The following is a 71,607-nucleotide window of genomic DNA, read 5'->3' as shown; positions in this document are numbered from 1 at the left end:
GATGCTGGAAACTTGAAATTCCCTCGGGATCAATAAAGTTAGTATCTATCTAGTCCAGAAAATGGATTATAAAAAGTGCGTCTTCGCCCCATGCGTTCTTGCTGTGTTAAATTTATATAAACAGCTCCTTCAGTGACAGGCTGCTGTGTGACGGAGAGGTTCTGCTGCTGTCACACTTTACAATCAACGCTGCTCTAGTAGATCGCACATACCAAAACTGACAATTCACTCATGTGCAATATCTATTAAACTGATAATATCAATAACAAACACGGGACTTTACCCAGGAGGCCTGTGTCAAACCGGCTGCGTAACTGAAGTTATGTAACAAACCACAATCTTTTACTAAATCTAACAGAGTAGTTTTGTTGCCTATAAACTTACGTGACACCAAGAGGTCCTGACAAAGCGTCCTTATGTAACAAGTTGGGAATGAGAACTGGTTATCCTACAGTAGCACATGAATACAAACTTGTTTTTTCCATGCCATCTTCACACCACATGAGACTATTGAAATCCTGTTTGGAGCCTTTTGATGGGTTTAGTTGACATTAAAGTGTAATGGCATCAAAATCGCAATAAGAAGAAGCCTTTCATGAACACATGCAGCCCATAGTACTGTCCTTAGGCTGCGATCACACCAAGAGCCCATTGATGGTACGCTGGCAATACAAATGTTTCTTGCGTCATTGGATGGCATGCTGATTCTATTCATCTACACATGGACACACCAAAGATAATTTGGTCGTCTTAGAACTTCAAACCTTTCACAGTGTGTTTTCAGTTCATGAAAGTTAATTATAACCTTTTTGATCGCCTGAAAATGTCTTATTCAGCATTTGGTTGTAGCTCCACCCTCTCGTGTCACTTCTGGTTGCAATAAACCAAGATAGCGACAGACAAAACACCGAACTCGAAGCTTCAAAACGGCAATCCACAAATCAATGAGTGACGTCACGGTGACTACGTCCACTTATACATTCTACAACAGTTATTCAATTGATTTTCCAGAAAATGTACCGTACCACTAATACTGTAATGTACAATTACATACAACATAAAGGAGGATTTAAATCCATATCTCCCACAAGTTCAAAGTTAAATCTGTAATGTCTTAACAGATGTTTGACCTCTTTCCTTAGATGTATGATATCAGTTAACTCTCTGTGGATTTCTATTGGATGCAACGTCGTTCCTCTCACATGAATAGCAGCAAAGCAGCAAACAGATGTATTTTCCTCAAATATCAGACTGTTTCTAATAACTTTAATATCTTCGGTGTGTCTCCAGCCTGAACAAACTCCACTCTTCATCCATCACGGACGTAGACGCAGTGTTGGATGAAGATAAACAGGCCGAACCCCTTCCACCCTACAGCCCCAGGTTCAGGTTTTTTTTTCATCTGAGGTCATCAGCTGGAAAATGCTTGTGTAAGCCACAGAGCCAAGGAACAAATGAACAGAGTGACCAGTGATAAGAGGAGACTCTCTTTTATCACCTGTCAGATCTCATGTTTTACCCACAAGGCTTACAGTGTTGTATCTCTGCTCGAATCTTACAGCCGTGAAAAGATCATTTCACGCAGACAGTCAGAGGTCTTTTATAATTCTGCCTCGCTGATGAAATACTGACCGTGCTTTACCAACGTTAACAGACAAATGTAAAAATGCAATCTTTGCTAAAGTAATAATAATATTTCATGTATTTGAAAAGGCCAGAACCTTTTATTATTGAATGAAATGCTGAAACAGAGTCAGAGGACGAGGGGTGGGACACTGTCCCCATGACGGGTCACGTCCTCCTGCCGTTGTCGTGATAATACACCCGATGCTCGAAGACTAATCCCGCAGGAAGTAGAGATGAGCGTTAATCACTGCTCGTCTGACGGCACGCACAGATTACACACAGTCAATACTCAAATACACGTCATATGCATACATTCTGCTTTATCATACCAATACTAATGTGTATATTTTAACCCGTTAACTATAAATTGGGGAAACCTTTCCGAACCATTTTCCGAAGTCAAATCGGTTTTCAAGTCAAAACACAGTTTAGCAGCTGACTCCTGAACGTCAGACTTCCCATCATGCAACATAAAACTAAAAAAATAGTCTCTTTTAATGTCGTAGATTTGATTTCCCCACAGATGTCAGATCAGCAAAAAATTTTAATAAGTCACAGCTGTGCCATAAGGGGTTAAAAGTTGTTGTTTTTTTTTCCTCTGAGTAAATGCAGACTTAATCCGAAGGTCATAATCTAGCTGAGAGGTGGCAGAGCGGGCCCGCTAATCCTCCTACGACATCATCAGGGAAGCCCCCACCATCACGGCTCCCCCGCCGGATTGAACACATCCGTTTGGGATTTACGCCGACTCTCACTATACTCTGATGAAATGGGATTAACCGGGCAGTGAAGGGGGGAACACGGTGTAAAGAGGAACAGAGTGTGAAGAGGATGGAGGAAGAGGGGGGGAGAGATCAAGTGGATGTGGGCACTGAACAACGGGCGTCCATTCATAAAGTGGTTCTGCACGTCACAGCGATATCTTCTCGCAAGCGGAGGCTTCGATAACGTGACGTCAAAGCATCTGGATCGTACCATACGGACGGTTGTTCCCGATGGTAGAGGCAGTGATACGGGAGGGTTTATGAGCAGGAGCAAACAAGACATGGCCTGTTCATTCATTCATTCTTTTAACATATTAATCTGACTAGCCTGCTTAAACTACTGCAATAACTTACTGGGACATAGAGCTTGCATTTGCCAACAACAAGGCTAACCTGACTAACCTGGTAAAGCAAACGCAACACCTGACCCACCACTGCCGAAGCTTTGCAAATGGATTTCGCACATTAGAATGTATTCATCGCACGCTTGGATACAGGAGCGCCGCCAGAGATGAGAAGAGTATATCAGGCCCCCAAAGATCACCCATGTAGGCTACATCGCTGTAACAAACCACACCAGTTAAACCCGTTTGATGACCCCAAATGTGAATAATAAATGTATCTTTACAGAGACACGTAGGGGGAACGGGCTTTAGGAGGCTAACATGAGCAGAGAAAACAAGGACGCCTGTCACCGAAGAGCAGAGTGGAGGTAGTTGAACGTGCAACCTGCCCATCAGGATCTAATCTAAATACTCATTCAAACACCGACGGCACAGCTTTCGGAAGCATTTTAGGATTAAGTGTCTTGCCCAAGGACAATTCGACATGTGGGCTGGAGGAGTCTGGGATCGAACCGCCGGCCTTATGATTGGTGCCCACCAATCCGCTCCAGCCACAGCCGTCGCCAGAGGAGACAAGGGGTCAAGGCATCGTTCGATCCTTGTGATCAGTTATGCACAAACCCTCTGAGGGATTTTTACGAGAGGCTTACTGCTAGCACTATCTGCATGTGAGCTGTCATCTTGTGCGAGAGATGGAGTTGCGTGCACTCCGCTCTCCTCTCCGACCTCGCAGGCAAATTGCAGAAGTAGCCGGGAAGCTGTGGTGGCAGCTAACGGTGAGAACGGAGCACGACGGCGCCTCGTTCCGAAGCTGTTGGCGACCTGAATCGGATGTCGGTGGTTAAACGCTCATGGTTTGCAGAGGCTGGAGGATGTTCAGAGGATAGCGACACAGCCCAAAGTTACATCACAAAGGTTACACTTAGTAACGAACAGTGTTTTATTTGTAATACATTAGTGGTTATATGCCATTTTATTCATGGCGGGACTCCAAACTGTTTTTAGGTGCCGTAAATATTACATTGGTCCCCTTCGGTAGACAGCCTTGGTCTAGGGGAAAAGATGAAGAAGACAGAAAGACTGCCTTTGTGGAGCGGGGATTTCCGAATGTTAGTCCATTTATTAATAAATCCAGACTCTGGGTTCAATCACTACCAAGTTAAAACACCCATTGAACTGTTATTTAAACAGTTACTTAAAAATAGGGGAAGCAAAGACATAACAGCCGCTGCCACCATTTTGGACCGAAGACGCTGATTTTATTTAAAATATTTTATTGTTCAACACAGGCCGTTTCGGTACAATATGACAACAGAAGAGAAATAATTTTGTTTTACTTTTATACAGCAGATGTTTTTCTGGCGTCCGGTAGTCGCTTTCAGTCCAAAATGGCGGAAGCGTAGCTTTGCTGCTGGGCGCTGATGTTGCAATGGAACGAACAATTGACTTTCACTTCTTCTTAGCAATATACGTTCTTTGGTTATATGTAACTTAGACATCTTGACGTACAAATCTATTTTTTATTTTTGCAGATTTTTTCTTTTCACGTAAATTTATGATTTTATAATCTCACAAATTAGTGAGGTTTTTTTGTAAATTTGTCACTTATCTCAGAGAATATCTGACTTTTTTTCTGTATATTTACTCTCCTATAGGTTTTTTTTTTATTCGGATTATTACATTGGACTTTAATTTAAACAGCCTCTATCAATGACGTTTTCCAGCTATAGTGTTGAAAACAAAATGTGTCCTCGTTTGTTGCCGTGATTATTGGTTTGCTAATTATCTCCATTTTGCGTTAACAAAGAGAACATCACTGGCCTAGATAATTGATAGGGAACATACAAGGGGCCCAGGTAGATGGAACTATTCTTTCCCACGTTCTAAAGGTAGTTCAAATGTTGAATTAAAAGTGACCCGAGGTATTTAATCACCTAGTTTAGTGTTACATCAACATACAGTATTTCCTGGTTTAGTTTGTGCTATAACATTGTGTTCAATTGATAATGATTTCACGATGGATATGAGCGGCTATTGACACATGAAGAGAACGCATTCATGCAATTCTACCTACTAACGATGTAGGATATATTTATGGTCTCTGAAATCTCCCACGACAATTTTCATTAATACAGCAAAGAGAGAAATGTTGGATTCGTTTTAAGGTTTCTATTAAAGTTGTCAACAATCCGATGTCTTTCCAATTGAGCTGATAATCTTAGATGAACGCGGCTAGTGTTATCGCTATGTTTTTGGTGGTTTCCAAACTTGTCTTTTTAAAGCTATAAATCTTTATAACGACCTAACAATGTGGGATTGGCGAAGAAGTAAATCCATTTTCAGAGCTCACAGTGTACGTCTGCAGCACTTCTTTCAACTTCACTATCTGGATTGGCAACAGTTGACTTTACATTCTGCTTTAGTAGAAACATAAGGAGATAAATGATCCAGTCTTGCATTCATTTCCAATCAGATTCACAGTACATACAAATTATTGTCATATTGTACTGTGAAATTGGACATTTATAGCTGACTCATTACGGTTGTTTATCAGTTGGAAATCTACAAAAGGACTTATTCACTTTTCATACCGAAGAGCACAAAGCCGGAGATTGTAGATGCCGATTACATAGACGTGTTCTTTCAAGTCCAGACTGTCGGTGGTTGAACGCTCATGGTTTGCAGAAGCTGGAGGATGTGCAGAGGATGGCGCCCGGCCCAGAGTTACATAACGAAGGTTACACTTGATGATAAAGAGGGCTTCTTTGGGAACGCTGCATTGAGGGGTTGGTGGTTATACCGGCTGATAAACAAGACACATCTATTCATGGCGGGATCCACCAAACTGCTTTTATGTGTAGTATAAATATTACAGTGGTGTCTTTGGAGACAGCCCTGATCCATGGGAAAAGTTGAAGAGGACAGAAAGACTGCCTTTGTTAAGCGGGGATTTCCAATCCATTTATTAATAAATACAGAGTTCTATTGCTACTGTTATTTAAACAGTTATATATGACTTACGTGTGAAAGAAACTTTCATCTTTCAACCAAATATTGCCCACTTTTAACTTAGACGTCTTGCAAATCTATTTTTTTTTCTCCACCCTCTTCGACTGTTACCAGGTCATTAAATGTGCATTATCAGTGACTCACAATTGTGAAATCTGGTGAAAGAACGCAAAGTTCTGGTCACATGACCGGAGCACACCCAATAGGATTGGTCAACGTCTTCCGTCACTGGCTCGGTTTTTTAAAGTCTGAAAACAGAGCCATGAGGAGGAGCAGAAGTCTAGTTTTCTCTCAGAACACTTGAATTACAATATGCTGAAATGTTATTATGGAATTTTTGCCCAATGATGACAAATATACTGCCCTACTGCCACTTTAACCAAGTTACTACAAATAAATTAGCGATCCAATACAAACAGAGAGTATTTCATATAGAGCAGGGCATCCCTACTGAGATACTGAAATATGACACGCAGAACTGATCACACTGTTTGGCTATATAATGTTGATGTCGTGGGTACAACATGCAGCCTGTTGATACATCAGCTTTCTGTGCCAGCGGTCTTTTTTTCCCAAGAAACCAGCCCGAAGCTGACGCATCGTGTTCTCAACAGCCATTTGTTTTCATACCATTCAGTTAGCTTCTGACACGACTCATCCTCATGTGAACGCCACAGCCTTTGACCTCTCCAATGAAACCAAACATAAACTAATCAAAAAGGTGATGAGTTTCTACGACCTTTCTTCCAGTTATAGCACGCCATCTCTTTATTTAACTCTGCTATGTTCACATTTTGTTGCTATTCCCGATGTTCTGTATTCGCTGCTGTACTTTATATAAACTCCTATAGAGGCCCAGTTATGGGAAGTATCTACTTTTAGTCCTGGAGAAAAAAATAATGGAAATAACAGATACGGCTTTATTTGTCACTGTCCTTGGAGCTGATGTGAAGAGAAGAGGAAGAGAGATAGTCCTTCAACTATTCCTGCTGGAAGTCATTCAACTATTTGTGAGCGATTACTATCCAACGGGAACATATACAGTAGTAGGAAGCTGTGGGCTCAGAGCCAAAGGCAATACATCTGTCAGCAGCGTCAGCTCCTTCTGCCACTTGTTCCTCATGTGCAGCAGAAACATGAGGAAAATACTCCTCTGGGTTATGCTGCATGATTATGATTATGTTATTGATAGGGCTGTCAATTGATTAAAATATTTAATTGCGAATAATCACGAGTTAATCGCAATTAACTGCGATTTTTATCTCCTCAAAATGTGCCTTAAAAGGAATATTTATCAAGTATTTAATACTGTTATCAACATGGGAGTGGGCAAATACGCTGCTTTATGCACATGTATTTATATATGTATTATTGTAAATCAATTAACAACATAAATCAATGATAAATAATGCCCAGAAACCCTCACAGGTACTGCATTTAGCAGAAAATAATATGCTCAAATCATAACATGGCAAACTGCAGCCCAACAGACAACAACAGCTGTCAGTCTCTGGCTCTACAGGCCAGCTTCCAAACACTTGATTATTTTACACAACACTGACCTGACCTGACCTACAGACAGAAATAGAACATATCAAAAGATAAGTATCACTTAAAGTCTCTTTCAACATTGTTCTCACAACCTAGAACTCCTGTGCTCTCATCAGAGCAAAAAATAGAAAGCCCATTAATCATCCTGACAGGCAGAACAATGTTTTTGACCCTCTCACTTATACAGCCTGTAATGTTCCCTGTGATTGTCCTTCTGGAAATGAACCTCTTGATCACGCCACATTGATTTAAAGTTTGCTTAAGTGCCTCTCAGTCTATGTTTTTTTGGCATCAGAGTTTTCTTGTTATCATCATAGAGTTGACAGTGACATTTCTCGTGTTCAGTTAGCGCTTCAGCCATGAACGGGCCTAACAGGCACAGGAACAGTGTCAGGGATCCCCCTGGCCTGGAATCACTCAAAGAGACTCCTATACCAACCAAGAAGACTCAAAACAACCACAAAGAGAAACAAAATGACCACAAAAAAACACAAAGCAACTACGAAGACACGAAAAATGACCTCAGAGAGACACTAAACAACTACAAAGAGACTCAAAATGACCACAAAAAGACACTAAAGAACTACAAAGAGATGCCAAATGGCAAAAAAAAAGACAAAACAACTACAGACACAAAATTACCACAAAAACACACGAAACAACCACAAAGATACGAAGAATTACCAAAAATAGACACCAAAACAACTACAAAGACACTAAATGACCACAAAAAAAACAGAAAGCAACCACAAGGAGACTCAAAATGACCACAAAACAACTACAGAGACTAAATATGACCACAAAAAGACACAAAACTACTACAAAGAGACTCAAAATGACCACAAAAAGACACAAAACGAATAGAAAAGGGATGCAAAATGACCACAAAAAGATACAAAACAACTACAAAGAGACTCAAAAGTACCACAAAAAGACACAAAACAACTACAAAGAGACATCCATAAGTAACAATGACAGAATGTGTGACTGTTCGGGTCATGGGTTTCGTACACTTTCTGTAATAAAACATCTAAAAGCTAAAATCCGATCAGACGGGGAACCCTGGGACAAAATCTTATCAAATAGGGGACTAATGTTTTGTCAGTTTAGGGTCCTTGAAAATGTGAACCACTGATCTTTTATAATCTATATAATATTCAATAGAAGCCTGGTTCTTGCTCAAATCTTAAACCCTACAGCACCATCTAATGTACGCTGGTAGTAACGACTACTTTTTTTTGTAGACTTTCTATACTGTCAGTATCTCAGATGATGCTATTAACTGTCTAAAAGCAATTACAGTGACACAGATTATGATGATAAAGGCTTAACTTTAAATGTGAAGAAACATTTTCTGAACAATGGAGAATCCACAAGTCCCCAGAATCATCTGCAATATGTAAAATATTCTTTTATTAGTCAAAAGCTGAAGTCAACAGACGACATTCAGTAATATGCTAGCAGCAGCTGTGGAGTTTCTAATTCCCATACAGTAAGCTGCATGAATTATTATACTAACAATATTTAATGAACATTTAAAAAAAATATATATTTAGAGAATATAATATACATGTGAAGTTCATATGAATATACTTTGCATCATACATACAGTATTGACAACACAATACATTAAATTCAATGCTGATACTCTGCACCTGTTGCCAGTCAGCCAACCACCAAAGCCTTATGTTTGGTTTCCTTTTGTCACACAAAATAACATGTTTCAGTTGTTTTTTTACAATTTTATTTAAATTTTCCAATTATATATCAATCACATTATATACACTTCACTTAAAGGACCAATATGTAAAATATTTACTGTAATAAAATCATAAAATGACCATGATATGTCAGTAGAGATTAAGGAAACATGCTAAACTGACATACTGGCTTCTCTGACAACAGAGTTACAGCCAGTATGTTCTCCTTTGAAACTTCCATTCCAGGTCTGAAACATCTGTTTTTGTTTTGTGATCCCATCCACTGCCCATTTCAACACCTCGTTGCCACATATAAAACAAATTGTGCGTACAAACACATCCTTCTGCAGTCATGGAAGCATGCAAACACACTAGAGACAATGTTAGATTCTACTAACTGACCTGACATCTCTCTGTTGTCCTGTGTGAAGCTGCTGAAGTGATCCTCCAATTCTTCCATTTACTGTCTTCAATCACTACTTTAATTTATGTGATCTATACATTATATTTGTGGTGTATTAAGCCAAACATTTAAGCTGTACAGTGATAAACTATTACAGCAGCAGAGACACAGATGTGACTGATAACCCTGGCATGGCAGTCATCGTTAATGATAATCCTTCACACCTGCAGCTTCTCCTACTGTGACATGTCTAGATGTTACTCTCTATGTCCAGCAGATGGAGTGATAGCTGCAAGGTTGGACAAACTGACACAACAGGGAAGGTTAACTGAGTTCATATACAGTATCTTTTAGAACAACATTAACCCTCCGAGACCCACAATAGATCCGTTTTTGTCTTTTTTTTTAGGGTGGTACAGGGGGTGTTTAGGCGGAGATAGCAGGTCAACAGTAGATGTCATATAGAAGTGGTGTGCATCATCTGAAAGCTGGGAACCTGGAGATTCATTTGAGATGCAGCTCCTCAGAATTATGTGTCAAGTTGTTCTAGTCATAAAACAGAAATAAACAAACAAAAAAATTGTAAAAGTGCAGTACATCTCCCCAAGTCAGTCAGTCAGTCAGTCAATTACAGGGAAACGTTGAGAAATTTACAGAAATAAAATAATTTAAGTTAAAACTAAATCAAGTTACAAGTGATTAAAATGTATGCAAGTTGTTTTTCATTTTGCTGGGGGAAAAAAATTAAATGAAACCTCAATTCCAAATTCACCACACCGTCATACTTAAAGTTAAAAAAAAAAACGTCATTCTGATAAAGATAAATTAACATTGCACTGCTCACTGCACTCCTCCATGCAGCTGACCCATAATCCTGTCAGTCAGCACATTTCCTGTTTGTTCCTGTCAGAGGTTTGAAGCATTTGCCAAGACGTTGCCTCATTTCCAGATGAGACTGTGTTTACTTGTCAGTATAAGCCAAGTATACTGACGTATACTTTTTTTAACGGTCCCATAATGTAAAAAGTGAGATTTTCATGTCAGATTTAAGTGCTATATAAATACTGTTAAACTATCAAAATGCTCAATATACAGAGAAATACACAGCCCATATTCAGAAATTGTGCGTTTGAAACAAGCCGTCAGGATTTCTGTCCATTTGTGATGTCACAAATATACAATATTTAGACCCTTCTACGGTTTTAAATGTAAACATACTAAATGTGTCCCACTTTATTTCCGGTTGCAGCGTATGCGAATGACATCAGCTGTCAGGAAGTAAACATGGACCCAAACTGTTGCCTAGCAACGCAATTCCGTTGAAATGAGCTAAAACGGAGCGTTTCAGACGGAGGATAAATACAGGCATATTCAGGCAGACAGTACGAGGAAAATAAAATTGTTTTTTTGAACATTACAGCATGTAAACATGTTCCAGGTCTCTAATTTGTGGCTGCAAAGTGTCAGGAGGCTGTGATCATCCTAGAGGTCACCACAGGTCATTTTATATTGATGTCAAATTAAAAAATAAATGGTATCACTACAATGAAATGGCTCCTATGGGGACTAACATCATCACACATGAATACAGTTGGGCTCATTGGATCCACAAGAGTCACAGCTTTACAGTGATACCCAATTTATGTAATTCAAGACAGTTTAGGGACCCAAGTATGCAAAAATATTCAAACACACCATTTTAAAATAGGCGTAAATAACACATTTATACTGCATTCAAAAAACTGCATGTGATAATCATAAAGTGGGCATGTCTCGTTATCAGCACATTTCCTGTTTGTTCCTGTTCGAGGTTTCGCCTCTGTGCCGGATGTCACATGTTTCCACGGCGACTGCAGCGTTGCCAAGACGTTGCCTCATTTCCAGATGAGACTGTGTTTACTTGTCAGTATATAAGCCAAGTATACTGATGTATACTTTTTGTTAAGTATATCTCTGATAAGTACAAACTGAAAGTATACTCTCTTATTTTAAGTTTAAAAGAAGTATACCAACTTGAATAAACTTCTTTTTGGTACCTTCATTTGGTTTTATATGTTTTGACACTCTCCTTCCTGAAGAGGGCGCACACTCACTTCGTATCAGTTCATACAAAAATTCAAGGGAAGTGAAAGGGAAGGATTTTCCTTCCTGTCACATGATTGTCTGAGTCACTCATCTGTGTGGTCAGTGAAAGTGAGTCATGTGAGTCTATTGATGGGAATCATTCCTCAACAATAGTTTATGTATGTGTGTGTGTAGTGTTTTTTTTTGTGTTATTTGTTTTTAATCTTCCGCCTGAATGAGCGAATGTGACGAACGGCTCTCAGTTCAGATTAGATGGCATTATGACAGACGGTCAGACAGACAGATTAACCCCCCCACTCCAGACACACACATAGCCGAGACACAAACGAGTGGGGGGTCACAGATAACATGTGTACCTACAGTGTAGTTTAATCTGCTGGTACAGTAGACGGTGTTGTTGTCTGATACAGCAGGTTGGATGTGCTTCTGTCTTTCCAGATGTTGTGTCATAGAACATCCAGCTGTGAAGTCGCTGTACTAAAACACAAACAATAGAATTATGTAAACTAACTAACTTATGTAACTATGTAAGTGGGTACTCCCGAGGAATTTCCATAACCCTCTGAGACCTACGATAGACCTGTTTTTGTCTTTTTTAGGGGAGTCCAGGGGGTCTTCAGGGGGAGATAGCAGGTCAATAGGTCACATAGAAGTGGTGAACATCATCTGAAAGCTGGGAGCATGAAGATTGTCTAGTCATAAAAAGAAATAAACTAATTATTAATTAATTAAAATAAATTGTGAACCGGTATAAGGGTTTAGAAGATGATGATAGGAGAATATGATGTCCATTCCCTTGCTCACTTATGTCTCATCAGTTGCAGCACTTTTTGGGTTGATACCATGTGTTACAGATTTGGTGCTAAATTTAACAATTTTTTACCACTTGAGAATTGATAAAAAATTATCAATAATCCCTCCAAAATACCACATTAAGACACCAAGACCTTGAGGAACACCATAGAAAAAGCCACGCTGTGATTTGGTATCAAAAACTTTTTACATTTTTGAGATTTCTGCAAGAATTGCATTTTTCAGCGATTAGATGGTGAGCCCTTATGTTGTGTAAACTGCTCAGAAACCCCCTTATTGTCAATCTACCTGGGAAAGCCATCCATCTTCTGAATGCTCTAGGTCTCTAGTTTGATCCATCCATCCTCTGAATGCTCTAGGTCTCTAGTTTGATCCATCCATCCTCTGAATGCTCTAGATCTCTAGTTTGATCCATCCATCCTCTGAATGCTCTAGGTCTCTAGTTTGTGGCTGTAAAGTTTCATGAGGCTGTGATTATCCTAGAGGTCACCACAGGTCATTTTATAGTGATGTCAAATTAAAAAATAAAATGTCTCACTACAATGAAATGTCTCCTATGGGGACTAACATCATTACACATGAATACAGTTGGGCTCATTGGATCCAAAATAGTCTCAGCTTTACAGTGATACCCAATTTATGTAATTCCAAGACTGTTTAGGGACCCCAGTATGCAGAAATATTCAAAAACACCATTTTTAGAATAGGCGAAAATAACACATTTATACTGCATTCAAAAAACTGCATTTTTTTTTACCCCAAAACTGCATGTGATTATCATAAAGTGGACATGTCTGCAAAGGTCCACACTTTATTCATTTTGCATGTTCAGCATACTTGACACTAACAATTAATCTGTACCAACGCTGCCTCAGTTTTCCCTATAATTAGTACTAAATTACATACTTCTTTCCAAAAACCTTCCTATGAATGTACAGTTAAATGTCAGTTCCTTTTAGCAGGTGGAAACTAATTATAGTAAACTATGGGAACGGTGGCCTGAATTGGACTCGTAAACTTTAGCAGGGTTTATTTTTAACACTTTTATTGTACACTGTGTCATGAAGGGATTAGTTTTTCACCTTCTCGCTAAGAATAAGATGAGACGATTAATACCACTTTGCAACATGAGAGGTATCAATCTTATTATCTAAGTCTTGGCAAGAAAACAAATAAGCACATTTTCCAAAACTATTTCTTCAAGAGAGTCAAAGGTAAAATGTTGGCTTGCAAAAAAGCCCTGCATGGCGCTATCAGGGATGTGCATTGTCTTACTTTAGGGGAGAACGGGGTCGGTCGTCACACTTTTTACTTTAATTTGAAAATCCCTCAAAAACTGTGTCCTTAATAGAATCCCTTTTCGATGCATAATGGAGGTGTCGGGTAAGAATGGAGTGACCTTACTCTCCTTAACTTATTCTGTTCAAAAGACAAGGAGTCAAATACGTCTTGTGCACAACAATCCATCGTGGGGTTGGTTGTCCCTATGTTAATTTAATGGGGAAAATAAAAAAAATGGTGACAACCCAACACATCTCCTGCATCAAGAGAACCTAAAACAGGAAAAAATCATTCCTAGAAGTGCATTTTTTTATCTTTATATAATGATACTCAACTCATCCTTGTGTAAGTTACTCACTGCCAGTTACATGTGGCAACCAACCCTATGAGACATCCAATCCTGTTCTCCTTTCCGTGACGTGTAAGAAATAACAAGTGTAAACTGGAATAGAGATTTCTTGGAATGCAGAAGGGAAGATGATCGACTTTCGGTTTTCATATTAAACATATATCACCAAACATCCAGATTTATGACTCATGAATCACTTCAGTCATCCAAACTCTCATGTGTTTATCACACACGCCAACCTGCAATCATCTCACGCAGCATCCTGACTACCACCGTACCACATAATAAAGAGGACTATCACAGGGTTAAAGTAAATGATAGCTTACAAGAGCTGGTTAGTCTTCATCACTACCACCCACAGACAAATAGTTATATAACGTTTAAAGAACACTGAACAAAAGACAGAAGCCATATTGATCATTATAAAGGACGATTTTGTTTCAGCCGTGTGCGTTTAACTGAAGGTGATGATCACTAACGTTAACACACTCACAATTTCACTGGTTAGTAGTCTGAAAGGTTAAAGTATAATATTTTTACTTTCATGGTTTGATATAAGCCTGCTTGCCTATTTATTATTATTAGTCATTAATTACAGATATTGATAATGGCAGCATATATACATACTGTAGGCCCTCTAATGTGATTGCAGCTGAGGGGGGCGAGTTTGGTTTATCCTCCCTGCCTCAGTCTGGGTTTTTGAAAGTGAAACTGTGCTGGGCTGAGCTGCTACGATACTAACAGTGTGACAGTTTCTTACTTTGAAGAAGTGACTGCAGCATAAAACATTAAAGCTCAATGTCATATTCTTACGACGATGACCCGCACGGTATGTTGCACTTGTAGACATACACTTAATGCATTGCATAGAGATCAGGGTTATATTAGCGGGCCGTGCATCCTGAGAGTTAAGAGGATGTAGAGCAGCTAAGAGCAGATACCGTCATGATATGTTGAGCATTAGAACAGCATGCTCTCAGACGCTGCTCTGATGGATTAAGCAGCTGTGAACTGCAGAGTCAAAGACGAACCCGATGCGACCTTGCAGGGGGAGCGCTCTGGTTGAAGTTTGGTGTTTTTTTGGTGTGAAAAACTGCTCATTGGCTCAAACTACTAGTGCGTTATTAATACGGACATGTTTAAATCACCAAAATCAACTGGAAAAGGATAAATCACTGTTGTCTTAGGATAGAATTGGAAAAAAATGCTTTAATTTTTATGTTAAAAGTAATTTAAAGGTCTTATTGGTAACATTTTTATATTATATTTAAAAAAAATAATACATCTACAAAGCCATAAAAGAGTGTTTTTTCCTGAAAAAAATTATTATGATTGCGAATTAATAATTAAAAATGTATTATTATTTATTATTTTATTTTATTTATTTTATTTATTTTATTTGTTTTATTTATTTTATTTATTTTATTTATTTTATTTATTTATTTTATTTTATTTATTTTATTTATTTTATTTATTTTATTTATTTTATTTATTTTATTTTTTTATCTGTGGCAGATATCTGACGTTTGGTACCCACATCTAACAAGGCTTGTGAGCCAATAGTAATACAATGTCAGTTAGTGTGGGAAAAAAATGGATAAATGGATGAGATTGACGGTAAGTGCCTGGCAAAGACTTGTTGTGAAGTGAATGCAATGGAACGGGGAGAGGGAGAATGCAACATCAAGTGGCTGCCTATTAACAATGTTATCAATAGCACCTTTAAACTGTCAATGTCAAGGACAGCTGACAGCTCCATGGTTGAGATGTTGAAGCAGAGGAATGCAGACGGAGAGCAGGTTTGTAAAGGATCCTGGGTAAGACCATTAGAGCTGCCCTACTGCTGAGAGGACAGAGGATCAGAGAGGTCAAAAGTTTCCCGGAAAAGATTCACCTGCTGGAACACTGAAGGAGTCTGTCATCAATGAAACGGCTTAGCAAAGTTGCACACAGCACTGGCAGCGGCTACAGTTAGCTTTAGCTTTGGTTTTATTTGTACATATAGGGGAGACCGGGGGCAATTGTAACATCTACAACAAACGAAACAGAACCATGAAACTCATTATGCGCATTGGTATGTGATGATGTGATGATAAAAGTGAAAGTGAAACTTAGAGTAACACGTTCTAACATGTAAAACTGAATAAAACGTCACGTTTGAAAAGGCTTCTTTAAGTTTAGGCAACAAAACTACAACTTCTTTAGGTTTAGGCAATAAAACTACAACTTCTTTAGGTTTAGGCAAAAAAAGGGAAAAACAACGTATTTTGGGTTGAAATAACTACGAACACAAATTCAACTACACATTGTTGGTTTCACAGGGGATGCAAACTGGTCTCCTGAGGTCGCTGTCATGTTCATTTATACCTCCTTTGGGTGATCTACCATGTGAATAGATGATCAAAACCTACTAATGGGTGTAGTAGGCCCCTATTGACCCACATCTATGGGGCTTATAGCGACTGATAACGCCTATTACATAGCCTGACAACAGTCTAATCGTCAAAGTTTTTCTGCCAAGAATTTTTTTGAGGTATGAAAGTAATTAATTGTTCAATATATATTAAATTGTCTTAACTATATCTATATTCTTGGCAGTTTATTGTGGTCCTTGGTATTTATATGAAGGTATTATGTGTGTTGTTACAATCTGATAAAACTCCTCTCAAACCACAGATAACTGCATAACTCTTCAACTGAAATAAACATGAAAGCCACAAACGTTGGACTCGTGATATTTTCTCAGGGGAACAGGGGTGATAAGTGGCCGTTAGCTAAGCAAGGTCACGCTGAATGAAAGCTGTGAGTTTACATTTGCAGAAGTGACTTGTTGCAACACTGGGAACTTGGCCACGCAACCAGAGACATTCAATTCTGTCAGTCTGTTGCAAAAGAAACTGTAAAGTCATAGTCATCACTTACTTCAGCATCAAAAGTAATCAGATTTTCGTGGAAAGCATGACTTTCGTGTTTCACACAGTTTCAGATGAAGTACTGCTTCCTCAAAAGTGACGATACATTGTAGTTCAGAACAATGCGGTTCTTTTGTAATGAATCCAATTTATTTTGTAGCTCTGACGCAGACAGGAACTACACGCTGGAGGTCAAGGTGGGTACCAGGTATTGTGGCGTCGGACTTGAGTGTTATCAATAGCACCGTTAAGCCCCCCGTATATTCTAATGAACCTCCATGTGACATAGGAAGGGGAGCCAAATCTGAATGGCTTGTTAAATCACATGTTTTCTGATCCAAGCAGCCCATAACGGTTGTCTTATTTCACAGTTAGTGGGCTGGTAGGCACTCCAGATACCCAAATGTACGTACACAAGCACTGAAAAAGTGAATTTTTCATGATATGTCCCCTTTAAAATGAACACATCTGGAACATAATGGGTTGTATCGATGAAGGGGTTCTTGAGTTCATCTGATAAGGCTGTGGGAGCATGTATGTCAGACAAAAAAAAAAAATTTCTGATTTCTTGTATACATTGCAGATGTTTCCTCTTCACATGATGTGGACGAGGGGTGAATACTTCAACAACACAGTCTCGCGGCAGTTTGTGAAATAGTCACAAAATTGTAATCTATTTGATTCGTGTGCATGGACACGAGACGCTCAGCACGCATTTTTCGTGCTTGCACAATTAAGTGGATTACATACAATAGATTTCGTGCTGAGCATCACGAAAAACATGTGAATTTTGTGTCTATGTTCACGAATCAATACATTCAATTTCGTGACTATTTTACGAACTGCTGTGCGACTGGGCTGTGGGATCCCTGTGAACTATAGTTGGAACACACGGTCAATGCTCTAAAGTCATATTATTGAAATGTTTATGTAATGAAATGTATTTAATACTCACCAGCTTTGTTAACAAATGGTGTAAACTTAAGACCAGGAGAATACTTGATTTGCCTGTCCACTATACTGTAATCTATAATGTGCATGACCTACCAATAATGTCTGAGTGGAGTGACCCCTTGAACGTCCTGTCGCTCTACAGTTGCATAAGATCATTAGCTAAAATCCTGAAGTGTAAACAGCGAGCCGTTGTTGGTATACAGAACAACCCGGTGGCACGATTGGCTCCGAGGGTGCTTTGGATCTGTGACATAAGGCAGCTCACCGCCAATCTGTCTCACCCCAGGGGGGCTCCCAAACACCCTCTTCTCTATTTATAGGGAATGGTTTAACAGCTCCGGTGACACGAAATGTTAATAAATGAATTAAACTTGCACGAAACTTGGAGGAAAAAGTGATGGAGAACTTTTTAATTGCAAACATCATCAAACATTGTGGTTGTGGTTGAGAAAATGTTATTGTGTTGAGCCTGCATGACTTGTAATCTATGGACTTGGCCTCCTCATGCACTTTGCTACTAGAAGAACACACACACAGACAAATAGCTGGAGGCCATTAAGAATCAGTGAACTCTTGGTGCACTGAGGAAACGTCACCTCGTCCGTCTGGGTCACCAACGGAGACAAATCCAGTTCATTCCCGTTGTTTTTCCTCTCTCTCAGCAGCACACAGTTAGTCCTGTCCACAGTCTAGATGATCCTATGACCATTTTTGAGTGGGAGGTGGTACTTTTCCAGCATCTCACTTAATGTGATTTTGTGAAAAGTACAAATGACACATGCAGACTGAAATATCCTTGATTTGCCCTGGAGATGGCATCACTACATGCACATGCATACTTTTAGTAGTAATGGGGATCAAGTGAAAACCCACGGAAGAGGTTAAGGCTGGGCCACAAGGTCAAAAGTCATCAACATTTTTTATATAAAAACCACAGTCAAATATTCAGTGGCAGTGGAATGTTTGCCATTTGACCACCAATTGTACTTTTAATCTATGCAAACATTCCCAAAGGCAGAAATAATCTCATTGCTTGAGTTACACCTCAGAACCATGTTGTTGCACAGAACCATCTGAGAAGCCGTCATTGGAGAATGTTTGGAAAAAGGGCAGGCACTTGCGAGAATCTAGCTGCCTCTCTGCAAGTTTGGATTAAAATATGCATGAGCAGCTGATTTCTTACTCTGGGGAAGTAACTCTGGATTTGTCTATTAGCGAATTTTACAACTTGTAGGACCTAATGATTAATGAATAAGGGCTGTTCAAATGTTTGTTCTGGGAGGCTGATTTACCTCATTGGGAGCTCATTGTTTTGGTCTAATCAACTCCTTTTCAAGCCACAGCAGGCAGCTGTTTTCCACAAAAAAAGCTCGGATAAACCCACGGTATGCTTCTTTACGGACACAAAACAACACACAAACAAACTTAGCAACTAACTGTTGAACATAGCGGAGCATTTAGCAGCGAAAGAGTCAGATATTTCCCTCAGCAGTTGGTGGAGACCAAAAACGGAGCTAAAAGGAGAGTGGCTATTAAGACATTAGTCAGGTGGAAATACGACTGCAAATGAATGCTAATGTTTCTCCATGTCTGCAGGACGTGTGCATAGTTCACCATGACTATAACTATAATTTAGCTTATTCCGCTGACCCCAAGTGGACAAAAATCTACTTGTGCCGCTTCAAGGTATGCTGCAATCAGGAAATGAACACGTCAAGATGGTGCAAAAGTCTAGATTAACCAATTAGATTATTTCTGCCTCTGAGAAATGTGTGTGTTCACATTATTACCATGTATGTTGAAACCCTGCATGTTTTCATCATCTTTTTCTCACGGTTCTGACATCAGATTGGAGGAAATAGATGTATCAACATGTAGGTGTCCCTTTCATCACCACTGGTATTACTACGCCTTGGGTTTTTCCTCTCTCTGTGGTGGTGGGACTACGTGAGCCTCCACACATCAGCATCTGGATTATTCATGCAGAGGGGAAAGAAACAGGGGAGGGGAAGGAGGAGAAAGATGAAGAGAGGGGTAGAGGGAGAAGGTGGACGTGACTTTGCTCACACATCAAACTTGCCATCTAACGTCACCCATCTTCTTCTCATTACTTTTTCTCTATCCTTATGTTTTCCTTTCCTGTCTTCACCCCTGTCTCAACTCCTCCTCTCCTCTGCCCTAATGTTGGCGTGTCTGCAGCCTGGCACTATCCTATTAGTCATTCATCTCCAACCCATTAACTTGACGAGGAATTAGGAAGAGTCAGGACAACGATATAACAGGACGTAAGCCGCTGTTGTCCAACAACATCAACATCCACCTTGCCAACTTCTTCTCTTCTTTGGAGATTCATCTCTTTTTCAATCCAGCATTTAATCTAATGTCTCTTTGAGCCCAAAGGGAATAATGTTACAGTAAGTTAACTAATGCCTGTTGAGAGAATGTTCACATCCCATTGCACCCAGTCCTCTATTCTTAAATTAGCTATTTTTAAGTGGAAAATTCTTTGTGGCGGATACGTCCAGGGCTCCCCGCAGTGTAAAGCACATTCCATGTAACCGCAACATGCTGGTTTCCAATCCAGCCAAGGGACCTTTGTCACCCGCTCATCCCGCTCTCGCTCGATAAACTTCCTGTTGTTGATCTCCGCTGTACACTAGCCAATAAAGGCAGTAATGCCAACAACAAATACAGTTCTCCTACAGAGCTACAACCTTCAAATGTGTATCCCTGTACAGAAAATGGCATCCCAGTGCTCCTCCTAAACTTCCTTTTACATGACCCTAGGTTTATTATCAATATGTTTATTTGAGCGGTCTGCATCTGAAGTCATGCTCAGATTTTAACAGTATATTGAAGGCAACGAAAGTGTCGGAGTATCAACAATTGTTTACAAGTGCCTAAGGTTTAACCACAAACTTCACTTGTTTCTGTTATTTATCTCCACTCTCTCTCCCCTTTACTCTCATCTGTGTGTCTGAACTCTGGCTTACCTGCAACATAGAGATGCGTATCATCGACATATGGGTGGAGATTGCGTCACGGTTTGGAAAGCAGAAGAGGCAGGGACGCAGGCAGTAAAATGATTTAATAAACAAAAGTCCACGATGCAGGCAGGTAACAGCACACAGGTAACTGGCAAACAAAACTCTGTGCATGACAAAAGACAAATCGACAAAGGAACTGGGTTAGAAATAGTGAGACTAATGGGGAAGTGGGAACAGGTGAGCAGGAGGTCTGGTGACTACAGGGCTGACGAGGTAGGCAAGTGAAACTAATCAGGGCTGGTCGGACAAATCAAAACTGGAAAACACAAGAAAGAAGAAATGGACTTGGTGTGCAAAGGCCTTAAGGGACACAAAAGATCAAGGCACTAAGTTTCATTCTGACAGAAAATAAAACTAAAAACTATTCACACAATCCACTCAAAATAAAAGCCTTTCACTGTTCTCTCTAATGTCACTTGAAACTGAAAGCCAGCAAAAGTTTATTCACGTAGTGATAAATTGCATGTATTTATCATTTTCATACATTTTCCGATTGTAATTCTGCTGTCATTTAGCACACTTAAATTTAATAGTTAAAGTTAATTCAAACATTATTAAAGCATTGAAGAAAAGCGATACTGTCTGTGAAATCCACAATCTACCAATGCGATGTGACACAAAACAAAACATTAGGATGAGTCACTACAGTAAGACAAATGTTTTTGTGACAATGATGGAACTATGCAGAGGATCCCGTTAAAAGGGCTTTTATTTCAGTGCCAGAGTAATCAGGGATAACACACGGTCTATTTAATCTGCTCCATTCAAGGCCAACTGAGTGACTTATCCTCTCCATTCAGTGTAAAATTTCCCCATCAATGGCCTCTGCACAAAGAGAGAGGGATGAGTTTACACTCACACCACATGAATAATGGAGGTAATGCATTCTTGCAAACAAAGACACAAGGTCAAGTTGAGCATGGATATCTATATATATACTATATACTGTATATAGACTTTCACAGCTCAGGGACTGTAGACCAGGGCAGAGGGGTGGAGGTTTTGGGATTTTCCCCAGTAGTATTTCTTTTGTTTAATTGTGTTATTTGACAATCAGACAGAGGCGAGCAAAAACATATATATAAATGCACTTATATATGGTTCATTCTCATTGGTAGCGTTATTCTACTGGTTCAAACTGGTTTGGCCCATTTGAAAACAAAGACCAGCAGGGTCTCTGGAGCAGGTCAGGTGCGACGAACAGGTCGTTTAGATAGTTCTGTAAATGTTTCCAGGTGGTTTGACCTGGTAAACTTCCACTCACAAGCCTGACAGGAATGTGTGACGTGGCCGTGTCACTAAAGGGAAATGGGCATGTTTGATAAAGACTTTGCAAACATGTTATCTCTGATGTTTAACAGTCATAAAGGCATACATATGTATTTACTGCCAGTGATGCGATGGAGGTACAAAGGTAGCCTGTGTGAGTCAGTGGTTCCCAACATTTTTTTGTCAGACGTACTCCCACAACCCTTTCAGATAACTCAAGTACCCCTTCATCAACACTGGGCAATCCTTCATGATCAAAACATAAACTGGATATTAATTATATAAAAGTGGATATTGTTACAATACTTTTTCATATAATTGAACTACTGTCAATGTTAATGACGGTTTGGTGATGTTCTCAATCATATAACAACCACTCAGATTGGCAGATTAAATTGGAGGTTTCAACCATTTATCCCGGCTTCTTTTAGCGATTGTTCAGACATTTATCCACTACTTTTAGCTAATTATTTCAGACATTTATCCACTACTTTCAGCTAACTATTTCAGACATTTATCCACTACTTTTAGTTAACTATTTCAACACTTGTCCATTACTTTTAGCTAACAATTTCAGACATTTATATGTTACTTTTAGCGAACTATATCAGACATTTATCCATTATTTTTTAGCTATTTAAACAATTTATCCATTACTTTTAGCTATCTCAACCATCTAGCCGTTAATTTTAGGTACATGTTTCAATTTCTCTAATCGCTTTCTAGAAGTTTTCACGCACTCTTACACACGGTATTCAGGTGTTATAGCTGACTCTGTCTGTGGATTTTTTTTTTGTATTTATTTATTTATTTATTTATTTATTTATTTATTTAGTTATTTAGTTATTTATTTAGTTATTTATTTAGTATTTATTTATTTAGTATTTTTTATTTTATTTATTTATTTATTTATTTATTTATTTATTTATTTATTTATTTATTTATTTATTTATTTTTTATTTTTTATTTTTTCAAATTAGTTGAGTAACTCCCAAATTTTCCAACTGTAGAAATATCCCCTGGGGGTTGTGAATCACTTCTGTGAATGTGAGTATATTTATGTCTGTATGGGTCAAAATGTTTGAGTGCATGTGTGTGTCTGTATGTGGCTGTACATGCATGTGTGTGTGTATGTGAAGGGTACAAGTAGATTACTTTGAGCTCAAATCGCCGGCTAATAAGGAAGAGCTAAGCAGGTATAGAGGAGGACGAGCCGATGAGTCATGATAAGGAGCGACAAAGATAGAGTGTGAGATATGACGCTCGGTCACCTGCTGACTGTGAATCACTCCGTGAAACAGTGTGTCTGTGCAGATGTTTACAGGTGCATGTTGAAGAAAGGTAGTTTTTGGTAGAATCGACTCCGTTGACCTCTTTTGTATATGTTTGACCTTAGTGATTGGGAACGTATACATACCTACACAGTCCTTCGTCAGCGCAGAATTAGGCAGCTATTTGTGGAGCTGCTGGCTTAGTGCTGCCTGTTAACGCCAAGCCCACATACTATTCATATGCCTGACACAGCAACTCCTCTCTGCCACAGAAACTACACACATACCAGCATAACCACCAGTACCAACACCAGACCACATCATGCAAGTCTACTTTAGGCTGCTGAGCCACCAGCAATGAAACAGGCCTAAATATCATGCTTTTTACTAAGTTCATAGAGGTTGATAAGAGCATGTAAAATATTAAAAAAGGTCTAATAAAACACTGCAATGACAGACACTTACATAGGTAAAGTGCTCCAATATGAAAGACAACAATATGCAAAGTTATAATGCAAAATAGGTTTTAGCGAGAGAGTTTCAGTGACGTTGTGAGTGCTGAGGACATGGTGTACCTGACAGCAGTCACATAGCCAACCTGGCCACAGGATGACCAGTCTGAGCCAAGACACTCAGTATACCCATGAGGAAATACCACATTCAGCTGGCAGATGCAGAGTCTGTGTGTGTGTGTGTTTGAATGAGTCAGTGGGAAACAGGCAGACAGAGAGGAAATTACATGTTGCTGTGGACAGCATCTAGAATGGCAAATGTTCAACCATTTGCCATTCTAGATGCTGTCCACAGTGACATGTCATTTCAGTGGAAATTTATGTCAATGATCAGCTAAGATTAATTCAATTCCGTATTTATATCCGTATATGTATTTGATTTGTATCTTTCATTTTATTTTTTTATTTTTTTTTGTATTTATTTAGGATTTTGTAGATATTATTTTTTTAAATGTATTTATTTATGTCTTTTATTTATTTATTTTTTATTATTTTTTAATTAATATTATTTTGCATATGGGAGTTTGATTTGTGGCAGAAAATGTGACAATGTTCATGTAAAAAAATCAATAAAATACTAATTACAAAAAAGATTAGCTCAATTCCATATTTATATCCGTATATGTATTTGATTTGTGTCTTTCATTTTATTTATTTTTTTGTATTTATTTAGGATTTTGTAGATTTTTTTTTTTTATGTTTTTTTATTTATTTTTTATTATTTTTAATATTAATATAATTTTGCATATAGGAGTTTGATTTGTGACAATGTTCATGTAAAAAATCTATAAAATACTAATTACAAAAAAAGGATTAGCTCAATTCAATTCTGTATACTCGTACATTGACAAATTGTTTAGTACATAATATATACTATATATATAGTATAAATACCATATTTATGTGGGGAGAAAAATCAATGTACAATATTAGCTGCCAAATAGGTGCTCTAAGCTCTGAACATGTTTCTGATTCACTACATCTGTAAAATAATGAATATTTAAAATGTATTTGGTATATTGTGATTATTTTGTGATAAGTTCTTGTGAAATGTAATTATTCATTAATATGTAATTTAACTTTGGCAATAATGTAACCTGAACATTCATGCCAATAAAGCTTATTTGAATTTGAATCAGTATACCCTTTTAAAATGTTGATAGTGCACTATTTTGGTAGATATAGTGTACAACAAATCAAACTCATTGCGTTAGTCTTCTCTGCAGCAATAGCAGCAACATGTTCACTTCTTTGGAAAAAGCATTTGCAAAGCGGGAAGCTGCAAAAGTACCAGATCATTACGTCAAACATCACATGCTTCTGAGCACACACGCTAAAAAAAAGATGGCAGAAATGAATAGAGACTTTGGCAACTGACACAGACTGACATTGTCTGCACAGCTTAATCGTTCTCAATCTTTTTGACCTTTGACCCTGAAAACTGAATAAGTGATTCATGAATTATCCTCTCCACTGAGCGCGCACACACACACCGCACACTATTAGGACACTAAACCAGAACATCCCCATGGAGTTTGTTTGATTGTGTGGTGCAGGCGCCAAGCCACACTTGCAGCTGGTAGATACTGTATCATGGTGTTTTACATTAATATTCATCATGTATTCAAACCAGCAGTGTAGATGCTAGCAGGTCGGGAACACAGCAACCGCATCAGAGCTGCTGTGTTGGTTTAGCAGTCAAACCAGGTACATCAGTATATAGTGTAGGCCCACTGAACATTTTCCTCTCCGCCAACAATTTCTGACTTCAATTTTTGTTCGTAAAAAATTAGGGTTCAGTCAAAAATGGCCAACAGTTTGTACGTAACTTTGCACAAAATACTCAACTGTCTGTTAAAGTACGTCAAAGTAATGGGCCTTTCACACAGAACGCGGTTTGCGCTGCGCATCGCTGCTGGGTTCAGCGCACATCACGGTGCGGTGCGTCCGCATCGTGAGCTGCACGCTCGCGCTTCTACAGAGTCAAGTGCGAGCGGCAGCCAAAGTTTCCTGCATCTTTATATCATTTCAGAAACATAATGTAGATAAATATTTTATTCTAAAACTATTTTTAAAATAACTTTGTGAAGTTATGAGTCAATATTTCCCCCTAGCACACTCGTAGAAGTATTTTTTTCATCTGTCACAGAACTTGTATTTATCACCACTATACTTGCGAGTACAATATTTTGTGCCCAATCTTGTTAGACAGAGAAAGTTCTTTTATTATCCACTCTGATGCAATTTTACAGCAACATCCTGCATGAACCCAGGCACTCACGTTCAACCTGATAAGCAGCGTACGTCTCTCGGTGTGTGTGACTCATGAATCTTGTGAATGGGGGAGATAGTGATGGCAGGAGTGCCGGGTCACGCTGTGTGCACTGCAGATTAGCTCCATAAAAGGAAACACAAAGGATAGACGTAATAGGAATGTTGGACTCCAATGAAAATAAGCAAACAACAAACAGTGTATAATTTCTAGGCGTTAATTTATTGGTCCAGCAGATGCAAAAATCAACTGTACAACATACTGTCCTCTCATGCATAGTCCTCAGATTAGACCTCAAAGCATCTGAAACTACGTAAAAATAAATAAAGAATATAATAAAAGTTTTTACAAAAAACAAATTTCAAGTATCTCAAGCAAACATGTTAAAAGTTTTACTGAGAGGTAAGCGGCAGCTTCTTTCTCAACATGATCGCGCTTTCCATTAGTACAAAAATACTTCTACACACATTTTCATTTAAAGAAAGTCATCTCCCATGCATCTCCAGTTATACTGTATGTACACTAACATTTACAAAGATATTATTAACAGCACGCATTGTTATAACAAAAATATAGGTGCTTGCATTTGTGCGTAGCATGACAGCAAAAAGGAAAATCAAGGAAAACAAACTTGAAATTTAAGAACTGTTAAATGATCGGCATGCACTGTAGAGACTAAACAACACAATGAAAATAACTATCCAACACCGTGAAAAGTAAAATATCGACGTGATATGTGGAGTTATTAGGTGAAATGTGGTGCCTTCTTCTCGAGCAGAGAAATGGCAAGAGAAGCGGCGTCGGGCTTGCAAAACAAGCACTACAGGCACTCTACGGCAAAATAATCACCTCCATCACCGTGAACGTGACGTGACATGAAAAATACATAGTGACACAAAAAAACAAACATATAAATGTATCCCCCCCACTGTGCAAAATAATTGCTTATTTTAATGTCAGCATATAAAGGTGTCAATTAAATCATGACGCTCTTCTTTTTCACACATTTTAGAAAAAACGCGCATGAAAAACGACGAAGAAGTGCTAAAGAGTTTACGATGTAGACTAAATACTACATCCAAAGTTGAACAAAAGGATGGGCTGAAAGATTTATCTAGGTGTCTTGGGTCTCTCCAAAATAGTAAACCAGTAGAAACTGCTTTCCCAGAGAGCCATCTGAGCTGTGAGATGCAACAGGAATGACTGTCTGATTTAAATGAGTCACAGTTCCCCTCTTTCAGTCTGGATGAATTATACACATGACGCTGTTAAAACTTTCCCAGTAAACACATTTCAGTCTCAGAGAGAAAGAAAAATATCTGACGATGTTAAGAAAAGGAGAATTTAAGAGCTTTAAAATTTAAAATATCTTATAGGACAACAATTAAATAACCATGGTCCTTTTTGAATAATAAAAGGTAGTTACTTGTGTCCTTGGCTGACAAAATGATGCAACATATACCGAACATTTTTAAAAATAACTCAGTTTATCTCTTCATGTCGTAGCCTTCAATGAGCCTTTGTCAGCGATCCACTCTCCGGCGTTTTTGAGCCAGGTGACACATGTTTGTAATGTTATTTGCAGGGCTGCAGGACGTCACGGAGGCCAGATGACTTCCTCCTCAGGTTCTGTAAACACAAAAAAATGCCACCGTTAAGACTTTAGATGCCTTCTGTATTGCTGCAACTGTGCAACACAGTACATTTGGCTGCAAGGAGTTCAACAACAACAACACAAAAGTCATGCACTCTTGCACAATTGATCCTCTTCCACAAATTATACTCTCTCATGCAGTGTAATCCTTTAACGGCAAGTTACATCACCGGTGTTTTCTCAGGCTCTGATTTCCTCTATGATATTTTTAGAGGGCATGAAAACTACTGAGTACACTGAGTTCATGAGTGTGTGAATAGGTCGCTGTGGCCGACTTGTGTGCGTCTGCACCGAGCTAATCCTCAGGTGATTATGAAGGAAGCTGACAAGATCCTCCTCACACACCCAACAGCGTTAGACATGCCATTTCCCCCTCATGTAGTCAATGAAGACACTGCATGTTCATTTAATTGAGAACTATTTGGTATTAAATGGTATTATAATGGTTATAATGGTATCATTGTGTTTTGTTTGTTAATACATGATTAGCACAAAACAAGCACATCTAGTGGAAGCCAGCGTGAGCATGTTAGACCTGTGTGTTTGCTAAATGAGCCTGCTGGGTAGTTATTTTATTTAATAGTTTGGCTCTTCTTAAACGTTTTAATTATCCGTCACAAAAACTAACATTTGTTTGTTTCCGAGTAGAAAATGATTAGCCTGCTGGCTAGTTTGTTAATAATAATAATAATAATAATAATAATAATAATAATAATAATAATAATAATTTTTGATTACCTCTTCAAAAACTCGCCTTGTTTAGGATTAGACACTTCTAATAAATGAATTGTGCCACAGTAATCTGGTTTTAACCTGGTTGGCAGATATTCATCTGAAGTTATTAGTGTCAGATGTGGCTGCTGGCAGAAACTAGGCTACAGTATGAAGCAACTGCAAAGCCTCTACAGCGTGTTTACCTTTGAAAGACTAGTGAAACCACTTCCAGATATTGGAGGATGGCTCGTCTTTAAGCAGCACAAGACAGGCCAAAAATAAACCAAACAAACACAGAGACAAGAACAGGACAGTCAGCGTGAATCAGCGCAGTGAAACAAGCAGATTGTGGAAACGATAACAACGATGAAGACAGCAGGCAGAAATTACAGGAATGTAAACTGGGAAGTGAGGGTTTCCCTTTGACCAAATACAGTAGGACGGCTTGTTTTCCCTTTTCCGTCATTGATAGGAAACAGTGCTGCTACTCCTAAATACAAAGTTTCCCGTGAGTCAAGTCTGGAACGGTACAGACTTGCTGTAAGAGCATATCCTGGCACAAGATGTCAGTTTACTGAAATACGATGCATTTATCATAATAATTACTCACCAGTGTGATTAATAGGTGTAATACAAGGTGTATAAATGAGATTTTGTGCAAAATGTGCATCGATATTTCTTTAAATAATTTAGGATTTGGTTTGAAAAAAGACTGTTTTTTTTTTGCTGTTCTCAGTTTAAGTCCAGTAGAAGAAATATCAGCAGTGAACACACACATAAAAGACGAAGACAGCGACAGGAAGTGAGTGGAGAGATGAGATAAAAACAAAAAGAGCGAGCCGGCCATAGATACCAGAAGCGAGCGAATACTTACAGGCAAACTTTGCCCAGCCAGTGCTGTAAGGTGCAGAGGAGGAGGAGATGGCAGCGGAGCAAAAAAAAAGGACGGGAAACAAGTGAGTGAAGATTCATGCAGTACAATACAGAGGGCTGTCAGAAAGGAAACAGATGGAGGAAATGGTTTTTTTTCAGTGTCTCATGATGTCGTTGTTGTTCAAAGGGTGTTCCATCCTGATAAAAAGAGAATTCTGGGCAGAGATGCAAACGTCTCGCAAAATTTACCATAAATAATGGTGTAATTAGACATCAGCTTCTTGTGACTTGAGTCAAAAGTCCTGTCTTTTCTTCCATAACGTGCTGATGTCACCAAGTAACACATTTGCATAATACCTGCCTAGCGGCTAGTTTGGCGCGCCCTCTAATAAAGCTAGTTAGAGCGGAGCTGGAGCGGAGTCTGAAGAGTTTGGTTTGGTTGACCGATCACACCAGAGTGGGCCAGCTGACCAATCAGAGCAGACTGGGCTTTTCGGGAGGGGGCGGGGCCAGGAAGTCAAACAGAGCGTTTCAGACAGAGGGTGAAAAGAGGTGCTGCAGCACAGCCGGTATGAGAAAAAAGAAGCGTTTTCTGAACATTAAAGTATGTAAAAGTGTTCTAATAGAAACCTAAAATAAAAGTATGCAGCTGAAAACAAGCATAATAGGTCCTCTTTAAGTTAAAGTGTGTCTATGTGTTTATAAGAAACCTACCTGTCCGGCCAGGGCGAGAGGGAGGTGTGAGGGGCTGCAGAGCGCCAGCGAGGCAACAGATGGAGGCAGCTCCTGGATCGGAGCTTCGTCTAGGTCATCGATGCGAGGTTTCTTGATGTTCGACTCGGGGCTGGTCAGAGGAGTCACGCTGTTCCGCCTGAGCAATGTGCCAGGACCCCTCCTCACCTCCTGCAGGGTAAGAAACATGAAGACATTAAGACTCAGAAATCAAGAAGTGGTGTATGGAAGTATTGTAGACACTGTTTCATCTTAATAAAAGAGAGCAAATAAGTGTGCAGTTCTGTGTGGTTTCATGTAAAAAGACAAAAGACTTCAGCTCTGTAGGGACGAGCAGAACATATCCAGTAATCAGTGTATCAAGCGTTACCTCTGGTCTGTCTCTGTGGGTGTTCACTGCATCCACATTCAGACAAATGGACTCCACTTTGCACCCGTAGGCGACCGGGGTGAGCTTCAGCACTGTGTGGAGGGGACACTTCAGGTAGGGCATCTCCTCTGGAAAGTAAGGGAAAATACAGGTATGAACACCGTTAAATCATCATTTACATTACGACACTAAACCAGAGGGGTTTATGGGAGTTGTAGTACCCACCTGCACTCTTATCCAGGAAGTAGGCCAGCAGGCAGCGCATGACAGCCTGGTGGCAGATAACCAGGACGTTCTCTTGCCTCTCCAGGTCCATGATGACCGGCTCCACCCGCTGGACCAGGTCCTGGTAGGACTGTAATCAGGATCAGGAGGGTTATTATTGTTAGTTTATTTGAAGTTATATCAAATACCTCTGAAGTAGGGTGGCATTATTATATCTAAATAAAGCTAAATGCTCGGTCTACAGATGTTAATATTATTTTCAAACAGTGGTCGTAGACTGTGTGTGTACCTCTCCAGCAGGGTAGCGATAGTAGTATTTATCTTCATCTCTCAAAGTAAACTCGTCCGGGAATTTCTCCTTCATCTCGTCGTACGTCAACTCTTCACACATTCCCTAAAAAGAACGAAGAAGAAGAAGAAGAAGAATATTTCAGTTTGTGCATTATAGTTGTGTGATGTGGTGTAATAGTGTGTGTTAAGAGTGATACTCACAGCGTCTATCTCGTTGAGAGCCTTCCACTGTTCATAGGGGACTCCCAGGTGCTCGGCGGTCTGGATGCTGCGACACAGCTGGCTGGTCCAAACTTTCAGATCCTTCGGCTGCTGCTCCTCCACGAACCGAGCCAGGGCGGCCGAAAACTACAGCGAGGAAAGAGCAGTATTTAGTAACTGAAGTTTATCGATTGTGATGTATGCATCTGAAAACAAGCATAACAGGTCCTCTTTAAAATTGTGTCTATTTTTACGGTTCCGTCTGCGGCTGTTCGTACCTGCTTGCCCCGCGGCGAGAGGCCCGCGTCGCCGCCCAGCCGTCCCTCCAGGTTGTCGGTGCTCTCCCCGTGCCGACACAGGTAGATGGTGCGCTGCTGGACGTGGATGTTCATCAGGTAGTAGACAATTTTGCTCTGGATGTGATCCTGGATCCGGTTGACGAGGAAGCGCCGACCCACGTCTATCACCTGGATGAAGGAGAGATCCCTGGAGGAAGAACGGGAGCGATTAATGTGAGCGTTTGTATTTGGATACTGCAGAGATGTCCTGACCAAAATCAACGCTGGTCATTTACCTGTCATACTGATCGGGGTCCAGAGGCTGGTAGCTGGTTTTGTAGCATTCAATCCTCCTATGGAAATCCAACATTGCGTCGGTCTTGTTGCAGTCCCGGTAGTCCGGACACGACACCTTCACTTCCTGTACAAGGACGAAGACTGTCAGACGGCAAACAACACGCCTGATGCCAGAGAGTTATAAATCATGTCACGTCATTTCAAAGCAGCGCCAGGATGCATTGTGATGCTGCGACTCACCATGATGTTCGACGCGATGACGCTGGGATCGTCGCACACGGACTCGATGAAAAAGATCTGGGTACGGAAAGGAAAAAAGTAAGTTAAGAATCGCTGCGTTGTCGTTGATGGAAGTCATAGCTTGACTCCTCGGGTTGCCATAGCAACACATACCTTGAAGGCATTCTCACTGCCAAACTGGAGGATCATGTCTCGCCTTTCTCTCGTCGTGTTTGTGGCGTCGAAGACCTGAAAGGGACATGAAACAGCTTTGTAAGACAATGTTTTTTTTATTCATCAGGACAAAGTTTGAGAAAAGCGTGCGATGCATGATGGGAAACTCACCGCTACTTGGCCTCCCTCGTCCTTCAAGTAGGATTTGACATCCCTCAAGGCTGCTAAGGCACACTGCCTAAAGAGAGAGAGAGAGATGGTGATTTTCATTTATCATTAAAAAAAGAAACAGTAGATGAATCTAATAATTGTGTATTTGTGTTGAACTTACTGCCTGATTTTCACGGCACACTCATTATCAGGCTTGAAGAAGTCATAGGAGCTGTAGTTCTTGACCGCCTCCCTGCGGTACTCTCCAACATTGAAGACTACAACACACAGAAGAAGAAGCAACAAGCATGAACACGATGTCCTGGAGGTAGAAACATGAGTTGATGCCACCCTGTAACTGATAAGCTACTGTGTGTCCGTGTTGATGTGTTACCTTTAGTGGGCATGCCGATCCAGTTTAGGTAGCGGGTGAGTTTCTTGGACATGTACGTCTTGCCTCGAGCCGGAAGCCCCACCATCACGATGACGGTGGGAGGGTTGGCAAAGTCGGGGGAGCCAGCCGCTGCAGAGAAGGAGTAAACATCTCAAGTCAGAAGAGGAAAACAAGGACAGTATCTACATCTTGAATTTACATCTGCAACCTGATACCCAGCTGCCGGGGAGCTGCTGGCACAAACAACAACTGGTCACCAAGAGCTGCAACCTGCCTAACTCCATTTATGAAAACAACCTCTGTTTGCAGCTATAATCTCTATTTCCCTCCATGCTGACACACTCCCAGGGGGCACTTAGCTGTCTGCTGGCGCCAGACTGGCCTTTTACTTCCACATCACTGCACTGTCTGACCCACTTCTGCACCCTCTGAACCTGCTTGCACGACCCAGGGTGAGTCACTGGACTGAATATACTGTAACCCCACACTGAGTCCCGAGGTAGATTTTGATGTGGTTCACAAAGTGGGTGGCTTTGGGCGTTGATTCTACATGAACAATATGTTCTGTAGGTCATTGAAATAGTGAATAAATTACTGTTTGACTGAAGCAGTAACTACTTTTCATGTCACATTTCCTCAGCTAATCATCCAGGTGTGCAGGAATTTAATCAGTCTTCATCACGAGGCACTCGCCCCGAGAGCTAATTTATACCTGCTAATCTTGTTTGCATAACAAAGGTACCACGCTGCCTCAGCGGAAAAGCGGATCACACCCAAAGTCGATACTCGGGACATGTGGTTCATCATCACCAACAACATCCTCTCTCATCCATCTCCATCACACCTACTGTGCAGCATCCCACCTCTGTGTGTTTTTTAAGGAAAACACAGAGGTAAACATTTGATAAAAAGTCTCAGTTTAGTCTGATCAAACTCAGATTTTAGGCACAAGTGAGGGAGAAGCAGCAGAGGGTGAAGTGACCAGTGTGAATCCAGATGTGCAGCTATACTCTGTCTGGATGAAATCTTGTCAGTCATGATAAAGAATGTATGGTTTTTATTAGGGCTGTCAAAGTTAACGTGATAATAACACGTTAACGCAATTCATTTTAACGCCACTAATTTCTTTAATGCATTACCGCAATCGAAATCTTGTCGTGAAGGAGGCTAAATAACGCTTTGTTTTGTGTTGTTAATTGATTTCAATAAATTTATACATTTGCATAAAGCAAGCAAATTTGAGTATTAAATGCTTGACAAAATCTCCCTTTAAGGTATATTTTGAACAGATAAAAAAATGTGCAATTAAATTGCAATCAATTGCAATAATTAACTATGGACAATCATGGAATTAATCGTGATTAAATATTTAAATTATTTACAGCCCTAATAAATATACTGTACGCGATAAAACATTTTTTTTACCTCATCCTCTTTCTACATGTCACTTATTTACTTAATGAGGTAAAATGGGCTAATTATTCTTGCGATTAATTGCGATTATATATTTTTTTTATATTTATTATTTATTTATATTATATTTATATATTTTGTATGCATTGTAAGGTGTCTTTGGGTGTCCTGAAAGGCACCACCAAATAAAATGTATTATTATTATTATTATTATTATTATTATTATTATTATTATTATTATTATTATTATTATCATAGAAATCTGTCTTACATTTGCATTATATAGTTTTTCTAATATTTTTTATTAAATTTAAATCCTTAAATTGTACCATTAAAATGAAGCACTAGAAGATGAAATGTCAGCAGCTATAGATGTGTCATTTTTCTTTTCTTGGTTAAAATTTATTTGACTTCTGTCCTCCTTAAGAGCAGACATAAAAAAAAAATCTCCAAAGGAGAAAAGCTTATAAAGTGATTATAAATCACTATAAAGAGCACACATCCCCTCACTGTCTCCATCCTTTCTCTGTGGTCTCCTTGGGTCTCACCATGCAACACGCGCTGCCGGCCGACCAATCAGAACACACTTCAAAAAAGCTAGAGGTTACCATGGATACCACGGTGCCCCGCAGCGTCGTCATGGAGAGGGGGCTGTGACGTGACGTGCCAGTTAATGAACTGACAAGAAGACCGGTGTAGGACACGACAGGTGCACTGATCAGGTAGATTACAGCAGAACTATGGCACCCAGAGGAAATATTATAACGAAACGTTTAAGTGAAAATGTTCATTAATAAACGCTGTTAGTTCCATAGTAGTTAATGTGTCGCTTTATGGTTGTTTTAACGGAATGAAAGTAGCCTAGTGATGATACTAGCTTAAAATAGGTCAGTACAAATTGTACACCAGTAACTTGGTAAAAAAAAATTCTTCAAAATTAACAGAATTTTAATTTATTATTTAAATAATAAATTGTACACTAGTAACTTGGTAAAAAAAAAAAATCTAAATTAACAGAATTTGTATTTATTATTAAAATAATAAATTGTACACTAGTAACTTGGTAAAAAAAAACTTCAAAATTAACAGAATTTTAATTTATTATTAAAATAATAAATTGTACACCAGTAACTTGGTAAAAAAAAAAAATCTAAATTAACAGAATTTGTATTTATTATTTAAATAATAAATTGTACACCAGTAACTTGGTAAAAAAAAAAAATCTAAATTAACAGAATTTGTATTTATTATTAAAATAATAAATTGTACACCAGTAACTTGGTAAAAAAAACTTCCAAATTAACAGAATTTGTATTTATTATTAAAATAATAAATTGTACACTAGTAACTTGGTAAAAAAAAAAAAAATCTAAATTAACAGAATTTGTATTTATTATTAAAATAATAAATTGTACACTAGTAACTTGGTAAAAAAAAAAAATCTAAATTAACAGAATTTTAATTTATTATTAAAATAATAAATTGTACACCAGTAACTTGGTAAAAAAAAACTTCAAAATTAACAGAATTTGTATTTATCATTCAAATAAATCATTCACCAGTAATTTGGTAAAAAAAATCTTCAAAATAAACAGAAATTTTATTGATTTTTTAAATTATAAATCATTCACCAGTAACCTGGTAAAAAAAAAAAAGATATACTGTTTAAACTAAAAGCAAAAAGAGCTAAAAGGAGTAATATTGTGGGTATAGAAGGCGACATACTTATTAATAACACTGTTACACCATCCTGTAGTGATGATATACCAGAGGAAACACATGAATATTAAATATTATAGGGTTCTTACCTCTCCTTGGTGCCGGTTTATCATCCTTGGTGGGCACCCAGATCTTTTGGATCCTGTTCTGGGTCAGCTCTCTGGGCATTCCTCCACAGTAGAGAGGTAGATTCCAGGTGAAAGAGACAGAAAAGAGCAGGTAGAGGTGGTGGTTTGAGCTCTGGAGCCTCAGCCTGTTCAAGGTTGAATGGACCGAGTGGTTCTTCCTGCAGAGCAGAGCGCGTTGGTTGAGCCGGTGATAATCTGCCGGCTCTGCTGCAACACATCCGCTATTTAACCCCGCCCGGCCGGCCGGCGGAGCAACGTGACTGCTGCGGTGACGAAATCCATGAGCTCACACACACACACACTAATATACAGGTAGCCACAGCACCTCCCTGTGGTAAATCTGACAGCATGATAATATTCAATATATTCTAATATAGTTCACGTTATTTAGTGTCATAGTAAACAAAGGCTATTCCCTATTTAAAAGGGTATCTTTGTTTTATTTTTTTTGATTTGTTTCTTTATTGTTTTATTTTTTTTATTCTTTATTTAAATTTTTATTTTTTTTATTTTTTATTTAAATTTTTATTTTTTTTATTCTTTATTTAAATTTTTATTTTTTTATTCTTTATTTAAATTTTTATTTTTTTATTTTTTTTTATTTATTAATTTATTTTGTATTAGTTGTAGCAGCCGAACGTTATTAAGTGTCATAGTAAACAAAGGCTATTCCCTATTTAAAAGGGTATCTTTGTTTTATTTTTTTTGATTTGTTTCTTTATTGTTTTATTTTTTTTATTCTTTATTTAAATTTTTATTTTTTTTATTTTTTTTTATTTATTAATTTATTTTGTATTAGTTGTAGCAGCCGAACGTTATTAAGTGTAATAGTAAACAAAGGCTATTCCCTATTTAAAAGGGTATCTTTGTTTTATTTTTTTTGATTTGTTTCTTTATTGTTTTATTTTTTTTATTCTTTATTTAAATTTTTATTTTTTTTATTTTTTATTTAAATTTTTATTTTTTTTATTCTTTATTTAAATTTTTATTTTTTTTATTCTTTATTTAAATTTTTATTTTTTTTATTTTTTTTTATTTATTAATTTATTTTGTATTAGTTGTAGCAGCCGAACGTTATTAAGTGTCATAGTAAACAAAGGCTATTCCCTATTTAAAAGGGTATCTTTGTTTTATTTTTTTTGATTTGTTTCTTTATTGTTTTATTTTTTTTATTCTTTATTTAAATTTTTATTTTTTTTATTTTTTTTTATTTATTAATTTATTTTGTATTAGTTGTAGCAGCCGAACGTTATTAAGTGTAATAGTAAACAAAGGCTATTCCCTATTTAAAAGGGTATCTTTGTTTTATTTTTTTTGATTTGTTTCTTTATTGTTTTATTTTTTTTATTCTTTATTTAAATTTTTTTTTTTTTTTATTTATTAATTTATTTTGTATTAGTTGTAGCAGCCGAACGTTATTTAGTGTCATAGTAAACAAAGGCTATTCCCTATTTAAAAGGGTATCTTTGTTTTATTTTTTTTGATTTGTTTCTTTATTGTTTTATTTTTTTTATTCTTTATTTAAATTTTTATTTTTTTTATTTTTTTTATTTATTAATTTATTTTGTATTAGTTGTAGCAGCCGAACGTTATTAAGTGTAATAGTAAACAAAGGCTATTCCCTATTTAAAAGGGTATCTTTGTTTTATTTTTTTTGATTTGTTTCTTTATTGTTTTATTTTTTTTATTCATTATTTAAATTTTTATTTTTTTTTATTTATTAATTTATTTTGTATTAGTTGTAGCAGCCAAACGTTATTAAGTGTAATAGTAAACAAAGGCTATTCCCTATTTAAAAGGGTATCTTTGTTTTATTTTTTTTGATTTGTTTCTTTATTGTTTTATTTTTTTTATTCTTTATTTAAATTTTTATTTTTTTTATTTATTAATTTATTTTGTATTAGTTGTAGCAGCCGAACGTTATTAAGTGTAATAGTAAACAAAGGCTATTCCCTATTTAAAAGGGTATCTTTGTTTTATTTTTTTTGATTTGTTTCTTTATTGTTTTATTTTTTTTATTCATTATTTAAATTTTTATTTTTTTTTATTTATTAATTTATTTTGTATTAGTTGTAGCAGCCAAACGTTATTAAGTGTAATAGTAAACAAAGGCTATTCCCTATTTAAAAGGGTATCTTTGTTTTATTTTTTTTGATTTGTTTCTTTATTGTTTTATTTTTTTTATTCTTTATTTAAATTTTTATTTTTTTTATTTATTAATTTATTTTGTATTAGTTGTAGCAGCCGAACGTTATTAAGTGTCATAGTAAACAAAGGCTATTCCCTATTTAAAAGGGTATCTTTGTTTTATTTTTTTTGATTTGTTTCTTTATTGTTTTATTTTTTTTATTCTTTATTTAAATTTTTATTTTTTTTATTTATTAATTTATTTTGTATTAGTTGTAGCAGCCGAACGTTATTAAGTGTAATAGTAAACAAAGGCTATTCCCTATTTAAAAGGGTCTCTTTATTATTTTTACTTTTATTTTTATTTTTATTTTTTTTAGTTGTAGCAGCCGAAGTAATTTTAGTCCATACTATTATTTTATTATCAATTTTATCATTTAAATGTATCGGTTTTTAAACTGTTTCAGGCTATCTGTTGTGTGTTTTTATCCTTTTAACAAAGTTGGAGTGCAGTATTCATATTATGATTTTATTATTTATTCTATTTTTTTTTTATTAAGTCATTAGCAGCTGAATAGAAGTGGCGGTTGTTTGTAATATCACTGTTAATTATTTTATTCCTTGGCTTTTGGCTCGGCGTGAGGGTTGACTATTTTAATCCTTTTTCCTTTCCTATTGGTCTTAATGCTTTTATTATTGTAATGTCCTGTTGGTTTTAAGTTGGTCTTTGTGTTGTTTTTATGTTTTTATGTATAATTGTACAGCACTTTAGTCAACTTTTGTTGTTTTTAAATGTGCTTTATAAATAAATTTGGATTGGATTAATAGACATTTTCTCCACGTCTACCTTTCTGCTTCAACATAAGCCTTGCCGTATAGTCTCTTCAGTCTTAGTCTGAGATTAAAAAAAAAACCTGGAAGAAACGTGCAGAGTGGCACATCACCTCACTCTGCTTCCCCACACTGGGCTGTCCCACTGAGTCACACTGGGTGTGATTAAATACTGTATAGAGTGATTTGGTATAAATATCAAAAAGTCCACATTGACCAAACATGTAGAATTTTTTAAAGGGAATGTTGTAGACTCCCTTGAAAAATCCATTAAAGTAAGCTACATTAAATACTAAATATATAGTCCAGAGTGTTTGATTGACAGCTGAGGGACCTGGAGAGCTATTTCGAGCTCCTGCAAAATTATACATAATACTTCTACAGAGTGGATCTTTATATACTATTTATGTTAGTATTATTATCATATATTTAAACATACTTAACCCCATTTTTTCATTTGTATTGTATGTATGCAGCTGTCGACAGCATCTGGACAGAGACTAAATTAAAAAATACTTTACCAACTACTGCAGTTCTTCAACTTTTTACAGTGTGTTGAAATTCCTGTGTTGCATCAGTTTGAACTTGTACTTTGAAAAGCCTCTGAACTCTCTCCAGCCTTTTCCCCCTAAACCTGATGCTTTATGGCATTCCAACTAATATCCTGTTTATTTAATTGAGTTTATAATTCAGAATGACAAACTCTTTTCCTGTTGACCACCTGAACTAAAGGGCATCTGTGAGACAAAAGAGGACAGCAGTATATAGTTGTGATATTAATGTGTTGAACATCCTCCTAGATATTTTCTTAAACGCAAGAAAGGTCAGGTCGTGATGTTTCCACGTGAAGGATTCAGACATGACACACAGTCTGAACTGAAAGTGGCGAAACTGGTTTATGACTGTTGTTTGTCCTGATTGTGGGACACGTTTTAAACTTTGCCATAGAAAGAAAAGGAGGGCAGGAAAGATAACATTTATAGGAACACGGATGCAGATTTCACCCTTCCTTTAACTTACAGTAACACCCTTATAAGAGTATAAAGCTTTTTCAATTTTCACATATATTGTAAATGTGGAGAGTTTGACAGTGATTTAGATTGTATTTTGTTTCAGGAGGATAAACTGCTTGTCTGTCTTCTTCAAATTTCTCTAAAAATAGCTGTGAATCCAAATGGGACTAGGCTGTATACGGTAATTAAAATAATATTTGTGAGGAAAAGACTTGATTAAGTTTATAGTCTGTAATGAAATGTACTTTGATTGACGTTTCAACACAAAATTGATTCAGAGTTGTCTAATATAGAGTCTAATATCCTAACACTGAAGGTCTGGGATCCAAAGAGATCAGACTATGAGTCACTTCACTAATATAGAACAATAACTCCTCCCATGTTGTGGTCAACAGTCATACTAGTTCATTACACAAGATACCGGTACCTCCTTACATCTTCAACAATATAACACAGTAATACAGTGTGCAACGTTTACTTTGTGCTTTTTATACCTGATAAATGTCATTAAATGGAATGAGTCTCTAGCAACTTTTTAAAAGACAAAGAACTGCACATTTACACAGATTGTTTCAAACCATCCAAACTTCAGGATGCAGGAGGGAACAACAGTGATGGAGATGGGTCACAATATACAAGATTTTTTCCAGTGGTGGAAAGGAACTAAGCACATCATGTTTAAAGGTACTAAATGTGAAATTGGGAGCATTTCTATTGCCTCCGCACGGCTCTCAACATGGCAACGGCTCGCAGCTAATGGTGTTAACAGCGCTAAACAACAGCAACAGCACTGACGGAGCTTAACGATAACCTGAGGGGGAACCGAAGGGTGCATGGGTGCTACTCTCCCACAACGACGCTGTTGGTCGGGACGGCGTTATCAGCGGTAACCTGCCGTATGAGCGCAGTGCAGAGCGGCGGCCAGAAGCTAGCCAGTGGGGCACGCTCACATGCACGAACATGCGCTAAAAGCAAAGCAACAAGGCAAGGAGAAGCTCACACATATGAGCGACTTCGTTCTTTGCTCAGGTAGACATAACATTAATGCATACAACTGGTTTAGAGAGAAACATCCCCACTGTGGAATAAGGTGCAAGTACAGAGATATCAGGAGGCTGCATCCATTCAAAGAATTCACTTGGCTCGAACACAGCATATCCAGGTCGACCCGCACGCCTTTACAACCACACAGTGTCCCCTCGGGGCCACTTTAAGCCACACGCATCGCGACCTCTCGACCTCATCTCAAGTCACACATGCTGGTATGTAGGCCACGGTTAAATAGGCCGCTGACAGCCAATCACATCACCCTGCTCTGCTGCTGTGCACGTTCAGGACACGCTCACACCATGAGCTTCAAGCCTGGTTCCTACATATAATACACACACAGACTTCACACACTTCTACTACTAGAGGCCTGAGTGTGGCCAACACATACAGTACCTGCTGCTGCTGACCCTGAAACCCGGCACAGACACGTGTACATACTGTATGTGTGTCAGTCATTTTTGTACTTCATTCAAGATCACATTAAGAAATTCCGTTGTTTTTAGCTCTCTGTAATGTAACCTGGCTGCATTTTATTTTGCAATTTTCAACCTTTTAAACAACATAAACACGCTAAATTGGCCCCTTTGTATTTCCTGTTGCAGTGTTTGTTAATGCAGTAGCTGACAGGAAGTAAACTTGGACCAAAGCTGTTGCCCTAGCAACACAAGTCAAAAGACTGATGTAGATTTTTACATTAGCAATAATAACTGAGAAACATATTTAATAACAGCCAGTCAAACATCTGTCTTTCCTCTCAGCTTGTGCCCCTTCATCCTTATCCCCTTGAACTTTGACCCCTGCAGTATGAACAAGGGAATGACATCTTTCCAACGGGTCTCTCTTCTCCTCCTCTCCTCTGTTTTTCTAACCAGCCCGTTACCCTGATCTGAATTAAACCTGCTCCGGTGGGGATCCTTCCTGACGTATTTCACTGGCACCTCCGGGGGCCCTTTTTGGCGCTCTTACATAAATCCTGAATGAGGCTGGGGCTGCGTTCACCGTCCCAATCCCCCTTCCCATAATGCATCAGGGCTAAGTTAAGACTTTAGGGCCCCGTGGGATGTGTTAACACTACCGTGGAACCGGCGGCTGTTATATCAGACAAAATTCAGAGAAGTAGGCTTCTTCTTAGGAGCTGCAGCTTCATGACAGGATGTGTGCAGTTTCATTTATGAGTGTTTATACCAGGATGAAATATTTCACCTCCTCAAACTGAAAAACAACTGTAGCCCAGTCACCATGACTAGGCTCATTTCTAATTTCTATACTGACTCTAATAAATGTTAAAGAGGACCTATTATGCTCATTTTTAGGTGCATACTTGTATTCTGGGTTTCTACTAGAACATGTTTACATGCTTTAATGTTAAAAAAAACACTTTATTTTTCTCATACCGGCTGTGATGCAGCACCTCTTTTCACCGTCTGTCTGAAACGCTCTGTTTGAGCTCCTGCTTTAATGTTTAAACACTTTACTTTTCTCATAACGGCCGTCAGCTGGCCCACTCTGTTGTGATTGGTCAACCGAACCAAACTCTTCAAACTCCACTCCAGCTCCGCTCTAACTAGCTTGGTTTGAGGGCGTGCCAGACTAGCCACTAGGCAGGTATTATGCAAATGTGTTACTTGGTGACATCACCACGTTACAGAAGAAAAAGGGGGGACTTCAAGCGAGGCGTTTCAGGAGCAGTGTTTCTGTGGGGGGAGAGTAACTCCCTTTGGCATTGGCTAACTTTGCAGAACTTTTACATGCACAATAAAAACTATATAACCCACTAAAGGAAAGGGGAAAAAGCGCCAAAACATAAGTCCCCTTTAAACTAAGAAACCAACAACAACAAAAAAAATCGTAAACTAGACTGGTTTATACCGTTTATTTTGTCTTGACATAAAGGTATTTTTCATGACAGGAAAAACAAAATCAACATGATGGACTCACCGCTACATACAGACACTTCACGGATGTTCAGGAAATATAAAAAACAAGGTTTATGTACAAGTGAGGAAATGATGTGTGCACTGCTCGTAGTGTCCGTCGGCGCCCGGGGAGACATCAGACCTGCTCGCCGAGGTCCAGAACCCGAAACTTGTCTAGATTGTAGAAGCAGGCCTTGACGACTCGCCCGCCGAAATAACGTCCGTTCAGATCCACCACAGCTGCAGAGGAGAGAGACGGTTAAGGTCAGACTGTAAGTGCACAGAATAACAGGATTAGTACTGCCACATTAAAGAAAACCACTACAGATGCTTTGACAGGGTTATGCATTGTACATTATATAGCGTCAACCTGCCTCATCTCAGTTTCCCAGAATGCCTTTGACAAGCTTTTTTATCATGTGACTCTTCAGCAATTAAGTCTTTTGATTTCATTCTATAGTATTAGCTCTAGTTGCTGGAAATATGCTGATGCAATTTCACCAGGAAGCAGAGAAATACACCAAACTTAATTAGGCCAGGGTTGATTTTGAACAGTTCAAAAGTTGAATGTTGTTTTTTTTTTGCCTTTAACCTCAGAGGAAGAGGCAGTCTCTTGTTCTAAGAAGTAGAAATTAGTATTTGATTTATGTGAAACAAGCTGTTGTGGAAAGCAGCTGAGTCATGATAAAAGTGTGACCTAAGACCCAGTGATAAAACCCTCTAAAAAAGAAAAACAACTTTGCTTTGGTTCCCACACTCCAGGGAAAAAAAGGAACAATATGACATCAGTGTTGTTTCCCAGGATTTATCACTTGTGTCCTAAAGTTGACCTTCCTTTAAAAAAGGACAATTGAGACACATTCATTCTGTCCTGTCTGTCTGGCAGCGTTAACCTTCAATAAACTCATATCGTGTGTGTCTCACTCCAGTGATATCTACTTTCCTTGTAGGACACTTGTGATTGCCTCAGTCGGTACTTTTCATTCATGTGTTTTCATCAGTGTGCTGACGCTGGACGTACAAGACAAAGTGGGTCATGTTGCAGTGATTAATGTGACTGTCACTGTAAGATTGTTCAGCTGTAACTCTCATCACATCCTGGAGACAGCCTGGAATAGGAAATAGTTCTGACTAGGGATGTCAATAATTAACAGTTTAACCTTTAACCGACATTAAGCATTTTAACCGATTAACGCTATCAGTTAAAACTGTTAAAAGAAATGTTAATAATTAATTCAAAAGCTGAGCGGCTCAGAGGTCTGTTGGAAACTCGCTAAAGTAACGCAGACTACGTGTGTGGCGGCGAGCACGAAGCCTCCGGCGATCTAGAGCTGCTAACGTAGCACAAACACACACACTGTTTGTTGGCAACTCGCTAAAGTTATGCCGGGCAGACGCACAGCTGACAACCTGCTAAACTAAACTAAATGTGCGGTGGACACTTTTACTGGGAAAGTGGCTGCATGTTCGCGAGGTAAAGCTGGGAAAATATTCTAAATATAGCGTACACTTAAACTGGTAGTAATTTTTTGGGGGCTCCTGTCCACAGCCGCTTTACCTCTCCGTCAGAGCTTCCTTTCCGACATGGAACTGTCATATTGCTCTCTTCAATTTTACCTCGCAGAACACAGGAGTATAGCCTACATACAACCCCACTTTGACCCGGCTAGTGCTAGCGTTCACATTATTCATAACCTTATTGATTAGCTTACTTTGGTAACCTACGTCACTGCTTTTTGCTAACGGTTGAGTGGGCGTTTCCATTTGAAAATGGCCTTTAAATTACAGCTGATTTCAACCTTGGACTTGATAAAGTGATTTCTGACTTGCGAGGAGCAATAAAGTGTTTCATCATCATCTCTATAGAAATAGGTCATGACAAGTGTGACACTTTAAGACAATTCATTATATGACTGAAGCCCTCTCTGTTATCGTCCCGCTTTCTCAGAACTGAGTGATGTAAGCGAGGTTCTGCGCGGTGCCGTCAGGGGAGACGGGGCAGGGTTGCTGGGCCGCATGATGATGTAACACCGCAGGGAGTCTCACCTTGTTTCTGATCTGGGCCGACTCATTTAGAATGGGACACACTTTAACCCACATTATTAGAGCAGTTATACAACGGTAGTGAAAGTGATGCAGTTACATAAAGTTGATCGGCCACCAAAAAAAACACGTATGGAAACGACCCAGAATCACAACGGAAATGTGTGTTTCAGTGATGAAGTTGGAGCGCAAGTTTGGAGCGTCAACAAAAAGGTCCTGATTTTTTCGTGACTTTCTGGGGCTCCTGTGATATTTTACACCATTTTGAGGCAACATGACCTGTTCCTGAAGAGACGGTGTCTGGTGTGTTCAGGCTTTAAAAGAATGTAAAATAAGTGGACCTATAAACAGAGGCCTCATTCAGGATTGTGCAACATGAGACGACAAGTAAAGACTGACCTTTGATGGCTGACTCCACCCTCTCAAACTCCAGAAATATCCTGACCGCTTCATCATCTGTCACCACTGCAATCTGAAAGCAAAGCGGGATTTTTTTGTGTGAATTTGATCAATAAATAGACCCCTTTTTGTTAGTAAACATGATGATGGATTTTGTTGGCGGAGCGTTAAGTGGAGGCAGAGAAATTTAAATGAAAACGTTAGTTAACGCTGGCTAGCAAGTCTTTAACAGTGGCTGAAGAAAATACTAGTTTCTCTCAATATGTACTGTCACTCGCTCTCCGGGACCGCGAGTGTTAATTGAGAAAGTTAACATTAACCAGACTCTTCTCTCACCTCAAAAATGACACATTTAACCACTTTGCCGTATTTCTCGCACTCTTCTTTCGTCTCCCCCTCCAGGTCTTCGTCCACCTCTCCTCGACCCACCATGTTCTGCGAGACAAACACAGACGTCAGGCCTACTTCGCGTGGGACAATAGAAGAGATAGTGAAATCTGATGTAACCACTGGCAGGTCTGCCAGTATTGTCTGCTTGTATTGTCTCCGTTTTCTGATACCGATCCAATCTAGAAAACAGTATTTACACACACATACTTACTCTCAGCAGGACCACTTTGGTCGGGTTTTTGAGGATCTCTGTGAGCGGGTTGGCATCCGACTTCTTGCAAGAGTCCGCTGGTTGGTGGAAACAGAGACAAAGGTCATGGATGGAGCAACTGGAGGTGTCTAACAATAGGTTTTATCGTATTTTATTGTATTGATCTTGATTCAATACGTGTGATAAATGAAACAATTCAGCAAATCTTTTGTTCATAAACTGTTAAATAAATCTGTGTTTGCTGAGTCTGGCTGTTTTTGTCATATTCTAAAGCTCTGCTTTTATTGTGCTGTACATGCTGCTGAGGAAAGACTCAAGTGCAATACCATTGTTAGTATAATTCTTCTTGGAAAACTGACAAAGCAACAGAAAGATAAATGTCTCGAACACTGAAAATGTACACATGTACATAACACAGCTCGTCGTTGGTTAAACTCCAACACTAAGACCGGTGGTCCCGAACCTGGTAACCGGGGGCAACAAAGTGTTCCTCGGGAGTTACCGGGAACGGGGAGAGAATGTCTAAGAGAGACTATTCTCATCTAAACTCTTGTTCTGTACAGTATACAGTACAATACACACCGCCATATGCATAAAATATGAGTTAAAAAAGTGTTTTTTTATGTAATCAGAACAGTGGATCTGCATTTGCATTCATCATAATCCCTGTAACATCCAACATCATAGCACTACCTTTGAGAAATCTGAGCCGCTGTCTGCCACAAATCTTTGCATGTATACTATTAATTATTAAAAAATCGATACAGTGTCACAATTGCGATAGTGTATCGGTATTTTTTTACACCTCCTAGCACCCACATTCAAATAAATGGCATTCAGAAAAAAATGCAGGCAAGTCCGAATTAGGAGCTGAGCTTGTAGAGGACATTTATAACTCAGTATGGGCTGGCAACAAACATGCGTTAGTGGTAAAAAAATAAATAAATTTTATGTGGTAAACAAAGACCAGATTCAAAATAAAAGACTGCAGTGTTAGTCCACATTAAGTGTTGCATTACTAGCACATATCCATCAGAAAACCATGCAAAAGTACTCATTACCATCTTATCTTAATACAGAAATAATACAATACGCCTCTTGGATTGCAAGGAATGGGAAGCTCTCAACTTTTAACAGATATAAAGCATCGCTGTTTTCAACTTAGTAACTGTGCATGACAACAGATAAACACATATATGGATAAAACACATGCAAACACACCCACGCACTAACTTCTAGAATAAAAGACTAGCAGGAAGAAAGTACACTCGTAACGCATTATGGGAGAGAGAAAATGGGAGTGAAGAAGGCCAACCTGAAAAGCCTCCGCTTGAAGTCTCAGGAGCACCTGCCTGGCTGGACCCTGCTGCTCAGTCACACATACAGAAAACAGACAAAATGAAAAAGTACAAAGACACGCACACAAAAGTCACAGTAAAACATCTAACTGGACGCTGGAATGACTCCATGACTGATGAGTGTAGAGCAAAAAATACACATAAAAAGATCAAAAGTGAAACCAAAATACATCCGTCGCAACTAAAAGTCAATGAAGGTTCAACACCGAACGACAAACATGAGACGACACAAGCGAAGGTCGGTTCGAGCGGTTGACAGGTAAAAAGGACTTGAAGGAAAACAAAGTGAAAAGTCACAAAAACAAAAGTCAAGGAATGTGTGGCATTTATAGCACTGATCACGAGAAAGCAAAGGTAGTACTTACGTTTTTCTGCAGCGTCGCCGATGATGATCTTCCCACCTCTCTTGCTGGTCTTCTCCACAGACAGCGCCGTGCTGAGGCCCTGCTCGTGCTTCCCCAGGCCCTGGCCTTCTTTGAAGCCGTACTTCTGCATGATCTTATGGGCCACCGTACCTCTGTGGGAGCAGATATGGAGAAGAAACTTATGACAAGTTATGACACAAGAAACATAAATTGCCTGCCTTGTGTGTGTGTATGTGTGCCACTCACCCCATGTTGGCCAGGAAGGAGCTGGTCGGTCCGGGCGGTGACCGTGGTCGATCTGAGTCCTCATACATCGGTGGAGGGATGGCGGCCTTTGAGCCTCTGGAAGGACGACCTTCATCTTCGTAGGTGTATGATGAGCCTGAAAACACAGAAAAACACATCAACCGCTATATAAAGTTCATATTTCAGACTGTTATTCTTTGCATATATTTTGTATTCTGTTGTTTTTTATTACTGTAACATCACTGCAGCTCTGTGACAATGATGATACTGAAGCAGAGAACAGCAGCCTGCCTTTATTTTTGACATTCAAAATGTTCAGTTCAGACTGTGATAATGTAGACGCTGCTGCCCTCTGCTGTAGACAAACTGATTATTAACATCACTAACAGAGGCTGGTAGTTTGTCTGTGTGATCATCACTGTTTCACTCAGTGATCCAGGCGGTTAAATAAAAAAACAGCTTACTACAGACACTGCATTTTACAGTTTACGGTCTCTAACTTCCACCGAAAACTTGGCTACACAAGCCTCATTTTCCACCGACTAACCATATCCTGGTATAATTTACCCCCCTGTTGTTTCATACAGGATTACCATGAAGCAGATTGTTGTTCCTGTTCTAATTTGTTTGTCCTAAAACTAGTCAGTGGTTTAATTAAAACCATCACCACCACTTGATGAATCATAAGACTTACCATCCTTGTCCACAAGTGAAGAAGGAGGGGCGATAGCTGCTCCACCCATACCTGGAAGAGAAAGACTTGGTTGAAACTTGATGACTGAGATCGGAGCTGCTAAATTTAGGGCTGCCAAACTTAACGCGGTAATAGCGTGTTAACAATTTTTATGCTATACCAGGCTCAGTTCAATAATAATAATAATAATAATAATAATAATAATAATAATAATAATAATAATAATAATAATAATAGTTATTATTATTATCTTGGCAAAGTTAGCCTCCAGGCTATAGTACGAAAAACATTACAACATCCAAGGATGGTGAATATTTCTACAGGCTCTCCATTTGGAAGCCAAGTGGGGTAAAATACTCACTTCGTTTCCTCCGCTCCGCCTCGAAGTCCTCCTCCTCGTCCGACTCGCCCTCTGCTGCAGGGAAACGAGAGAAACCGCTTGGAGCTCCACCATCGTGCCGGTCTTTCCTCTTCCTGCAACACATCAAGTTCAAGAATCAAACAGGAGTCCTGTGTTCTTATAAATATTTAGTGCAGTAGACTCTCTCTTTAGTTTCCCACAAATTACTATTACATGATGAATCACTAGAGCCTAGAGCACTTATTGCACGCAATTACAGATGCATCATGACCCTGAATAGCAATGAAGACAATTACAAAAAACTCGAAGAGATTTGAGTTAATGACGGTACTTTTCTCTCTCCTCGATCTCCTTCTGCCTCTCCTGCTCCCTCTGTCGCTGTCGTTCTTCTCGGTGTCGCTTCACCACCTTCTCGTAGTCGTTGGGGAACATCGGATCGTACTCGTCTGCCAACGGGATTAGCACATCGCCAGAGGAGAAACCACTGGGCACAGGGTCCTGAAGCGCACACACAGGACAAGTCCAAAATATGAGAGTGAGATAGAGATGGCATCCACAGACGTAGCTGTAAAGTTATTTCAATAGGGATATTTACATGTAATTTCAGCAGATAAGGAGTCTTTGTGCCATCACATTATGTACCAACATCTCTGCATCTTTGGCTAAGATCCAGAGGCCTGCACTACGAAGCAAGTTCAACAGACCCAGGGACCCTGGGTCTGTTGAACTCGCTGCGTAGTAAAGTTGTCCTTCCTGTATTTGTCAATTTAAACTGTGTGACGTACAGCCTGGATTATGACTGTACGAGTTGATCTCAAACTGCTCCAGAGCAGGTTAAGTGCTCAGCATTAGTTACCATGGCGATCTACCCCGGGAAGAAGTGAACTACCGTCGTAGGACTGAAAACCCTGGGTTAAAGCTGAAGTTACCTCAGTAATCCCAAATCCTGCTTCGTAGTACAGGAATCAAATCAAATAAACAAAAATCAAGCAGCTTGGACATTCTAAACATTTTATAAACTTAGAGGATTTCGTAAACACTGATGACCGGGTTCACTGGATAAGACAGACCTTCAGTCCAGCGGCAGCATGTGGAGGAGTGTCTATGATTTGTCTCTCATCACTGGAGCCTCCTCTCTTTAGATCAATAACCGGAGCCAAGACAGTGGTCTGCTTCATTCGCTGGGTCTGCACACACACACAAAACAAAAAATCATTGAATACCAGTATGTATACATTGGACTTATAGTGTTTCCTTGTTGGCTTTCTGGATAGTTTTATGTTAGAGCACATGTACACATCATCATGTCAGTTTGCTGTGATCTCAGTCCCAGTCAGTTATTCTATGTACAGACGTGTTGATCCTTCACAATGTGTCATACGTCCTCGAATTGTACCTGTATACTGTATACTTGTATTGCATGTACTGTAACCTACCTTGGCCTGGGTCAGAGCCGCCTTCTTCACCTTCAGCTGGGACTGCAGCAGCTTGAAGTTCTTGGACCAACCTTCGGTTTTGGTGTCACTGGCACCCACACCGAGGTCATCATACAGCGACATGTCTGCCCGTCAGTGCCTCTGTTTCCTGCAGACAAAGTGTCATTTGATTAAGGAGCATCATTTCCTTCTTCTGCAATACTTAGGATAGGAACTGAGGTTGTAACTTAGCAGCAGCCTAACTGAAAAGCTGGTTCACTTTTATTGTAGTTTATTAGTCCTCACTAAGACCAAGAAAGTGGATCATATCAGTCCAGTTCTGAGGTCTCTACACTGGCTCCCTGTCTCTCAGAGAATTGATCTCTAAATACTGCTGCTGGTTTACAAAGCACTAAATGGTTTAGGGGCCAAAATACATTTCTTATCTTCTGCTATGTTCTGAACCATCCAAACCTCTCAGGTCATCTGGATCAGATGCTTAGTGTCCCCAGAGTCAGAACTAAACATGCAGAAGCAGCGTTCAGTTTGTATGCATCAAATATTTGGAACAAGCTCCCAGAAACCTGCAGGACCAACTCCAACTCTGAGTTCTTTTAAATCAAAGCTTACAACTTTCCTGTTTGCTGGTTTATTTAAATCTTTGTCACTTAACCACTAACATTAGCTATATTTATGTAGGTAAGGTTATCTATCTTAAACCCCAGCAGGCCATAACTCTTCCCCCATCTGCAGGAAGAACAGCTGAAAACACAAGACACTGAGTACAAATATAACATCAACATCATGTGCAATACTACTTTTTACATTCTCATGTGCAATATCACTGTTCATTGTGTGCAATATTAATGTCCAACATGTGTTTATTAGCTTACTTTACCTTTTTTATTTTACTTATCTTATCTTATTTACTCATTTTACTAAATGTATCTTACTTAATTGTTATTCCATTAGGTACTGGTGCTAGAAATAGTACCTTCTTTATTTTATACACTTGAACTTGTTGTAATTTTGTTGTGATTTAGAGCAATCTGTGGCACAATAATTTCCTTCAGGACTAATAAAGTTCTATCTTACCTTATCTTATCTTAAACTAGTTAAATCTTTGTAACTTAACCACTAAAATTAGCTATATTTATGTAGGTAAGGTAGTTATCTATCTTAAACCCCAGCAGGCCAATAACTCTTCCCCCATCTGCAGGAAGGACAGCTGAAAACACAAGACACTAAGTACAAATATAACATCAACATCATGTGCAATACTACTTTTTACATTCTCATGTGCAATATCACTGTTCATTGTGTGCAATATTAATGTCCAACATGTGCAATATTACTTATTTTTCTGTTTGTTAGCTTACTTTATTTACTTATCTTATCTTATTTACTCATTTTACTAAATGTATCTTACTTAATTGTTATTCCATTAGGCACTGGTGCTAGAAATAGTAACTTATACACTTGAACTTGTTGTAATTTTGTTGTATTTTTGAGCAAATCTCTGGCACAAGAATTTCCTTCAGGACTAATAAAGTTCTATCTTACCTTATCTTATCTTAAACTAGTTAAATCTTTGTAACATAACCACTAATTATCTATATTTAGGTATCTTAAACAGCAGCAGGCCAATAGAAACTAGCTAAATATCAATTTAACATAGCTTCTCTGCTCTCTGCTCCTAAACGACTCATATCCACAACAAATATAGTATTTTGAGCTGTTAGTTTTCCACCTACCGGTTTTAGAAATGCCTGGACATTCACTAAATGTAAGTGTCTTTAATATAAAAGAGGTTTAGAGGGACATTTGTGGAGCTAGCTCCTCGTTAGACGAGACCGGAAGTCAGCAGCATAACAACAAAACCAAGCGCGCCAATCAGTCGACGTCATTTCCGGTGACGTTCCCTGCTCTTGCTCCGTCTAGTGGCTGGATGACGTGATGACGTATGTGTCCCTGGCACCATAACAACAACACAAGAGGGTAATAATGCTTTTTCAATTCATTTTTTTTCCAATTAAATATACAATTAAATACAAATTAAATTTACAGATTTAATATTTTACTTTTTTTTATCTTATTCTTTTTTTAATCTTGCCTTAATTTGATTTGACAGACAGCCAGCCACCCCCAACCCTCTCAAGCGCAAACACACTGTACACAGTCACATGATTTTACCTATTTTACAAGTGCAATTACCTCTGTTTACATTACATCTATTTTTATATTTTATACTTCTAGTGTAACACTTCTGTTTATATTTATTTATCACATCTACTTTACCTGTTTTATTTGCTTTATAACTGTGTGTGTTTTACCTGTTATATGTTTTACCTGCTTTGGCCTTAAATATACAATTATTTATTATTTTTTTGGAAAAACTTCATATCCATAAGACAAAATGTTCAAGCCAACTTTCTTGTATTTTATTAATTAATTTAAACAGTATAGCACCACCACACCCTATATTAAAAACAAAAAAAGCCATTAATTACTAATAAATAATTAAATAATTATAATATTATGTAGTCAATTTATTCATACATTAATAAATACATTTATTAATGTATAATAATGTACAATTAATACATACATTTATTAATGCCTATTTTTTTATTGTACAATTAATTATTAATCAATTAATGGATGGATGTAGCTAACTTTCTACAAAAGAATAAATACATTTGTTTGATGTAATGGTATATTTTAGTCAAGATAAGATTGGAAAAAACATGCTGTACATAATACAATACCCATATAAATGATTAAATTATGATAATATGATGTATATAGCATAAACACAAACCCTGGCATTATGAAATGTTTATGTCATTATTTTTGTTTTGTCTTCTTTTTGTCTATGTATCCATGGAGCACAAGATAAAAAAAATAAAAGAGTACAGCTAGACCATGTGATCTAGCTTGTTTTGAAGGGGTAGCAGTAAAAGTGAAAGTAAAGTGAGTGACAGAAGAAGGCCAGTGAGAGCGGGACGTCGAGCAGTGAGGATGGTATTTACCGGTCACGGTTTACTTGGAGAACATGTTTTAAGTCTCCACAGAGCTGCCAGATGGATCTGGGATCCCCTTTATTCTCTGTCTGCCTCATTATTATGATCTGTCTGCTCGGAGCTGCTCACGCAGGTAAGCGCAAAATAAAATATATACCACACATATACAGCAATTGAAAGCACTGAAATATAGCAATAACACAAAATGAATATGTTATTAATACTGTTATTAGTGATTATTATTATTATTCTAACTTTACCTTTGTGTAGTCAGTGTCTGCAACTGTGATTTGACAAAGCAAACATAGGCTGCAGGTAACACTGTAATAACAAAACAGACCTATGTGCACAGGTGAGTTTTCGGTATGAAATCTAGACCTATAGATGTTAAAAGATGTTATTTTCTGTTATTTTTTGGACATGTTTGCTTGAGGAAACTGGTGGATCCTTTTGAATTTTGGTAACTAAATAATCTTAGTTTTTAACTCTACTTTTGTACAAACCAGGGCACTGAAATATAGCAATAACAAAAAATTGTTATTATCAGTAATTATTATTATTATTCTAACTTTACCTTTCAGTCACTACTGAGAGTCTGAGAGGATTTGTGTAGTCAGCGTCTACAACTGTGATTTGACAAAGCAAACATAGGAGGAATAAGGAGAATAAAAAAGGATTTAGACAAATGATGAACCTGGAGAGACAGGTCAAGGGTCAAGAAGATTAAGCAGAACCATATAAATACTTAATTTCATATTCAGTTCTGCACCATGAGTTTTCAGGATGAAATCTAGACCTAGAGATGTTAAAAAATATGTGTTATTTTCTGTTATTTTTGGACATGTTTGTTTGAGGAAACTGGTGAATCCTTTTGAATTTTGGTAAACAACAATTTTTTTTATCTGTGTTCATGTGTTACTGATTAATCCAGGCATGTACCATAAAACAGATTATGGAGTTACAGTAAAGCAAAAGATTTGTTAATAACCCCAATACCAGATTAGATAACGGGCCGATTACTGACTCAAATAGTTGGATTGGGTATTGGTGACAATTCAGTTTAGTTATTTTTTTTATATACCGTACACATTATATAATGGGATTTTAGGTTTTTCCTGCATTAAAAAGGTTTAACACTTGTACTGTAATTCTTGATAATTGTGAAGATTTTTTTTTACCAAGTCGCTGGTGCACGATTTATTATTTTAATCATAAATATCAATTCAGTAAATTCATATATTTGAATTTATTTGTTAGATTTTTGTTTTTCACAGTTAAGAAAGCAATGTTTAAATCAAGCCCCTAACACAGGGATCAGCAACCTTTACTATCAAAAGAGCCATTTTAGGCAAAAAAAAACAACCAAAAAATCTGTCTTGAGCCGCAAAACATTTGAGCATTGTGATGAAGGTAACACAGTTTATAGTCTAAGTATATAGTATATAAGTCTAATGCAGTAAGGGCCAAAGAGCAAATGTACTACGGAGTATTAGGGCCACATTGAGGGAAAAAACATCTGAGATTTCCAGAATAAAGTCAAAATATTATGAGAATAAAGTCATAACTTTACGATAAAGAAAGGAAATAACACGTAAAATTACTACTTTATAGTATTATGACTTTAGTAACTAAGACTAATAGTCTGTTGTACCGTCGTACCATAGACCTACAACAATGATAAATAAAATGAAAATGTAAACAAAAAACAGTTATTCGTTTCCACAATGTTTTTAAAAAATCCACAGGGAGAGGGGCGAAAGAGCCGCATGTGGCTCCGAAGCCGCAGGTTGCTGACCCCTGTTCTAACACATAAAAGAATGATCCCAGTCACTCCCACACAGTGAGGCATACTGCTTGTTAATTAAAACAGTATCGGTATCGGATCGATACTCGGTATCGGCCGACACTAGCCCGGGTATCGCTACCGGTATCGTGACTGAAAAAGTTGGATCGGTGCATCCCTACTTTTTTGTTCTTCCATAAATGTGTTTTGGTTTTTCCTTCACTATCTGAAACTAACTTATAAAAAGATCTAAAGTGAACCATTTAAACTTCTCATGTTGCTATTTCTCTGTGGACATCCATATTGTAATTTTGCCGCATGACGTTTTATCTTCCAGTTGAAATCAGTTGTCCGTGTGCAGAAATTCCTAAAAAGCTTGGAACTGAACCGCCACCAGAGAACTGCTTCAAAATCAGTTTTCGCTATACGTGCAAAGGAGGTTTCGTGAGGAAGGCGGGAACTTCAAATTTAATCAGATGCAAGCAAAAAGATGGTACTCCCCAGTGGTTACCGTACAATATCACCCTCCAGTGTATACGTAAGATTTATTTGTTGTTTGTCTTTTACATTTGAAGAGCTCATTCGCAATATTCCAAACAAATTTTGCGGAGAACGGCACTCTCTGATTGAAGCAATATCTCTCTCCACCCACACGCCACATACTCATAGGCACAGGGACCCTTTAAAGCTGCAGTAGGCAGAATATTTTTTGGCATCATTGGGCAAAAATTCCATAATAACCTTTCAGCATATTGTAATTCAAGTGTTCTGAGAGAAAAACTAGACTACAGAGAGAGAGAGAGCGTTCCTATTGGCTGTTCATTCAACGGAGGCAACTGTCAATCACTCGCAAACTCCGATCAAACGGTCAAACTAGGCAGCGCTGATCAAATATGAATCAATATTCTGTTACTGTAATGCCTATTTCTCGCCTCAAATGTTTTCAGAAACATCTTGTAGTGCACGGTTTAGCTGTAACATGAGAAAGTTTGCTCTTGCTGGTGGGCGGTGCTTTGTATTTCCTCAACTTATCTCAACATGGCAGCCGGGTCACAAACTTTAACATTTTACAGCGGAGGACACAGAGGCACTTCTTTTTTTTTTTTTTTTCAGATTACGTGTCTCATGCACTACTGTCAGGATAAAGTGACCGTTTTATAAAAAATAACTTTTTTTAATCATATTTGCTCCAATCTTTCCAACTGCTGCTTTAAGAAACACTGCAAAGACACAGAGCAGGGATGTCATCCAGCAGTGTAAACTGAGAACACAGATTTTTGAGTGTGCCACTCAAACTTGTGAAACTGGTATGTACTCCAAAGAAGTGTGCCAACCTGTAGGGCTGCAGCATATGTGGTTTGCAGAACAGGAAACCATTTAGAATTGTATATACAAGTACTGCCAAATACAGATGCTACGTACTGTAAGTCTGCAGTGTAACATCACAAGTAACCTGACCTGACATGTAAATAGTTTTGGGGTTTGATATCACCTTATTTACACTGAATTCAGAATGAAATCTTAAATGGAAGCAGCTGTTATAATCCAACCCTCAAAGCTCAATAACGTCAACCAAATTAAAGTGAGAAAAGAGCGATGGGAAAAACGCTGGATCGCCCACGCTCTTGGCAGCACCAGCAAGAAGGAAGTCAACACCTCTGGGGCCTTCTCTTTAGCCAGATAGCTCCAAATACTTGAGTGGGAAAAGAAAACACTGCAACACTCTTGTGACAAAGGTTCATTTCACGTCTGTCTGTCCTTTGCAGAATTAAATTGATTCATGTGAAAAGCATGCTGGTGTCTATATATATTGTTAACAGCCACCCACGTATGGTTTGTTGATGTGTTTGCAATGATCCACATCACCTGACTCTAGTGGAAAATCCCCCATTCATATGGAGTATGTAACTTGGTGGAAGGGAGAGAGGAAGTCATAACTTTATATAAATGTGCCTTCGCACAACTGCATTTTAGTTGGGTTTTTTTCTTACCAAACTGATCAGATAAAATCTTTGATTTGCTCCATGTGGCGAGCAAAAGTTCAGATGGCACCAATTCGGTTTAATTTAGAGCAGAGTAACCAATGCAACCAGCATGCCTATAAATGAACCGGATGAAAACAAACAACAAATGCAACGAGCGCAACAGCTAAAGAGAAACGTTTGTTGTTTTCTAATGAGGTGTGGTTTCAAAGGAAATCAGACCACTGCCAAACTGTCAAAGTAGCTGCATGAGAGTAATTAAATAAAAAATGTTTATAGCTAAACAGTACACTACAAGATGTTTCTGAAAACATTTGAGGAGAGAAATATGCATTACAGTAACAGAATATTGATTCATATTTGATCAGCACTGCCTAGTTTGACTGTTTGATCGGAGTTTGCGAGTGATTGACAGCTGGCTCCATTGAATGGACAGCCAATAGGAATGCTCAATAGGAACGCTTTCTCTGAAATGACCTGTGATTGGCAAAAGTCTCCCGTCACATGCTAGATTTTTTAAAGCCTGAAAACAGAGCCAAGAGGAGGTGCAGAAGTGGAAAAAAATCTGAGGGACATTCTAGACAAAGAGCAGCATATCATCGGCATACAGTCGGAGGTACTCACAGCATCAGCTTGGAAACTACCAACTGGTAATAGAAAGCCTGTGTTTCAAACAAGGGCTAATAGTGTTCACCAGGCAAAAGAAGCTTCAAGTTGCATTATGGGAAGAGTAGGATGCATAGTTTTTGGAGCTTGACTTATGCTAGGTTTTGCAAGTACCCCAACTTTATTAATTAAATACTTTTTTAAATGAAAGTGTTTTTAATACAGTCAAGACGATGTGATTTCAGATGATGAACAAACTGGTAAACTTCTTACTTGTTGTGTTTCAGCTGACCCAAATATAACCCCAACACAACCACCAGAAATCAGACCAGTAACACGTAAGTGTAAGCTCGAACACTGAACCTCTAGAGTACTTGTACACAGTAAAGTTTGAATATGAGCCGGAGAGAAGTGTTTGTTTCACATTTATGATTAATGATGGGCTGATCTTGCAGAGGGTCACACTGATATTCCCCATCACTTCACCTTTACCACCACAGTCAGTGAGTTCCGTATTTGCATGAATTAAAAAAACTACAATAATACTAATAAACTAATAATAAATAAGTACTAATGATGAAACTACATCTGTCTAGATAATTTGTTTTAGTAGTGGTTGTAGTAGTCATGTTAGTACTAATGATTTGAAGCAGTAGTAGTAGTAGTGGTAGTAGTAAAGGTAGTAGTACCAATATCAATAGTAGAGTAGAATTTACTAAAAAGTACAACATAGCTCATTCAAATTTACCGTGAGTAAAAGTTACTTTGTTTCATGTTTAAAATGGTGGGAGGATAACCAAAAAAAGATAAAATCCTTCCCACAATAAATTCATGTCAGTTTATGACAACATTTACGATGTGTGTGACAGCGCAAAGACTGCAAAAAAATGGATTTCCCTCCAATACATTTCAAGAGAAGGATAATTGTGTGCATTAATATTATAATAATAATGTCGTGTGTGGAGTGAATTTACAAGGGGAACCCAAACGCAGAGTAACAGGCAGGAAAGTAGTTTTAAATAAAAGCGAGCTTTAATAATTTTAAGCTGAAAAATCCAAAACTACCAAAGGCAGGGAGCTGAAAAATACAAACAACAAAAGGCAGGGAGTTAAACAAAGTACAGGGGAACAAAGTACAAAAGAACAAAACAAAAAATCACAAACCAGGAAAACACGAGGATCAGGGCAGGAGGTAACAGGAAAACCGGAGGACAAGGTAAACGGGGCTGTAGAGACAATCAACAAAAGGCGGGAAAACAAACAAAGGAGGGAAGTAAAACCAGACAAGACACAGGAGGAGTGAATTACAAAATAAAACAGAAAACTAGAATGAGAATATAAAAGAAACCAAACACAAACCAAAATCACATAAACATAACTAATAACAAAGACTGGCACAGCCAGAACATGACAAATAACATATATATGAACCTGGGCACATAGAATGTACACACATAGATACCTGTAAACACCAATAAACACAAGACTTTCAACCAGGAGAACCGGTGTTTGTGTCCCAAAGTGTTAAGTTATTTTGAAGTTACATTACTGACGTGTTGTCCATTCTTATGTTACGTTTACGTACGTATTTTACTTAGTTTATGTACCTATTTTAAGCTCAACCATGACGTTTTTTCCTAAACCTAACTTAGTGGTTTTGTTGCCTAAACAAAACTGCAACCATTTCACGATAATGAGTTGGCATTAAATGGCATGTGAAAAGCCATTTCACAACGTTAAGCCTGTGGCGTATAAATGACACGCGAAAAGCCTAAAATCCATTTCACGACACGCGGAATATCCTTAAAATGTCGTGCTATTTATACGCCTTCCATGAGATCGTTTGGATTAGACAAAGCATTAAACACTTTAAAAATAACACATTAAACACAATTCAGTCAATACAAGCTCTTAAGAAAACATGGGCTACAGGTAACACTGTCATAACAAAATAGACCTATGTGCATGAAGAAACTCACACATTTGAAGGAATTAAGACCAATTAAGGAGAACCAGGGCTCTTTCATCTACAGTGAATATGGTGATATTTCATTTTCAGATTAGGTTCTGCGCCATGAGTTTTCAGTATGAAATGTAGACCTAGCAACACTAAAAAATGTGTGGGAGGTTTTCTTTTCTTTTTGAACAAGCACCTAGCTCCATGAAACTGGGGGATCCTTCTTGGTAAAAAGCGTTTGAAGAGAAAGTACTTTTTTTACCTGTGTTCATGTGTTACTGATTAATCTAGGCATGTAGGCTACTATAAAACAGATTATGGAGTTACAGTAAAGCAAAAGATTAATAACCCAAATAACGTGTAGAATTGCCTTAAAAAAAAACAACTGCATATTCCAACAGGACTCATTCACAACTGACACATACACTCATACAACCAACTTTTTTGTACTTAAACAAATGTCTTCAAGTTTTTCCCTTTGCTATCTGAAACTAACTGATAAAATCTTCTCTTGTTGTTATTTCTGTGTGGACATCCACATTGTAATTTTGCCGCATGATGTTTTATCTTCCAGTCAAAACCAGTTGTCCGTGTCCAAAAATTCCTTCATGGCCTGAAACTAAAACGCCACCAGAGAAATGCTCCAAAATTAACGCCACTTTTCGCTACGAGTGCAAAGAAGGTTATGTGAGGACGGTGGGAACTTCAAATCTCATCAAATGCAACGAAACTGGTGGTCCACATTGGTCCTCCCCCAGCCTCAAGTGTAAACGTAAGATTTATTTGTTGTTTGTCTTTACATTTGAAGAGCTCAATCGCAAAATCCCAAACAAATCTGGCAGAGAAATGAGCTCTCTTGGGGAGATCTGATTATCTGCTTAAGATTATTGAAGATATTTAGAAGGGTGGGAAGAATTGGAAGGGCATTCTAGACAAAGAGCAGCATATCATCGGCATACAGTCTGAGTTACTCGCAGCTTGGAAACTACCAATTGGTAATTGAAAACCTGTGTTTCAAACTAGGGCTATTAGTGTTCACCAGGCAAAAGACGCTTCAAGTTGCATCTGGGAAATTTAGGAAGCATAGTTTTTGGAGTTTGACCTATACAAGGTCTTGCAAGCCTCCCAACTTTATTAATCAAATACTTTTTTTTGCATTAAGACAGAGTTTTTTGTAGCCTATTCATACTGTCAAGATGATATGATTTCAGATGATGAACAAACTGTTAAACTTCTTACTTGTTGTGTTTCAGTTGACCCAAACAGAACCCCAACACAACCACCAAACAGCCCAGTAACACGTAAGTGTGTACTTGTACACAGTACAGTTTGAATATGAGCCAGAGAGAAGTGTTTGTTTCACATTTATGATTAATGATGGTCTGATCTTACAGAGGGTCACACTGATATTCCCCATGGTTCCACCTTAACCACAACAGTCAGTGAGTTCTTTATTTGCATGGATAAAAAAAAAAAAAAATACAATAATACTAATAAACTAATAAGTACTAATGATGGAACTACTTCTGTGTAGATCATTTGTGTTAGTAGCGGTTGTAGTAGTCATGTTAGTAGTAACGATTAGAAGCAGCAGTAGTAGTAGTGGTAGTAGTAATATCAATAGTAGCCGTAGCAACAGTACATTTATGTACAAGTAGCAGCAGCCTTAATGGTTGTAGTACTTCTAGTAGCAGGAGTTAGGGATGAAAAGAGTACCAAAACATCAACAACACCAATACAAGGAAAACTTCTGTTACTTAAAATAAAAAAAGACTAAAAAAGAGAAAAAAGTAGTAAAAAAAAAAAAGTTTATTCAAATGTACCGTGAGTAAAAGTTACTTTGCTGCATGTTTAAAAAATGAAAGGATCCATCCAACATGTCAGCGTCTTACAACATTTATGATGTGTTTGACAGTTGTGACAGTTGGCTTCACTTCTGTACAGTGGGAGGAAGTGGGGACCAGTCATCTATCTTTACGGTCTATGACCCAGAAACCCAGAATTAATGTCTTTAGTTACACCCATGTTTCACAAGTCAAGATGTCCACCCTGAAAATGATCTACTTTAACATTCAGTTACTGCTCAAACTGATTTAACCTATTGCAAATGAACTATCCTCCCTAGCCTTTTCAATGGAACCAGATAATGATTGTGTTATACTGACAGCATGTGGTTAAGAATACTTTAAAGATGCCAGAATAAATATTTGTTTTAACAATTGGTCAAATGACTGACTACGTATGATGTAAAAGGGGTCGCTTGTAATGCCAAACCCACGGAGAATCATCACCTGACTCAGCTCTGTGGAGCGTTTTAGCATCTTTTAGTTAATTGTTTAGGTTTTACTGCCGATAACCTTTCTGTTTGAGATCACACCAATCAAAAGCTTTTTAGAGAAAAGACTCACTGTATGCTACTGGCCTAGCATCACACGGCCTACAGACAAAGTCAGCGACAGGCTGGTGAACATAGTTGAGCAATTAGCTGCGAAAGAGGCAGATATTTCACTCACAGGTTGGTGTAGACCAACACTGAGCTAAAGTAGTTGAGCCTAGAGATGAACACAATAAATACACTAGGGAAAACAACTTAAGCATTCAAAATTGAAATAAAATTAAGAGAAGAAAAAAATATAATAATAATAATAATAATAATAATAATAATAATAATAATAATGAAAGAATAGAATATTAAATAATAATAGATTTTTTTAAAGTAATAATATTAATACAAAGAAAAGAAAGTAATAATAATAAATTAAATAAACAAATAAGGTAATAGAAAAAAAATAGTACTTTTTTAAAGCAATGATAATTAATATGATAGACCTCATGGTAGATATGTTGACATTAGTCACAGTAAGAAAAGCACAGGTGTAATTCATAATTTTAATAAGTATTGAATTGTAGTCACAGGCATGACTAAAGCTGGTACACCGAAATAGGAAATGGAATAAATAGAACGGTCTGTTCCTCCTGTTTGTCACTTCCTCTTTCAGTAGTTGTACTCGTAGCTTTAATAACTATGGATATACAGTTGCAGCAGAATGTGTGGTTGTAGTTGTGGTTGTAGTAGTATCTCCAGTAGCAGTTGTCACAGTATTAATAATATTTGTGTCAGAAACTAACACGAAACCTTGTGCATGTGTTTTTCATCTTTTGTTATTAGTAATGTGGCATGTTTTACCAGAGTACTTCTGTACAACACAGTCACTTGTGAACTGTCCATGCATGAGTTGAGACATCCATACACCTGGAGTCCCCAAATCACAGTATGTTTTCTTCAGCAGTAGTTTTACAAATACTGTAGTAGTGATGGTAGAAGGAGCAACAGTGTAATAACAGAGGTAGTAGTAGTAGTAGTAGTATTAGCAGTCATGCTCGTAGCAGTATTAGATTTAAATGTCTTTTCTTATCAGCAGCAGCTTCGTCCAGCCTACAGACGACCCAGACTATAAGCCTCTCAGCCTCAGCCTCAGTGACTGCAGAGACAGAGACAGAGACAGAGACAGACAGGACTGAGACAACCTCACCTGGTCTGCGGCCCCTGTCAGGTCTCTCACAGGGTAAATAGCTTATAGTCATGCATGCTATGCTGATAGCAGTGTATGTTGTTACGACTGATCTGCATCAGGTCAGAGGATTTTATTGGCTAGGGCCCGTATCTGTAAAACCTACATGCACGCCATTGTATCCAACATTATATGTATTTTAATATACTGCATGCAAGACGGACACATATATGTAAGATTTCCTCCCTATAGTTACATATATGTTATTTGGGATATTCTAAATAAAACTGTAAAATAAGTTTAGGATGGATTTATTGATATTTTTTTAAGTGATAATCTTCAGTGGAGGACGTATAAAATGGTGTTTCCAAAACACAAACATAGAAATATAAAATTATAAAATCAAGAAATAGTTCATTTTGTAATTTCTATCTTTTGTTATTTATTATCTTTCAAACTCACCAATATATAATTATAATATAATAATTATTGTACTTATATAATCAACAAAGATTTGTACTTATGACATACCTGAACTTGCGGTATTGGCCGATACTAAATTTTGGGCAGTATCGGACGCATTTCCGATACTGGTATCGGACACATTTCCGATACTGGTATCGGTATCGGAACAACTCTTAATTATGACCAAAATTGTGCTCAGCTTTACACATGATCAGATCAACTCTATATTTACCCTGCTGGTTCCGCTATCACTCTCTCATCGTGAGTATTTAGCTCTGTGTGTGATGGTTTCAGCCTGGTCCATCTTTTTTTTTCTTCAAGCATACACAATCTGTAAAATCTGTTTTAAAGAACCTATTATGCTTATTTTAGGTGCATACTTATATTTTGTGTTTCTACTAGAACATGTTTATATGCTTTAAAGGTGGTATTTTGACAACATTGATAACATTCAGCCACTCGCAATCTCCCTCCCCCGTTCCATTGCATTCACTTCACAACAAGTGGTTGCCAGGCACTTAACCATCAGCCAGTTTTTTTTCCACACTAACTGGCAACTTGATCGCTGATGACCCAGAGATACCGCGTGATACCAGCGTTGTTATACTATTGGCTCACAAGCCGTGTTAGAAGTGAGAACCAAACGTCAGATATCTTCCACATAGATAAACAAAACATTCATTTTGGACCCGTCAAAATTTCTAAAATAATTAATTCACAATTATATATATATATTTTTTTAGGGAAAAGCAATACTTTTATTGGACACTTTTCTAAAAGCTCTGTGGATGTATTATTTTATTTTTTTAAATATTCACCTACATAAGAATTTTATCAATAAGACATTTAATGTTGCACCGCCCAAAAGCCCAGTCTGCTCTGATTGGTCAGCTGAACTAAACTCTTTGGACTCCTCTCCAGCTCCGCTCTAACTAGCTTTGTTTGAGGGCGTGCCAAACTCGCCGCAAGGCGGGTATTATGCAAATAGGCAGTCCAAGAGCAAAGTTTCTGTGGGGGAGAGTAACTCCCTTTGGGGTGGACTTTGCATAATATGTCCTCTTTAAAATATGGGATAGAAAACATTGGGAATGTCATATGATCAATCATCCTTTATATGTAAAACTCACACTTCACATTCATTTTTTTTTTTTCTTTCACAGCAGAAAAAGTAAATTTGACGGAGAACAACGCGACGCAGCGGACAGCATCAAACTCTATCACCACTGAGCCTTCAAACCCCAACACAGATTTTTATGCCCAGCCCATTGCCCGCAGTAAGCTACCACAGTTATTGTACCCATTTGTGCCAAATCAAAGTCAGGTGGAGACTTTGGTGATGTATATATATATAAAACCAGAGAATCAGGAGCAACATTTTGAGTTATTTCTTTCTCATTAGCAGCGGTGATCGGCTGTGCTTCACTGATTATCGTCTGTGCTTTGATCGGAATCACCTTCTTCTGTTATAGAAGGTAAGCTAGAGGAAAAGCAACATAACAGCGGGTTTGGTTTGAACAATTTATTTGTATTATGTGGAATTAAGTCACACTACACTTTCTTTGATGAAATAATGATCTCATCACTGTTTCCTTTACGCCATAGGACGTCAAAAAGCGCCAACCCAACGCCGACACCGACACCTGAAGAACAGACGCCCATGAATTGTGGTCCATCTGAACATGACTTGTAGAGTTTGACCTGCCACTGAAAAGCAGAGACAGATCCTTACTGGAGCTCATGAGATCATCCCAATGCAGCGAAGAACGGGTTATTATTAGACTGTTTGATCGCCTCCGTCTGACAACCCATCTATGGGCATTACCAGAAAGCATAATGGTCTTGCTTGATGTGACATTTGTTGTTTGCACATTCCCAAGAAGTTGAAGTCACAATCTTTTTTTGGGGGGCAGATCTCCACCAATTATTTCAACTGCACATAAGGAACTTTAACTCTGAAGACCCTGTGCTGTGACCATCTGGTGCTTTTTTTCCACCCTTGTAGGATACATCTGGTATGTTGTTATTGTCATCAAACCCCATGAAAATACTAACCAACAATGGATTAATCCCTCCAACAAGTATGATCTGTTTAGCTAAAGCCTCACAGCTCATTCCTTTGTACCATAGAGCTCCATTGTTCTCTCACCCTGGGTGACATGTTCCATCATCCCAATTAACATTCCTGCCGATGTAAGTAGTCACCATATGACCAAATCTGCATCTGAAAATAGTTCCAAGCTAAAATGCAATTAACTAAATAGTAAAGTTTGCTCTAAACAGACATCAGTGCCTAGCTGTTTTAGGTAATTATTCAGCCTTTTTTAGAGATAATTCCTGACATGTTTTTCAAGATTTACATCTTGGGTAGGAACCAATGAGCTTGGTGCTACAGTAAGTTTGGTTTTGCTCTTTTCATAGGAATGGTAGACAATAAGGAAAACGTAGCGTATCTCCAACCGTATCCTCTAACCCTCTGCAGCAGGTTCAGGTTTTGAAGCTAGAGTGAAGGTATAGGTATCATATGAAACTGGAAAAGCTAAGGAATCCATGTGTACCATACTAGCTTGTCAGGAAGGAGGCTAAATAACGCTCCAAATATCAGGTTAAATTTTTGCGAGGAAGAACTGGCATGGCCATTTTCAAAGGGATCCCTTGACCTCTGACCTCAAGATATGTGAATGAAAATGGGTTCTATGGGTACCCACGAGTCTCCCCTTTACAGACATGCCCACTTTATGATAATCACATGCAGTTTTTTGAATGCAGTATGAATTGTGTTATTAGTGTGTTTGAATATTTCTGCCCTAAACAGTCTTTGAATTACATATATTCTTTGAGCACATTGAGCTCATTCATGTCCTCAATGTGCATCTTTAATAATCACATTTTTCACCGCGTCTGATACGTGTGCCAAGTTTAACAACTTTTTGAGCATGTTAAGGCCCTCAAAAAGGGCGATTCATTTTAAGAAAAAGAAGAAGAAGAAGAAACACCACAGTTTCAGTAGGGCCTTCGCTGGCCCGACGTTGTCGGTGCTCGTGCCCTAATTATAGAAAATAACCAAGGTTGTAAAAATGAATAACAAATTCTCCGAAACATTAAAAAGGAAATGACTCATAGCAGTATATGTCCCTGTGGTTAGACCAATATCTGATAACAGTCAGTAAATTTGTGGTTTGTACATAGCCTATATAATGTAGATAGAGGCCATTACTAGCATGATGAATGTTAATGCAGGAGGAAGTTAACGCCTGACTAACCTCAACCGCCGCCCCACTTCCCCAAACACATATGTTTGTTTTGGATATTGTCTCACACTGAAAGCTTCATCTTTATGAATTTTCATAATCTCAAATGTGTTTTCCGGTAGCAACTAGCTGAATACAGTAAAGTAGGCCTATAGATATCCTGCATGACGCCTGTTAACGCCGTTTCAATATTAATCACTGTATGACTGTATTACTGAAATATGTATCACTTCCTGTGACACCTGATATTTATGGATTAATGGATGTTAAATAGTATAATTTTAAAAAAATTCCTCTGTGTTGTTCTGTGTGCCTACTTATGAACTTTACTTTCCATTTTACATGCAAATAAATAAATGTTTTTCCTCGTAGTTTTAGAATGGTCAGGGTGAAAAAAAAGTCTCTTAAAGGTCCCATATTGTAAAAAGTGAGATTTTCATGTTTTCTATTATAAAGCAGGTTTAAGTGCTATATAAATACTGTTAAACTATCAAAACGCTCAATCCACAGAGGAATACACACAGCCCGTATTCAGAAACTGTGCCGCTGAAACAAGCTGTTAGGATTTCTGTCCATTTGTGATGTCACAAATATACAATATTTAGACCATTACACGGTTTTAAAAGTAAACATTCTAAATGTGTCACAGTTTATTTCCTGTTGCAGTGTATGTGAATGACATAAGCATGGACCCAAGCTGTTGCCTAGCAACGCAATTGCGTTGCAGTTTCGTTAAAACGGAGCGTTTCAGACAAAGGGTAAATACAGGTATATTCAGGCTGACAGTATGAGGAAAATAAAGTTTTTTTTACCTTATAGCATGTAAACATGTTCTAGTAGAAACACAAAATACAAGTATGAACCTGAAAATGAGCACGATATGGGACGAAGAAGAAGAAGAAGGCCCCTGACACGCACCCCGAGCAGTTGGGGGTTTGGTACCAGTGCCAAAGAGGCAAACTGGCATCTCTCCAGCAACCAGTTCACACTCAGTACTTTGTACATGCGGAGACTTGAACCGGCAACCCTCCGGTTCCCAAGCCAAGTCCCTATGGACTGAGCTACTGGTAACTTTGAGCAAATATGAGGTAAAAAGGTATTTTTATAAAACTTTCACTCTCCTGACAGTAGTGCATGAGACAGATAATCTATTTTTACAGCTAAACCGTGCGCTACAAGATGATTCTGAAAACATCTGAGGTGAGAAATAGGCATTACAGTAAAATAATATTGATTCAGATTTGATCAGCGCTGCCTAGTTTGATCGGAGTTTGATTGACAGCTGCTTATAAAAATAACTTCTTTATCATATTTGCTCAAAGTTACCAACTGCAGCTTTAAAGGCCCAGTGTGTATGTATGCAACCAACTGAATACCCCCTCCCCTCCGTTTCCAAGTGTGTAGAAGAACATAAATTCACCCTTCAGGTACATTTGCGCAAACCTCTCTAGTGCCAGTGTTTGGTTTGTCCGTTCTGGGCTATAGAGAGGCAAAGTCCAGCTCCTTCCAGTAGATATCATGTGACGTTATTTCGGAAAAAAATATGTACGGTAGTCATTCCCAAAAGTTGTGTATAAGTGAGCTTTAAAGGCCCAGTGGGTAGGATTTAGCGGTATATAGCAGTGAGGTTGCAAACTGCAACCAACTTGAACACCCTCTGCTCCCTTTCCAAGCATGTAGAAGAACATAAGGTGGCCTTCAAGTGCATTCGCGCAAACTCTCTCCAGAGCCAGTGTTTGGTTTTTCTGTTCTGGGCTATCCGGTGGTGCAACATGGCAGACCCGCTCGTTATGTAGATATAAACGGCTCATTCTAAGCTAATGAAAACATGACGATTCTTAGTTTCAGGTGATCATACACTAATAAAAACATAATAATGATTATATTCCATTTCTGCCAACAGATCCCCCTAAAACCTACACACTGGTCTTTTAAAGTCAACCGAACCAAACTCTTTGGACTCCGATCTAAGTAACTTTGTTTGAGGGCGTGCCAAACTAGCCGCTAGGCAGGTGTTATGCAAATGTGTTACTTGGTGACATCACTACATTACGGAAGAAAAGGCGGAACTTTAAGCGAGGTGTTTCAGGCAGTTCAGGAGCAGTTGTTCCTGTGGGAGAGAGTAATTCCCTTTGACGTGGATTTTGAAAAAAAACCCCGATATAACACACTAAAGGAAAGGGGAAAAAGCACAAAAGTATGATAGGTCCTCTTTAAATAAAAGACCACCATGAACAGTTTCCGTTAAAACCTCACTGATGAAACATGCCATAAGGCCGTGTGGATCATTTTAGTGGTATTTCCTGTATTTCTTGTTTCTCTCCACTGTCCATTTGTATGATAAATGTATAACATTGGTCCAGCGTTATGAATGAAGGACTTAGTTCCCTGTTGATAGTACAATCAGCTTTCAAGCCACAACTATGTAGACAAATAGTTGTTCCACCCACCCTTTTCCAGATGGTGTTCATAGCGCCTGGAATGAAGTTTCAGTATGGAGTAATATAAAAACACTTGTCAGGCTACAGTTCCTCTTATATTCTATATATACACTCTCCTGCAGATTCAAACTCACAGGAAATGTTGTGAATTAATAATTCAGTCTTTATCTGTTGAGGTACTGCGCCATTAGCTGTAAATGCTGTTTCTTCCCATGCTGAGGCTGATTGGTTTCAGCTGTTTGGCAGGAAGAGCTTGAACAGAATCCAGTAAATACCAGTGCAGTTGTTTGTAGATTGTCTAAGACAAAAAATGACTGCAAACGTGTACGGTCCTTCCATTAACAATAGATTATCTACGCATGTAATCAAAATGAAAAGTTATCTTGTTAGCTTCTTTTAAAAAAGGTCATAATACACACCTTTTTATCCATAAATTGCCCAAAAGTCACAAAAGAGTTTGATTAAAAAAGACAGTCACAAAAGTGTCTTTTTCAGTAAAAGTCTGCCAGCAGTTTTCTTTTTTTTTTTTAATACTCAAACAGAGTCACACATTCACACGGAGATATTCAGCTATAGGCTGTTAATCACCTTTCTAAACGGGCAACTGGATATCACAACATCCAATTCCCTTCATCTCGCAGAGAGAAAAATACACACAAAAAGACAAAATGGTCACACTGCAAACATGTTCTTGTCTGTTACAGAGAAAAATTAAAAACACTTTTTCAGTCTGTTTCAGTGTATCTTTGGTGAGCCGACGCTCAGAACATTATTCCTTGCTAAAAGTTCCTTTTTCAGCGAGGCACAAAAGAAGACGGGTTTTAAGTAGTCCTTGAAGACGACTCTTGGCGCTTAGAAAAGCGCCAAGAGGAACAAGTGGTGGACCTGCCGGCCGAGTCTTCGCGGTATTTCAGCCATGGAGAGCACGTCGTCGGTCATGAGGTAGGCGGTCGACCCGATGCGGGTCCACACGCACCTCTCGCACAACGGGCCGCCGGCGGACACGCCATCGGACTGGACAAAGACAAATGAGGGAGAATTAAAAATCATAGCAAGTGATTTCTCCGTCTTTAGACCTTTTTTTAAAATGCAACCTTCACAAAATGCTAACTGGCTTATTAAAGCTTCAGTAGGTGGAATATTTTTGGCATCATTGAGTGAAAATTTCCATAATAACCTTTCAGCATATTGTAATTCAAATGTTCTGAGAGACTTCTGCACCTCCTCATGGCTCTGTTTTCAGGCTTTAGAGAGTCTAGCCTGTGACGTGAGACTTTGACTAATCACAGGTCATTTCAGAGAGAGAGCGTTCCTATTGGCTGTTCATTCAACAGAGGCAGCTGTAAAAAAAAGTTATTTTTATAAACGTCACTATATCTTGACAGTAGTGCATGAGACAGGTAAGCTGAAAAAAATCATGTGCCTCTGTGTCCTCCGGTGCTCCTAATGACATCTGCAAGATTTCACAGACCGGAGGAAAACAACCAATCAGAGCCGAGCTGGAGCCTTGCCGTCTCTGAGCAGCTGTCAATCACTCACAAACTCTGATCAAACGGTCAAACTAGGCAGCGCTGATCAAATATGAATCAATAGTCTGTTACTGTAATGCCTATTTTTCTCCTCTAATGTTTTCAGAAACATCTTGTAGTGTACTGTTTAGCTGTAAAATGAGAAAGTTTGTGACCCGGCAGCCATGTTGAGAACAGTTGAGGAAATACCAAGCACCGCCCACCAGCCGGAGCAAACTTTCTCATTTTACAGCAACTACAAGATGATTCTGAAAACATCTGAGGAGAGAAATAGGCATTACAGTAACAGAAAATTAATTCACGTTTGATCAGCGCTCCTGAGTTTGACCGTTTGAGCGGAGTTTGCGAGTGATTGACAGCTGCCTCCTGAATGAACAGCCAATAGGATAGAGATTTTTTAAAGCCTGAAAACAGAGCCATGAGGAGGTACAGAAGTTTCTCTCAGAACACTTGAATTAAAATATGCTGAAAAAGGTTATTGTGGAATTTTTGCCCAATAATGCCAAAATCATTCTGCCTACTGCCGCTTTAAGGCTAACAGTAAATTACTGTGACCCTTTAAAATACAGCATGTCTTAGTGAGGATGTTCTTACACATTTCATCTGCTGTTTGCACATGATGAAGGCTGAGCCTGGCGTGGTGCAGTT

At 38.4% G+C, this 71,607-nt stretch overlaps 4 protein-coding genes and 1 long non-coding RNA gene across 17 annotated transcripts in view; 1 reads left to right on the top strand and 4 right to left on the bottom strand.

Annotated features, from left to right (window-relative positions):
* LOC119482899 overlaps positions 1-9,639 on the bottom strand; it is a 22,772-nt gene extending 13,133 nt beyond the window's left edge. Inside the window, exon 1 of the long non-coding RNA XR_005205571.1 lies at positions 9,397-9,639. This is a non-coding gene — a long non-coding RNA (uncharacterized LOC119482899). The remainder of the gene's footprint in view (positions 1-9,396) is intronic.
* Positions 9,640-26,365: 16,726 nt separating this feature from the next.
* Positions 26,366-36,199, bottom strand: pfkfb3 (6-phosphofructo-2-kinase/fructose-2,6-biphosphatase 3). Of its 3 annotated transcripts, XM_037760052.1 has the most exons (16): positions 35,956-36,199; positions 32,735-32,863; positions 32,522-32,618; positions 32,362-32,428; positions 32,191-32,265; positions 32,038-32,094; positions 31,797-31,921; positions 31,501-31,708; positions 31,223-31,369; positions 31,020-31,124; positions 30,731-30,860; positions 30,506-30,633; positions 30,118-30,306; positions 29,405-29,427; positions 28,734-28,781; positions 26,366-27,791 (listed from the first exon to the last, which is right to left on the bottom strand). In XM_037760052.1, the coding sequence occupies exons 1-16, from the start codon at positions 36,032-36,034 to the stop codon at positions 27,785-27,787; spliced, it is 1,614 nt and encodes a 537-aa protein (XP_037615980.1). In that variant the 5' UTR covers positions 36,035-36,199; the 3' UTR covers positions 26,366-27,784. The 3 variants fall into 3 exon arrangements, with proteins under 3 accessions (XP_037615980.1, XP_037615982.1, XP_037615981.1); XM_037760054.1 differs by lacking the exon at positions 28,734-28,781; XM_037760053.1 differs by lacking the exons at positions 28,734-28,781; positions 29,405-29,427 and having other exon boundaries at positions 35,956-36,198.
* On the top strand, positions 34,851-67,275 carry il15ra (interleukin 15 receptor subunit alpha). 10 transcript variants are annotated; one of them, XM_037760057.1, is made up of 13 exons: positions 34,851-34,856; positions 39,706-39,712; positions 53,427-53,569; positions 55,557-55,757; positions 58,095-58,145; positions 58,263-58,310; positions 60,339-60,536; positions 61,018-61,065; positions 61,159-61,206; positions 63,184-63,330; positions 64,902-65,015; positions 65,144-65,213; positions 65,344-67,275. In XM_037760057.1, the coding sequence occupies exons 3-13, from the start codon at positions 53,497-53,499 to the stop codon at positions 65,429-65,431; spliced, it is 1,086 nt and encodes a 361-aa protein (XP_037615985.1). In that variant the 5' UTR covers positions 34,851-34,856; positions 39,706-39,712; positions 53,427-53,496; the 3' UTR covers positions 65,432-67,275. The 10 variants fall into 10 exon arrangements, with proteins under 10 accessions (XP_037615985.1, XP_037615987.1, XP_037615990.1 ...); XM_037760059.1 differs by lacking the exons at positions 34,851-34,856; positions 39,706-39,712 and having other exon boundaries at positions 53,376-53,569; positions 64,905-65,015; XM_037760058.1 differs by lacking the exons at positions 34,851-34,856; positions 39,706-39,712 and having other exon boundaries at positions 53,378-53,569; positions 63,187-63,330.
* rbm17 (RNA binding motif protein 17) lies at positions 42,868-52,323 on the bottom strand. Of its 2 annotated transcripts, XM_037760055.1 has the most exons (13): positions 52,168-52,323; positions 50,435-50,582; positions 50,069-50,185; positions 49,330-49,496; positions 48,999-49,111; positions 48,638-48,688; positions 47,944-48,079; positions 47,698-47,849; positions 47,290-47,340; positions 45,975-46,051; positions 45,710-45,808; positions 45,374-45,446; positions 42,868-43,171 (listed from the first exon to the last, which is right to left on the bottom strand). In XM_037760055.1, exons 2-13 carry the CDS (start codon positions 50,555-50,557, stop codon positions 43,068-43,070), a joined length of 1,263 nt encoding a protein of 420 aa, XP_037615983.1. In that variant the 5' UTR covers positions 50,558-50,582; positions 52,168-52,323; the 3' UTR covers positions 42,868-43,067. The 2 variants fall into 2 exon arrangements, with proteins under 2 accessions (XP_037615983.1, XP_037615984.1); XM_037760056.1 differs by lacking the exon at positions 47,290-47,340.
* Positions 67,276-69,939: 2,664 nt separating the features above from the next.
* fbxo18 (F-box DNA helicase 1) overlaps positions 69,940-71,607 on the bottom strand; it is a 13,227-nt gene continuing 11,559 nt past the window's right edge. The window contains exons 20-21 of the mRNA XM_037760885.1: positions 71,554-71,607; positions 69,940-70,444 (exon numbers count right to left, since the gene is read on the bottom strand). The exon at positions 71,554-71,607 is cut by the window's right edge and continues 81 nt beyond it. Coding sequence (XP_037616813.1) covers positions 70,283-70,444; positions 71,554-71,607 — 216 coding nt within the window. The 3' untranslated portion in view covers positions 69,940-70,282. The remainder of the gene's footprint in view (positions 70,445-71,553) is intronic.

This window comes from Sebastes umbrosus, chromosome 23 (genome assembly GCF_015220745.1).
Source record: "Sebastes umbrosus isolate fSebUmb1 chromosome 23, fSebUmb1.pri, whole genome shotgun sequence".
Classification (NCBI taxonomy): domain Eukaryota; kingdom Metazoa; phylum Chordata; class Actinopteri; order Perciformes; family Sebastidae; genus Sebastes; species Sebastes umbrosus.
Note: the sequence above shows the minus strand (reverse complement) of the source record. Positions and strands in the feature narration are given on the sequence as shown.

Excerpts from the sequence above, each read along its gene's own strand:
- il15ra (XM_037760057.1), top strand. The coding sequence starts at position 53,497 with ATGGATCTGGGATCCCCTTTATTCTCTGTCTGCCTCATTATTATGATC. Across the intron at positions 58,146-58,262 it reads AGAAATCAGACCAGTAACAC|AGGGTCACACTGATATTCCC; the intron begins GTAAGTGTAAGC and ends CTGATCTTGCAG. Across the intron at positions 61,207-63,183 it reads CACCTTAACCACAACAGTCA|CAGCAGCTTCGTCCAGCCTA; the intron begins GTGAGTTCTTTA and ends TTTTCTTATCAG.
- rbm17 (XM_037760055.1), bottom strand. The coding sequence starts at position 50,557 with ATGTCGCTGTATGATGACCTCGGTGTGGGTGCCAGTGACACCAAAACC. Across the intron at positions 50,186-50,434 it reads CGGCTCTGACCCAGGCCAAG|ACCCAGCGAATGAAGCAGAC; the intron begins GTAGGTTACAGT and ends GTGTGTGTGCAG. Across the intron at positions 49,112-49,329 it reads GAGATCGAGGAGAGAGAAAA|GAAGAGGAAAGACCGGCACG; the intron begins GTACCGTCATTA and ends GATGTGTTGCAG.
- pfkfb3 (XM_037760052.1), bottom strand. The coding sequence starts at position 36,034 with ATGCCCAGAGAGCTGACCCAGAACAGGATCCAAAAGATCTGGGTGCCC. Across the intron at positions 32,429-32,521 it reads TGTGCCGTGAAAATCAGGCA|GCAGTGTGCCTTAGCAGCCT; the intron begins GTAAGTTCAACA and ends CTCTCTCTTTAG. Across the intron at positions 30,861-31,019 it reads ATCGCTACCCTGCTGGAGAG|TCCTACCAGGACCTGGTCCA; the intron begins GTACACACACAG and ends TCCTGATTACAG.